Source organism: Myiozetetes cayanensis, unplaced genomic scaffold (genome assembly GCF_022539395.1).
Source record: "Myiozetetes cayanensis isolate MyiCay16 unplaced genomic scaffold, myiCay2020 scf2-11, whole genome shotgun sequence".
Taxonomy (NCBI): Eukaryota; Metazoa; Chordata; class Aves; order Passeriformes; family Tyrannidae; genus Myiozetetes; species Myiozetetes cayanensis.
In genome coordinates, this window is record NW_026087411.1 from 43353526 (window position 1) to 43425614 (window position 72089).

The window sequence follows — 72089 nt, forward strand, 5'->3', positions numbered from 1 at the left end:
TCATTTTTACCCAGTCACCACACATAAAGCAAAATAAACACAACCTGTCTGATCTAGCTGTGGACAAATGCATGTAATGGGGATTATGAGTGCTATTTCATCTACACAACCTGTTAAGTGCTGGAGCCTGTCCCACAGCCTGTGAAAGTTAATAAGAATCTTTCCAGTGCCAGACTGCATGATTAACAATGGCTTTCAACAGTAGTTTCGTGAGATTAAAATAAACAGAAATATGACTAATTATTTATATTCAGCATGCTGCTTGTTTCAAAGGATCTCAATTGATGTATTTTATTTTAAATGACAGGTTTTCTTTTGATGCCTAATTGCAAAACAGAAGTAAAGTCTATGACTCTGTAGAATATCAAGAAATTTCCTAATAAAAACTAATTCTTCGCATTTTCCTTTGCAGAGGCTTGAGACATCAATTCCTGGCCAAGTGTATTTTCTGCACCACTTAAATTCCACATGTTAAATAGAGCAGAAGTGGTTGTCAGCACAGGGGGATACTGTGTCCTTCCTGAACTGTAAACTGTCACTGCTTTGTGCATTTTTTTTTTAAATAAAAGGCAGAAATTTAACAGCACTGTTTAATCATTAATTTTTTTATTAATACTTTGTTCTCAATTTGTCTGTTAAGACCAGAGAGATTCATCACCTTTTTTCTACTGGGTATGGTGTGCCATTGACATTTTGCACATATTTGTAATAAATAGACATTACAACTTGTCTTGCTGCAGAGAACTCTGAGCAGGATTCTTTCCTACTTACTAAAAGGTGAAGATCAAACAATGCCGCTATTAGAGTCATTAGGAATACTTCAAATGCTGCAATTAGCACTGTGCTGGGGTGACATTTCTCAGAATAATTTAACTATCTCCCAAAATCTGGTTGCTATTTTACACTCGTGTTTGAAGAAGAGAGAGAGGAATTTTCAACCCGTGTCTGAGGCGCAAGTGGAGACATTCCTACCACAATGGTGTCTGTCAACGCTGCACTTATCCCTCACCAGAGCCTCTGCACCAGACTCTTTGGCCATGGCTGCAGCAGTCGTTCCAGGCACTACCGCAGTGAGCTGTTTACCTGGGAGACATGCACTGTGCAGAGTTGCCACCTGTGTGTCCTCCTCTGACTGATGTCTGCAGCTTGCAGACATTTTACACGCCATGTCTGTGTGTTCACCAGACAGCTACAAGTTAAAGCCATCCGCACTTCCTAAAACACTTCATTAAAGATGCAGCTTTCTCAGCCACTTGGGTGCTACTGCACTTCTGATGCCCTTTTGTCCTGGTAGTAAAGAGGTTTGAGAAAAAAAGGCAGTATTTCAAAGGCTGTGTAATAAGGCCTAAGGCGGAAGGCACTCAAAAGCAATGTTAGTTAGGTCTCTCCTGAAAGTAGGTGACTCATTAAAACTTCACAGCACAAAAAGGAAGTGAGCAGAACAGAGATTTCAGCGAATCCCAGTGGTCCTTGGGGTCATGAGTAAAGGGGTAAGTGATGCAAACGTGCACAGGACTGAGTCTGTCAGCAAATGTAATGCAGCCCCAGAGGGACTTTGTGACCAACATTACTTAAACTACCTATTTTCTTCCTTGGTGCAAGTTACTTAGATGATTAAATAAGTGTTTGCAGTCAGATAACCTCACCATTTGAGATACCAAAGGTATTTCCTACAGTAAATACAGGGAAGTGCTGAACAAGGGCATACTGAAGGTAATGAGGAAACTCTGTCTTTTTATCTTAGGTTCAAATGCATGAACGACACCACTCTGTTTCAACCACTTCCTTTCAACGCTTCCCTCTAAAGATAGGGCACAATTGCTTTTCCAGCAGAATTGCTTTGCCTTCACATTACTTTTGCAATCAAACAGCTTTTCCTGCTCTCACAGGTGTTTTGTCCCCTCTCTCCCCCAAATCCGCTTACCCTTTCCCTTATTGCTTACAGCCTGGAGGATGAGTTGTTCCCTACCTGTGCAGTGAGGAGTATGTTGGCCTTAGCACAGGCACTGGGGATGCCAGCCCTGGGTCTTGCTGCTGTCCCATCCTTCCGCCTGCCTCGCCATCCAGCCTCCAGTAAGGGATTTCCCTCCCCAGATGGAGTGGACCTGCACTCTCCCTGCCAAGTGTTTTGAGATGAGTGGAGGTCTATTGTAGTGCCCAGCTATTCCAAGCCTTGTCAATGAAGACCATGGCTAATTCAGACAAGCTGTTCCTTCCAAAAGACACCAGCTGGCAAGGACACAAACACAATGTGTGACATGTCTCCCTGTGTCTCCCTGTGTGTCATGTTTCATAGCACTGAACACTGACCCCTGATGCCATAACCTTTGTGCCACAGATTCCCCACAGCCTGTCCTGTTTCGACAGACGCCCTCTGACCCTCTCTTCAAGAGGAGACCACCATCCCCAGCAGTGGCAGAGGTCATGGAAGGCTGCTCCTCCTGCTTCCCGTTTCACTCTACCACTCAGCCTGCCTCTCCACAAAGGGAAAAGTCAAAATAGGGTTTCAGTGCAAATTGCAAAGGGCGAGGCTGAATATCCAGCCACAGGCATGGACTCTCACACCCTATGGGCTCCCCAACCTCCCTAACTCTGGGTCTGTCATGGGGAGGGTCATTCCAAAAGCTGCAAAAAGAGGATGGTAACAAGATGCCTGCTGCCTCCCCTGCTCCCTGCCCCAGTGATATACAGCTGTTTTGTCAGTTGATAGTTGCAGTGCCACACGTCAGAGACTTGAACACCAGTGAGGCTCTGTATTTACCCTGCTATTGTATTGACCTACTGAACTGTTTCAGCCCTCTGGGATGCCTGTTTTTAGGAGGCTTGAAAAAACAGGATCAAGGCATTGGAATGATGGCTAATACAACAGCCTGAAGGAAAGCAGCAGCAGGACTGTGCTTGTGCAGAGTCATTGCTGCTATGGAGCCCTGGTGAAAGGGATGGGTCTCAGCTACAACAGCACCCATAGACACAAAGGCTTAACTACACTGAGTCTCTGGGAAGTTGTAGAAATGGGATAATAGCTTCTACTTGGGCAGGGAAAAGTACATCTACCAGCAGTTCAAGCTTCCCCTTTCCTGCCTCTCCACTGCACATCCAGAGACCATGTCCAAGATTTAGATTTAGGGTTTATTTAAATGTTAACCTCTTATACTAAACATTTATTATCACTAAGTAATGCTGCCTTCCTTCTTCCTTTGCACTCATGATCATGTTGCATCAAAACACCACCATTATTATGCTGCCCTTAAATCAGATTCATTGGTTCTGGCAGGTACCTCCCACTCCTTCCCTGACTATACAGGGATGTAGTGCATGCTGCTGCACCCCTGGCTTCCAGATACATGCCTGGGAGGCAGTCAGACCGCAGAGCCCTGCAGCACCTTCAGAGTCAGGGTTTTGGTCATTGTCTAAATTATCTCTTTTTCTGCTCATGAAAAATGCCAAGAGCCTCCTAAGTGTTGCCATAACACAAATAAGGAGAAGGACTGAGAGAGCTGCACTGAAGATCTATGAAATTTCATCCTCAAACTGCCACTTCTCAGGGTCTGAAACTGTCACCACTCCAGAGGCCATCTCCAGCTGTGGATTTCTTACTCTGCATCACTCTCTGCACCATTGCAGCACAAATATTTGAGTAGCTTTGCACCATATTCAGCAGAAGCCTATGGCCAAAATGTTAGTCTTCAACACCTCTGCTCAGCTGCAGTCTAAATCTGAAAGCATCTGAGGTTTCTGGATGCCAAGCTAATTTGTCAGTGGATGTTTCTAGGAAGAACAGATATTTTGGCTTGGAATCAGCACTTCTGTCTCTCCAGATATGGTCCCTTTCAATGGACTATAGGTTTATTGAAGATACAAACAAGTATTTTTTGTCCTAAGGTTTGATGAATGCAATTACAAGCATAAAGTATAGCAGCTCTCTTAGTAAATGAAGTTGAAGGGTTTTTTTAATCTTTGGAATTATTCCCAAAACCAGAGCACTGCAGGGTCCATGGTGGACAGCCACTCCTCACAGAACAGCACCCACTTCAGGAGAGTGGAAATTAGGAAATTAGGCCACCTCCAGAGAGGTGAACCTTCAGACTTGGGCAACTCTTCTCGTTAGAAGCACATCAGCTGTTTTCAGGTACAGTACTGCTTACATTTGTACAGAAGAAAAGCTATCTATCACCAGTGTATGTGAGGAAAGGCAGACAACTAAGACATTTAAATGCATATGTCAAGGAAAACTTCCTTTTGACTCCAGTGCATGGTACAAAAAGGAAGAAGTAAATAAAAATGTCTTTGTAGTGTGCAAGACGTTAATAATAGTCTATGCCATGGGACTAGCAGTTCAGGATCCTGTCTAAGCAACTGTGCTTTAGGCTCCATGTATCACAGTGGCTTTTTTCCTTATCACAACACTCAATAAATAATACAGAAACAGGCAGCATAATGAGGACACCTATTTAAGCAGTGGTCATGGGCTGTGCCACAGCTCATATACTCTGTTATGGATGTTGGCAGCACTTATAGTGAGAGGAAATTTGGAAACAGAGAATGACTTAAAAAGCATCATTTGTGAGGAAATTCGGTGAAGTGAAATTAAAACACCTGAAATGATTGAAGACCATTCATAAAAAGTGATTATAGGGGTTGAATATGTTTAACATGGCTAAATAAGAAAGAAAGAGGATAATTAAACTCTAATTCTTTTCGGAGCATAAAAGAACCAAGACAGTGTGGGGCATGGCTAGCAGCACTGGGTTGAAGTAGCAAAAAAGAAAACATTAGCTCAGCTATTAAAAAATGGAAGGATCAGATCTATTAGACTGTGGAATAGCCTCTTGAGGAAAAGTCTCTCCCTGATCATTTTAAGTAACATAGACAGTGTGATGAAAAGTGCTCACTTGGGAAAAAAATCTTGCCTCATCAGAACACGCACACACAAAAAAGTAAAAAAACCCAAACACCTCACTAACATCTCTTCATTTGTAGTGGTTTTCTCTAACCTAATTCACTTCTAAATGGTACAGAGCAACTTGCTGAACTTTCCCAAATAATTTTTGATGAATTGCCTGAAGCAAGGCTAAAAGTTACTTGTAGGGAGTTCAGCAGTTCGTGAGCCACTGACCAGGTAGTGAGTCCACAACAGCAAGCAGTCTGAAAGTTGCGGCAAAATATACTTCTCCTTATCAACATGCCTCTACAGTAAGTGCAGGAGAAGCTAGTATATATATATATATATATAAATAAAATAATATAATAATAATAATATAATTATATATTATTATTATATAGTATATATCTATATATTTAACATCTCGTTTAGCTTCCCATTTAGTTCCCTGACATGAATAACACATCCTCAGTGTTATATGACTGCTGGCAGGGATTGTGTCCTGGCATTATTTCACCTCCATATTTCTTCTGACCCCTATAAAGTCACTTTCTTCAGAGTCTTCAGTGCAGCAGATCATTTAAGCAGATCTCCAAACACTGCTGACACCAGCTTCAACTTCAAGATCCAGCTTACATGCCCAAGTGCTTCACTGAGCTGAGAAGCTCCTTCACAATGGAAAAGAAAAACCTAGCCAAAACCTAGCCCTTTGACACTGAGTAAATATAAATCTCATGAATGTATGAACATCTTAGTTGCTTGTATGACTAATAAAAAGAAATAATTTAAAGAAATAAGTCTTTTGGGACTTTAACCTTAGGTTTGAGTGTCTCAGTCATCCAGACTCAGCAACACTAATTTTTATTTTTTGAGGAGTATATATTTGCTTTTGAAGATCAGTTCAAGCAGTTCTGATGCTTTTTCAACACTACAATTTAAATTCTTTTCAGAATAATGTTTGTGAAGAGGGGACAATTATTTGCATATATTCACATGTGTCCAGGTTATTGCTAGGCACAGTACGCTGAATATATTTATAAATTGTATAAACTTGGAACCATTGGAATAGGGCATTTCAGCCTTATGTTATAAACTTGGGATAAAAACTCTGTTCTTTCATATCACAGATATTCACCACGCAAAAGCTAGGAACTGTTGCCTTCAAGAGGACTAATCTATTGTAATTGTGAGAAAAGTATATTCTAAGCCTTCTAGTTTCCATCCCTTCCCAGGGCTCTCCTCATGAGACGGTAATGAAAAGTCAGTCCAGCTTACAAGACTCTAAGACAGGCTAAAATCAGTAGCTAGGAAGGACCCTTCTTATTTGATATTTTTTTATTGCTTAAGAGGTTCAGCAATATTTAGTAGTCACGTCATAGGCTGCAGTTTCTCTTCCAGTTTGGAAACCTTGTGTATGCAATGTGGACATGACCCAATCATCATCTGAGGCACGAGACTCCATTTCCTACCACAGGGAGTGACCGGAAATTAGGCCATTTCTGTTACTGGCAATCAAACCACAGGACCAAATTTATTATTCCCCAAGGCCCCAGCAGAGAATTAATTACCTGCAAAGCTCAGAGGAACTATCTAATCCCACCATGTGCACAGGCACAGCAGGTACTGGAGCTGCAGATGAACAGCACTGATGACTCCCCATGGGATTCACCATTGACTTGGCTGACAGGTGGGATCCGCTGTGCACATGCTAACATAGACCTGTGAGACAAGCTCATTCCCCCCAAAAACAGTTTGAGTTCCTGAGTTTTGTTTGCTTCTTTTTTACTTATGGAACTGCCTTTATCCTCAAGCTCTTTTGCAAAACCAAGGAGCCTATGATACTCAAGAGACTTTGCTTGTGTTTCTTCTATGCATAGATCCCAACATACCTTAGTTGTCTATCACAATGTCTGTAATACTGATAGCTAACTGTAGACTTGAGCTGTATCATTTTACCATTGTCAGCCTCTTATCTTTTTAGATTCATCAAAGTACATAGGGTCAGGGAGGGTAGAAAGCCTGGGGGACATCAGAGGTAAACTATCCTGGATAAATAAAGTCTTTCATCTTCTAACTGAGTGCTGAAATAAATAATAAATTTGTGAGAGGAATGTCATATGGTAACACAATATAAAACTTGGAGAGGACTTTTAAAAGAAGAAAAAATTGTTTGGGTAAATCCAAGACATTCTATTTCAACAAACTTTGTTAATTTTCAGAGACTATTAAACTGCCCTGTAATATTTAACTACTTTTCTTCTATCTCTTTTTTTCAGTTGTTCAATTTTAGTTGAAAATTACTCTTTTGAAATTAAAATCTGAACTTTCATTATTAAAATACTGATGCAACCCATTTAAGTGTCCTTAAATTCAAACACTCTAAAGAAGATGTTGTCATGCTAAAGAAAATTCATTACTTTTCCAGCAGCATTTAAAATCAATTGTGTAACAACTGGTCCAATAAGAGTCCAGGATAAAGATAAGTAGGGGAAGTCTAAACCTTGATTTAACCATGTCTACAGTGCACTTGAAGCTGTGACTACAGCTTTTCTAGGAACATCCAAGGTGGCTGCAATAAAGACAGCAGAGAACAAGAACTGCATAAACCATCTGTAACAATGGCATGCAGCTACTGCTTATAGCCTATGAACGAATTTTCTGTACAGAGAAAGTAGGTAACACCCATCTGCAAATCCACTTCTTGTGCTGGTCATAATTTTACCCCACAACCTATTAATTTATAGATGGTGGGTAATTAGTTTGTCTTCCTTGGTTTCACCTGGAAAATACACTGCTTTTTCACTGTAGTAGAGAAGATGCTTAATAGACTCCATATCAAGAGAATCCATGCAATACCCAACACTTTCATAATAATTCTGTGAATAATTAATGACTCTGATCTAAAACTTAGCAGGCTATATGATGAACACAGCAATCAAACCATATACCTGGTTGTTAGTATTACTTTACTGACAGTTTAACCTGTCTAGAAACTTTCAACCCTATGTCAGAGAAATTATTAAAGTCAGATAAGGACACTATCACTACTCCTCCTCTGTTATCTGCCTCCTCAGTGCCTACTAGTGAAAAGCGATCAGTTTGACACTTTCTGCTTTCTAAATCTGTGCTGTAAAGTTTGCTGCATAAATACACATCACTTTAATTGTACTCAGGAAAGGAAGATGGATGAGATGTGAAAAGAAATTATTACAAGATATCCAGTATGCATTTCGTGTAAACAGTCATCATATATATTTAAGGTAAGGTCCATGCTACATAATTAGGTCAGCCATTATTTTAAGAATTGGCTTAACAAGCAGCAGTGGCCCACTCAGGCAGCAGATTAGTCAGACTGTGCGTGCAGACAGCAAGCCAGCTGGACTGGGAGAGAAGCAAAGCCAGCTTCACGTGGCTTGGCTGAGTGTGCTTGATGGATGCCCTTTTCTCTGCATTATTTTACTCATCCATTCCTGTTTTAAATTGACAGTTGAGATTGCTTTTGTAAATGTCAGTGGAGCCTGCAGTAAGGACTCAAATTTAGTCTCATTTTTCAGTATTTCATTTCTATAGAACTTCTCCTACTCTTGTGTACATCGTCCACCCCATCCCTCAGTTTCCCTATCTAATTGACTATGAATATTTTTGTGTCAAGCTGATTTTCTTACTTCTGAGTGACCCGACAACATCAGTTGCAGTTCCCTTTTCTGTATTGGAATCAATATCAGTTCAAATGTCTTTTAAGCAAACATTTTAAAGAATTTTGATTGTTTGATCACTTATGAGCATTATTCTGAGCTTTGCTCAAATTGGTTTTGCCATCTTTAGTTACTTTTCAGATAGAGATTATTTCTCTTAAATTTTATGACTACTTGCTGACAGTAAAGCACAAAATGCAGTGTGTAAAGATGTGCAACAGCAAATTTAAAAATCTGTACTGTTTTACGTATTAAATATTGGGTTAAATATTGAATCATGACTTCCAAATCTCAAAATACATCAAGCAATGGATTTTGAACTTCAATTTATTTTTGCTTCTAACCCTTTACATGTCTTTTTTAAAAATTTTAAAAATTTGCTCTACATCTGGGAGAAGTGCAGGTTATTACTGAAAGGCAAAGATTTTAAAATCACCTGATCTCTTCAGCTGAAGAGTTATGCAAATCACTTAATAACAAGGTTCACAATAACGTCTTGGCATTGGTGGCACTAGAGTATGAATATTGATTATAGATCCATGAAAATGTACTGAGTAAATAATGAATACACTTAAGGGAACCATCAATATACACTCCAAGGTATGTCATTAAAATAATGACCAAAACTGTCCAAAGTTTCAATACAAAAATTTTTTGCTGAATCCAAATGTTTTTCCACCACAAATAAAAATTCATAAAAGACATAAAGTGTGTTAGATGAAAGAAGAAATTTAAAATTAATTGTAAGTTATTTTTCTCCAGTAATAGTTGAAGAAAAATACTAGTCAGTTATTTTTTAGTTTTTGTCATCTCATTACTATTTACCATTTTGAGAGCTCCACCAGCGACTCCACCTTCCTCCTACCCCCTAGATATGCCTTTTATCCTCTCTGATCCCTTTGTGCGCTTCACTCTCATCCCTCACCTCCTAAGGCCAAGTCTTTCATTCTCTCTAGCCAAGACTCATGTGAGTAGTGCTCAGATTGCCTCTGTCATCCCTCTGGGTCTTTGTGTGGCTTCATCAATAAGTACCCTTGGTGTCTTCTCATGTTTCATGTACACCTTTTACTTTATCTTCTGTAGCCTCTTCTCTGAGGTCCCTCTTTGTTTTTGTATCGTCACCCCTTGCTCACCCAGCTGCCTCTGCTTAAATATTCGGGTTGTTTTGAGATGTTCCCACTCTTTCCTCCTACCCTTTCTACTCTTTTTTCTTTCCTGCTTATGTTCATGCCCACTTCAAGTAAGATTGGGGGTGGGGCTTGACTTCAGTTACCACTGCTATACTAAACAGCTTGAAATGGCAGAACTGGTTGGCTGCCACACAACCTATGCAGTAACTGAGTGTAGAGATGCTTCTTTTTTTCATGATTAACCCGATTTGTTTAATAATGTTTTCTTGGACAGTGATCCATCATGTCCAAGATATGCCATGCATGTTCCTACAAGACCCAAACACTGACACCCACATGCCAACCTAAAGTATATACTATTTTCTACTGGCTCACCAATGCAGGCTACATGTTTTTCTTCCTCACGCTTGTCACCTGAAACTGTTGCTAAGTTGACTGTTGGGTCTCTGACAAGAAGGAGGTGCGGGTGCCATCTGTGGATCTCACAGAGCTTTCCTCAACCAGTATAAAGGTAGTAATGTTGGTAGAGTGGGCAGTGGTGTGACAGGTGCCAACTACTACGATGTGCCATCATAGGCAGAGATTTCTCAGGCTCTTGAGCAGAGGTCACTGACACCATCTGGGCAGGAAAAGAGGATAGTCCCCTAATTTCTCAGGACTCACAGAGCAACCATGCTGACTTGATAATAGGAAACTTCTGTCAATCTGTGTTCATCCATTGTGTGGATAGGCTTAGACTTTCCTGAGACTAAAAATTAGTCTACCAGTTACCCAGTGCAGTAAGATGAATGAGGCACTGGGGAAGAGGTGTGCAAGGTCTCTGGAAAAGCAATGACAGATCTGGAAGGTTCTTTTGTTGTTTCCTTATCTCCTCAATCCCCATTTTCCATCCTATAACACCATCTCTCTGTCCAGTCCTTGAGTAATGTAACCCCAACTCTCAGAATCTTACACTTCCGAGCACTCTGGGCAAGGACTGATTCACTTTTTTGAACAGTCCCTCAGAAAATGGGGGACTATTGTAACAGCAATAGAGTATTAACCAAAAATTAATCATACAAATTATTAATTTAGCTTTTTGCTCCTTTTTGTGAATACTAAATGCAAACTGTAATGAGAAGTATTGACTTTTACAAATAGGGTTAATGTTTTAAAACTTTCAAAGAGTCCATTTGCTCTCGAGTTATTTTTTGTATATATTTCTTTCAGCACTGGATAGTCACAATTCACTCCCTTATGTGTCCAGTGGTTTGCTTAATGCTACATATGAAATTTAATGTTTGAAATTGCAGAATTATTTATTTAAGGTATATTTTCTACTAGTTTCCAGTTTCAAGATATGAAAATTTAAGCTCTGACTTGCATACACAATTCTAATCCCTTGGTTTTAATTTTTTTTTTTTTGAAAGACAAGATTTATAGAAGGTAAATAAACTTTTTTTGAGATCTTAAAATGTGTTTTTGGTAAACATTTGTATGAACAGTATAGCAAAATAAGGTTTATACACATTTATGCCAAAATTCTGTTTTGAATACCAGTAACACCAATGACATTTTTTTATTCACTATCCTGTATATTTTAGTGTCTCAAGAAAAAAAGGTGAACAGAAACTCCATTGCAGCAGTTTTGTTAAAGCAAATGCATGCTAAGCATAATTATCTTGAAACTTTCTCTGACCATAATATAGTAGACTGGACCTCTGAAGTTCTCAGCTGTCACCTGTAAAAAAGCAGCCCCTGGTCTCATTTACTCATTTGTAGAACCTGTTTTTATTTTTTAAAGTATAATATGTAGAAAATGGGGGAATTTGCTGTTTATTTAACATTTTTGATAAATTCAAAGCATAGATTTTCAGATCAGTTTTTCTCAGAAGCATCTTTTGTTTTTTAAGGACTGAATTTGCCATCAGATTTTAGTACTTCCACTGATATTGAATCCATCTAATCATTGAATTGTATGTTCAGAACATCCCTACTAGACTGCAAGTTACAATTTTGTACAGGTCTTCGCCTTTAGCAGTGACCAAGGTCCCTGTTTCGATCAGAGTACGAGATTTTGGTTGACCAAAGCATAAATTTCTCAGCATTCATTTGGAAAGAGAAAGAAAAACAAGCATGATCTTCTCTTCACACTGGGACACCTTTTACCAATTCCTTACTACCAGAAGAACTGTGTGGGACCAATTCCTGCCTTGGTTTGCCTCACTGTTTTCCTGCAGCGCTGCACCTGAGCACCACGCTTACCTGATAAATCGGCCAACTTGCCTGTCTGAACAATGATCCAGGGCTTTTACATGCTCTTGTCATAAAAATCTAGTAGCACTACTAAATGGCCTGACTGCTGACAGCAAATGCTCTGATTGCAGCTCTGAACCCTCAGTCCAGCTCAGCTCTCCTGGTTCTCTCCTGAACTGGACCATCATGTACAGACCCTCAGCTGTTATGCTGGTGGGACTGGAAGGATACAGTGACAGCGTGGGTGTAACTAATGAGCATCTAAAACTGAGATCATCTTTAGAAGTCTAATTAAGTGGTATAGCTCTTTCACTGCGCTAAACACTGAAGGGATGGCTGTGCTGACATAGGGGCTAGCATTTCCTTGGGGGCTCTTCAGTAGTGTCAGTGGCATCTGAGAAACCCTTACAAAAAGAGAAAGAGAAGGCAGCAGAACCTGATCAGGACAGGGAACTCCTATACAAACTCAGAGTTAAATATTTACTTTTATGCTGCCATTTCCTGGACCTGAAAGACTAGAGAAAATTATGTCAATATTGGAGTGTAGAGACAATGGGCACTTTTATTGCTGGGTACGTTAAACAGATCTTCCGGCCCATCTGGATCTTCAGTAGTGATGTGCTGATTCATTTCAGGTTCACCTTTCATTACTCATTAGTGATGGATCTTTTTTTCTTTGTAGAAAAACAGACATGCAGAGGAAAGTTTTTTTTAATGTACCAACTAACACTTTCTCATCTCAGAATGGCTCCAGGTCTTTATAAAAAAAAAAAAGTTTTTGTATCTCAAAAAATAAAAGGAGGGTTAAAGAATAGCTTCTTTGTTTAAAAAGCTTCCAGGCTCTGAGAACTTACTTCACTAAATCTAGTACACTACTCCCTGCAGTTATCTCCAGAAGATTTGAAAGCCATTAATGGAGCAGATATACAGGAAGGTGAGGGACAGAAACAGTCACACTGTGTAAGTTTAATGACCCATCTAATGCTGCATTTTGTTTTCAGAATAAACACATCAGATGCTGCAGAGAGAGATAATCCCCTAATAAGGAATTGCACCCACTGCTTTGAGTGATTTCTTCAAGCACAAAACATCCTGGTTCTGGCTCATACCATGGGGCTGGAGACTGGACACCTGCTCCCTTTTCCCCTATCCCATGAAGGTCAATTGTATATCTTACAAGCTGGATTTTTTGCTGTTATAGATGCGTAATTCCTTTTTTTTTTTAATGGATGTTTTTGGATGGACACTATGACGGTGACATCTATTGAACTGTTGGTGCCAAAAATAAGGAGTTGGTTGGCTTGCCAATCACATCCAGCAGCCATTCGCTTTACCTGCAAACACCCAAGCAGCCAAAGCCCTCATCCCAGTTTCCCTGGCTGCTCTCAGGAGCTCAGGGCTGACCATGGCAGCAGCACTGTGGGACCAACCACAGGCTGGGTTTGGGCAAGGAGCAGCATCCTCATCCCACTGCAGCTGCAGCTGGCTGCTCCCCCTCAGCAAAGCCTCTTCCACAAAGAGGTGGTGGGAGAATGTGAGACTGATAGTACTGATGAAGTCCTGTGCAGACAAACTGAGTCTTTTCTGGGGCAATGTTTCAAAAAGCCTATGTTTTTAATACCTGTAGGAATTAAGCATCTTGGAGACTTTCTTTAGAACTGGACAGTCACTCAAATGTTTCCATGGCACAGAGGCCTGACAGACCTTCGGACAGATAGGCCAACTGAGCAAGCAGACAAACCTGATGAAAGCCAGACAAGTCCAACAATGTAAATAATGTAGTTCCTTTTTGAAACCATTGCATTTCAGCTGCTTGGCAGCCCTGGCTTAAGAACGATTATGTTTGGAGCTGTGCTGGAAAAACTGTCTGAACAATTACACTAAATTAGTTTCTATAAAGACAAGCCATGGAACATTTATCTCCACTATGTATGTTACCTTACTGATTTTCTCTTTTTTTGTTCTGTTTTCACCTTACAAAGCAGCACATTGAGGTAGAGCTGAACAGACAGACTAATCAGGGTCAAGCTTTCTACAGACCTGTTAATTTTTACTTCAACACCACTCCTCTTTTTCAGATCCATGAGTAAATCTGGGACCCTGAGTTCTTGATGGATTAATATTTCCTCCCTCTGTGATTATAGTCTTCTACTTTTAAGGGACAATTCTTTCTCTGGAGTTGTAAAACACTTTTCTCTCAGTTTCTTCAAGATAAGTGATAAAACATTTTGTCCAAGTACACTATGCTTTTATAGCATAGTTTAATGGGATTGCATGTCTAATAAACTGTTTGCCTGGTTTGTGGTTCTGTGATTTATAAGCCTTTCAGAATTCATAAACTGACAGCAAACTTGTCCCTGCTCAATTCACTCTTCAGCATTGTGCCTTCATGAAGATCAGGACATTTTTTCCCTCTAAATCTCTCCTGTCACCCAAAACTCAGAAATCTGTCCTAAAGGCAACTATTGGTTACATCAAAGAAGGGTACAAGTACATGGGTCTGATGAACAGTCAAGTGACATTTGTGCTGCCTCCTAATCTGTTCTTTACAATTGATGTTATTGTGCTTGAAGACAGTCAGTTTTTACACTGCCAGTCCCAAGAAGATGTATGCGATGTGCTGCCAGAGTTAGCATGGGCTACCCTGTGCAGCCTAGTTGTCAATTCTCTACCTTGCTCTGAAGCAACTCATTTGTAAAGCATACAATGGAATAGTTCAATCTCTGTCTGAGGCATCCATTGAGAGACTGTCAAAATGTTACTGGATTTGGAGATGTTATATATGAGACAGGCTAAGCATTTTAATGGATCTTTATCTGCTGAAGAAGATGAAGCACTGGATGCTTCTTGAGTCTTCACAAACTTGAGCAATAAACTACAGGCTTGAAAAACACACACTAGCACCACCCTGTGCAAAGCCCAGTGACGGGACTTCCAAAACATGCTGTGTTTCATAATCTCATCTCTCCTGCTGAACTTCTCCCTGGGTGAAGGATTGGAAACATCACGGAAGCTGCCTGCCCTGAGACACGCTGCCAAGCAGCTTTCTTTTACAATTACTACATACTAAACCACATTGTAAGATAATTATTTCATTAGTTGGAATACATGTTGGGACAGAGCAATCTTTGCCTTCTCCTTTTCATCTCCAGTTAGGAACAACATGGGAAGAGCCGCACAGGGAAGAGAAAGACTTTGAACACCCTTGTGTTTACTTCACTTTAATAGCTCTGAATCCAGAGAAAGTTAGGGAGTTCACTGGCAAGAGTTACATCATCAACAGACCTGGCCAAGAAATTCGCAAGCCTTACATAATTTGTCTTATTCTGTGTGATAAAAGTACAAGGAAAGTTGAGGATATAGTGGTCTGTTTGACCAGCTGCTATCAGGCATAGAAGTTTTATTAATTTCTTGGACTATCCATTATATTCCTACTCTGAAAGGCAGGTAGGTGATCACTCTGCTTTGCCATCACTCATAATAGAGAGAGTTAATCAAACATAATGAAACATTTAATATAAGCAAGCCAAGGGCAATAGACAGGACAAGATTCAAACCTTTTAGAAAAAATGGATTGCTGCTCTCTGATGAGTGGGTTGAAAAAGGTAGGATACTTCTTAGTTAGACAAATAGGACTGAAGAACACAGACTTTGATTATAAAGACAGAAATGCTGGCAATGTTTTAACTATCATCTGGAAAACAAGACCCTGAAATAAATGCATGTTTTTTTGGAAACTTTCTCAGTATTTGTTGAGCACACATGAGCTTGAGGAGAGACACATTTCAGAAAGGAAAACCTTGCTGAGTTTTGTCCACAGAAGACGTGTAGAGACAGTTGCATCAGGGTCACAGAAAGAATTGAGGGCTGCAACAAGTCTTGTTGCATCAAGATGGTGCCAGTCCCCTTCAGTGTGCTCCCATATGTCCTTCTGGAACATGCAGTGGGGTGGTCCACCACCAAAAGCCTTCAGAATGGCCTTACTCGAGTAGCACATGGACCGATAGCTAATCTAAAGTGCCTCTTCCACTTGCATATGAATCTCTTCAAATGAACTCCTACAGCTGCTTCTTCCTCCACCAGTTATTTTATTCTTATCACTATAAAGAGCAATTGGCTCAGTGGGTATTGATTTGTAACACTCATGTATATGGAAAGTTTTGATTGCTAATTGAAAAAGGATAAATCCAGTGAGCTGTATAAGATTTACAGTGTAACAGGAAAAATTATTAAAGGAAAAGTATCAACTTGATAAATAGCATATTTAGAGTTCCTTTCCCCTGAGTTTATTAAAGCAACCATGACTGGTATGTGATCAGCAGAGGTGACAGATACAGAGGTAAAAATTGGATCCAAACAACAAAGGATAAATAAAGGTAATGTATCCTAGAATGGTTTCATTCTCAATATTCAGACAAGTCATCTGGATGGTTGTCTCCAAATCACTAGTTCCACAATTAAGTATACAGTCACACAGCATGGACACTAAAATCAGTAAGATCTGGAGACATCAAAATCTGGGCTTGCTTATTCCAATTGTTTTTGAAGCACATACATTCAGTTGGTGTTCCTGCTACATACTGTGCACAAAGCTCATTCTCAGGACAGTGCCACTGAGAAATGGATTGGACCTAGTCATTAATTTGACCCACAGCATGCACATACTTGCACCTGCACACAAAGGCATAAAATCAAAATGCAGGTTATTTGATATGAAACTAAAATTAACCTGTGGTCATACTGCTTCGGAAAAGTAGAGTATTTCACATCATCACATTCTTTCCTTGGCTGTTTATTTATCTTGAGCTCTACAGCCATTGCAAAGTGTGCAGACACCTTTCTCTAATCAAAATTGGAGGTGGTTTACTTTGCAGAACAAAAAGAAATAAGAGGCAGGGAAAGAAGAAGAAGAGGCAGAGGATGGATCCAGGGATCCTGAAGGTGTGTGTACCCTACTAAATGGGATTTCCGCAGTTCATCTCATTGCTCTGCAATGGCCTCATCCTGGTTTTTTCGAGGTCAAATTTCTTGGCATCCTACTTTCTTCCAAGTCCATCCCTGGCCACCAGAATGACCTGTACTACTTAGCTTGCATAAGGGCTTGTCATAAACCCACTTGAGAGGGAGGAAGAGTTCCAGCTCAACAGTACTGACCACAGCAGGGCCTATATACCCAGCAATTAATAGAAGTTGCAGCACCCTGAGAGACATCAATTTCTCTGCAATAAATTTATCAAATTGTTTAAGTAAAGCTGAAGGAAATTGAGATAAATAAAAAGTGTTAAATTAACTCCTAATACACTGATGTGCAGAAACTCTGTTTAAAATATACTTGGCCTGAAAAGCATTATGTAACAGTAAATAAACATAGTTATAAATAATTTCATTTGGAGGTTAAAATGGGGTTTTAAAATGAGGGATGCTATTCACACTGATATTTTGTTTCAGCAGAGCCAATATATGCTGATTCTTTTCCTAAAAATCCCATCAGAACCCTGAGCATATTCTTTTGCCCTCCTATGTTCCTGCCTGGCCCTAAGACGGTGCAACTCTAGAATTTCTGATCAAGTTGCTTGGAGATTTGTGTGAGGGAGGGCTGTGAGGTGGCTTCTCAGGGATTTCCTCCTTTTGCTTCAGAGTTCATTTCAGCTCACTTCACCTTTGGTGAAGCTTCCTGAGGTACGCTGTAAATGTGCTTATATGTGCCCATGTATCTTGCACACCCTGACTGACAGTTTGACTTCTTTCCTGCACCTCAGCCCTGCCCCATCATCATCACAATTATGCTGATGTTCAGGACCATTGGCTGCCCTGAAGCTCCTGGGGCAGTGGGACAAGTCCTGCCTGGCAGGTCCTGTCCTGACAGCCCCTATGGGTCTTGGTCCCCACTGCTCCTGGAAAAACCCTGGCATACAGATTTGTAATTTCCAAGGAAAAAAATATCTGCATCTTGTTTTGAGCATTAGCACAACAACCACATGCCAACATCATCACATTGCAGTCCATGCCCTCACAGGACACTCAATTCTTTGTAGTAAAAATATTAGATTTGGACCCATTATTAAAAATGCTACACAGGATTGACAAGTTGCCTTCTAATTTCCCTCAAAGCCTTTCAGCTTAGAAGTGAAATTGGCTTACTGGCCACTCTTCAGAGTGTATTTATTACCCTCTGTTGTAGCAAAATATTCCCAGTGCCCAAAAGCTATTCCCAATGCCAGTTCTCAGCTCTCAGTTGCCTGCCAGGCACATTTCCAATTGAACGTGGCAGGGCAAAAAACTGAGAAAGGTCTTCCAAAGTCTTGCAGGCACACACATTTCCTTGGTGCTTTTTAAATCTTGATGTTCAGTTACCTAAATCAAAAACATGTTGCAATGCAGCTGGTGGAGTCTTTTAAATAAACTAGCAAGTTTTAAGGACCAAAGGTAAGTTTGGTGCAACACTACCAAAGTAATTTAAAACTGTGCCATGTGATTCATTTTTCCTAATGCTTAGTCTTAAGTTCAAGGGCAAAGATTGACTCCCAATAGATGATCACAATCAGGATTTGTCCCCATTCACATCAACCCTGAACATCTCAGAGAGGCTCTGCCCCTACAGGCAGCCTTAGGGCTGTTAGAAAGATGACAGAGTAGAGCTCCAGCTGGCTTCCTGCTCACTTCATCTCAGTGGAAGTCATCATGCTCAGAAGCACAAGCACATGCTGGTGGCATCTTTGCTGAAACAAGTGAGCCAGGGCAAATGGAAGCTGTGCTGTGGTTCTTTCCACTAATTTCCAAGTACAGGTATTGACTCCTGATTTTGATCAGAGTTGTCCACAGTCATTATATTTGTAGCACATATATGCATTTATTGTACATGCACCTGCCTAATTCAAGGACAGAAGCCTAGCCATGATGATGACCTGCCTAATTAGTTGCCCACATGATTGTACATTTTTCTTATTTGTCCTTTTTCATTCAGTTTTGAGGATTCTGTCCATTGCCTCCTATTCCAAATGACATCGTAAATCCATAGGCTGGAAAGAGACTTCTCCTCCGGCCCAGACAGCACCTGATGCAGTGTGGGACTTGGTCTGTCACCAGGGCAAGTCAGCACTTTCACAACAGGAGGCAATTAATAACAGATGGAAAGTGCAACTGAACATAAACTTCCTTGTGGTTCTGTGATTTTGACTGTTAAAGCTTTGAGATAAGACTCCCTGGCTTGCGAGCTGAGGGAGAAACGTAAAACAGATACAGCTTTTGAATAGATAATATTGATCATATAATAAAGTAGGGATTTACTAGACACCCAGACCCTTTAAAAACCTCTGGATTTGGTGAGTGACCCAGAAAATGCTTTTCTGGTATCATATTTTCTGGAATTCCCTTCCAAAGTTTAAAGCACCCTGTTTCAAAACCTCAATGTCTTGTGATGGCCTGTTTGTTTTGGTTCCAAGGGACTGAGTTTCATCTTGTTCAGTACACAGTAGTTGCTGTTGCAGTGATGGTATCTTTTCTAAGTTGCCTCTAATTAAAGTTGTTTTATAATAGCACATGTGGCCCCAGTTAGAATGCAAGCACTGTTTACAGGTTTAGTCTCTTTCACACAGATTTCCGCTCGGGTGCATATCCTGCCCAGAGCTAACACAAGAAAATCTTTGAGTAGAAATGAACTGGTAAGAGTAGACAGTAATTAATTAAACAGCCCCGTGGCAAGGCCGAAGTGTGACTATGGACTGTTGCTTCTCTCTTCCAATAGCTTTTACCTTTCATTTTTTCACATTTGTACTCTTGTTATAAAAAAATGTTTTTATGACTCCTCTGCAAGCTGTTGTTCCTTGCTAGAAAAAAAAGGGGAAAATTTGAGGAAGTATTCAAAATACTTTTTTAATGACATATGTATCAGAGCATCTGTGTGAGGCTTTCTGCTATACTCCCAGAAACACAAATGTAACCACCCAGAAAGAGGGGAGAAACAGTGGTTTTCATCTACCATCATGTCTCATGGATTTGGGACATCTCCAGAGTATGACATGAACAGGGAATAAACCACCCCATCCAAACACCACAGATCTTGCTTGCAGATTATCTATAAACACAGCCGCACCAGAGAGCTCCCAAAGCTGAGAACATCATGAGCACAGCCCTACCCATCTCTGGCATGTCCTTGTTGTCAGGGCTTGAAAGTGGATCGATACAAAACAGAATGTGATGGCCTTATTTGTTTCTGTGATACATCTCCATTAAGCTCTTAACAGCCCATGACCCTCAGTGAAACAGCTGGGGCTGCCCCTCTGCCTAAGCTGAGTTCCATGCCCTACATTTCCAGTGCTTTTCAGAAGCATCACCTGGCCAAATCCAGGGACTTACCTTCCCTGAGCTTGCAGTAGGCTGTTAGATGACCGTATGGGAGAGAAAACCCTGTCTGTGCTATTCAGTCCTACAGTTTCACTTGTAATTTCCAGTGTGTGCACATCCACAAAGCAAGTGTTGTCATTTGAGGTAAAAATTACAGCAGGGTAGAAACAAGCCACCTAAGAAATCTAATATGGAGAAGATTAGGATGGTCATATTTAATGAAGGGTTGCAAAGTAACACCATGAAAAACTAATTGTTGCATACATACAACAACTGCATGTTGTATGTTTTCATTGTTATATATTGTACGTATTCACAGTGATTCTCAGCATTAAAGCCTCCAATATCTTTATACAGGCACTAGACTGGACAAAGATTTAGAGAAACATCATTAAACCCTGACAAGAAGAGGCATGCTCGCATGGAAAGGGACCTGACAATATGCAAGATACTTTCTTTCTGAGAATCGTGATTCACTATAATAAGTGGTAGATATCAGCAAACACTGTCTGTTTCTTAACATATGGCAATGTTATTTCAAGAATATTGTTTTACAACTTCTGAATTTAGCTTCAAAGAAACTTCACACATGTTCTTAAAAGCTGAGAGAAAGAACCTGCCAATTACCATACGTACTCCAAAGCTGGGACCTAGTAGAGTTGCAGCCTTTCAGACTCCTGAGGCCATTTATTTATTATTAAGGCCATTATTCTGAGGCCATCATGTATTAACTGGACATACAAATTAGCTGTCATGGTTTAACCCCAGACAGAACTGAGCCCCACCAAGCAATTCGCTCACTCCTTCTCTGGTGGGATGGGGGAGAGAATCAGAAGAGTAAAAGTGAAAAAACTTGTGGGTTGAGATAAAGACAGTTTAATAGGAAAATCAAAAGCTGCATGCATAAGCAAACAAAACAAGGAATTCATTCACCACTTCCTATGGGCTGTCAGGTGTGCAACCCCTCCAGATAAGCAAGGCTCCATCATCTGTTGCTGTTACTTCAGAAGACAGATGCTGTAACTCCCAATAATCCCCCTTTTTCTTTTTCTTCTCCCAGCTATATATGTTGACTGTGATGCCATACGGTATGGAACATTCCCGAGTTCAGTTTGGGTCAGCTCTTCTATCTGTGTCCCCTCCCAGCTCCTTGTGCACCCCCAGCCCACTCACTGGTGAGGTTCAATGAGAAGCAGAAAATGCCTTGATGCTGTGTAGGTGCTGCTCAGCAAGAATGACAACATCCCTGTGTTATCAATAGTGTTTCCAGATCAAATACTGTGAACAAAATTATCTAAGCCAAAACCAGCACATGAGAATATCATCTGGATGTGCTGGGTGAAATTTTCATACTGAAATGTCTTTCCATATGTCAGGTTCCTGCGTACCTCAAAATGGATAGAACAACCACTTCCATCACTTAGAGTAAGTTTTCTTCTTCAAAAACAAGATTCTAGGACGTTCAGGCAAATGACCTGTAGGAACAAACATAACATTGCCAAACTCAAACTGTGTATAGTGTCCTTAACTTGCCACGTATTCTTATCGTAAGAAGAATCTCAGTAAAGAAGACGAGTTCCTGTAATCCAGTTTTCAAGCCCCTGTGCAGATAACTAATCTCTCTTTGGGCAAAACCCTGGCTTCTCCAGCTCTTCTTTTAAATAACCAACACTGTGAGATGACCACAGAATACTTAGTTTAATATTTCTTCTAGTTCTTCTGAAGTCCTGTTTCAGTTTAATATTTCTTCTAGTTCTTCTGAAGTCCTGTTTCCAAGTAACTGTGGGAAAACCATGTTAAATCCTTCCACCCTTTATTCTGTAAATTCTTTTATGCCTTGAAATAAAATTTTACTCTGCACTTCTACAGCATCTTCTGCTTGAAGATCTCACAGGGATTATTAATTAAAGGTAAGGAGTTATGTTTTTAGTGGCACAGTACTACAGATATGAGAACAAGGCTGTGGTGAAGTTAAATGATTTCCACTACCCCCTTTAGAGTGGAGTCAGGGCTGACAGAGAGACCAAAACTGTGAGTCCCAGTCTGACACCTCTACTACAGATACCACTTACATTTGTTTGAAAGTGTCTGCTGCCAAAATGAGAGTCTGGGTTGAAGCCCAAGATTATAATTTCACTGATTTCAGTGGGTCTTAGGTTAACGTCTAAAGCTGGTTAGGTTTTTCAGGATGTAATTTACCGGCCGTCTACACAGAATGCTTGAGATTTTCAAAAGCATGTGTTAGTAAACCTTCTGCTTAGACATTTTCCTCACAGACAACATGGTTTGAGGGTTTTGCCCCCCTTAATGATATTTCTCTATCACTTTTGTGATACAAGGAATTTTCTCTCTTTCCTCTGAATGCAGCTCTTTCCTATTTGTTAATTTATTTAAAGAATTACTCCTCAGGAATTACTCACAAATAAAAGTCCTCATCAGTGCAAGGAGCTGTATTACACTGAGCAAATTATAGTACAGTAAACCCCCCAAACAGTTCAGAACTTTTATAGGTGAAAATAGCATTATATAAAGTACAGATAGAAATTAAGAGGTTCACCAGTGACCACACGTATACGTAAATGTTTATGTTTTTTATATATATGTATAATACCACCTCTTTAAGAAGCAGTCAGGAAAGTTAGTCATTTGATGTTCCCATCTGCCTGCACTTGTATGTAACAAGCCAAAGGAACATGTAAGAGCTGCTTTTCTGAGCCAAGCCTTAGTACAAGGTGTGCCCTGAGTACATCCTTAGATGTACACAGAACCCATGGTGGCACTTATTGTTCCACACTATAGACTTGGGAAAGAAGTCATATAGCCATTGGGTACAAAAATTCATTAAGAAGGGTTCTGAACTGCCCTGTCCTCCCTGGCCAAATATGTCTGTCTCAAAGAAAGCAAGAAGGGCTACCTGGTTTTCTTACCCACTTGACTCATCCTCCTTCATCCTCCTGCAGTGTATTGTTCCCCTCACACAGAACAAAACTGTTGCAAAAGGAATGAAAAACGTCCTCAAGAGAGCCCTACTCCCACTGCAGTCTGTGGCAGAGCTCCAATGACACCAGCAGGAGCAGAATTAGTGTGGTGGGAAATTGTTTTGCAGATCAGATGGAAAAAATCTCTGAACCACATCTGCTTTCCCTTTCCTCCCTCTCTTCACACATCCACACCCTTCTCTTGGTCTCCCTAGCTAAGGTGAAATGATGTATTAATTGATTCTGCACAGACAAGACCACATTGAGGAAGATGTGTTGCCATACCACAATGTAATCAAAATAACTCTCATGTCTGAGTAGGCATTTAAACAGAGACATAAAGCATCTCTTGACACTTGATGCTTTCTGTGGAAATGACTTAAAGATACGAGTAATTTCAATCCAAGCTGAGTTCCTAGGTCGTTTGCCTTTCCATTGCACATCTTTTAAATCCTAATAATATGTAATCAGCAGTATAAGCAACATGATTCTTCTTGTAGTTCACAAATTCCTGGGTTCATTTTGCATACTTTCAGATACATACATACCAATGAATATATACACTCTTTCTACCTGAGAGAGTTTTACATCAGTTAATTACAACTTAGCTCAAATAAAAATGCTCTTGAAATAAGTACAGCGTCTCTTAGATCCACAAAGATAATTTAAGAAGCCAGTGGGCATGACTAGATCAGACCAACAGTGAAGGCTGACTGGGAATTAAAAGGAAGGTCACAGATGCTTGACTTTATTTTTGGCTGGACTTTCCCAGCAGGGTGTTACTACATTACATCAAAATAATAATCCATCTGAGTGCAGAATAGACAGATCAGCCCTTTTTCAAAGTGACCAAAAAGGCTGTATTATGAGTGCATCATTCACATGTAGCCACCAGAACCAGCACCTGATTCTTAGTTTTTCTGAGCACCCACCCTTTTAATCCACTCCATTCTTTGGAATGAGTCCAAAATACCAGAGCAGAGATGACTTTCCTCCAAGGATTATCTAGACTGACAGTTGACGGAGGCCCAGGCAGACCATACAGCTCCCACAGTGGTAGATCCAACAACCTTTCATGGTGCTAGTCATCTTTCTCATGTCTGTCAGGCTGCAGCAGTTGCTCCTGCAGGACAGGCGAGCCAGGACCAGAGGTGAGCTGAGTACAGACCATGTCCTCACCCATGGGGACAGTCTCCAAGGGCTGAGCACAGGGGCAGAGATGAGGCTGGTAACAGAGCCCGTGAGCAGCCCCAAGCATGGTGACGGGATGAGAGAGGTCTAGGGTCCAGCCAGGGAACTCAGACAGGAGGAGCAGGAAATGGGTCAGAGATAGGATGTCACCCACAGCTCCTTATGGAATTTTGATTCAGATTCAAAAGAACACGATTTGATTATCATTAACAGGTCAATGCTGCAGGAGAAGAAATTTCATTTCTTAAGCAACCTTTTGAAGGTGCAGATTAAAAGATAAAACTCAGCCATCTCTCAAGGTGTTTTCTTGCTCTTTACAAGCTATTTGTCACAGGCGTGAGTGAAGGTGAATAACTACCACCACCTCCAACGCTCTTGGTAAACCAATTGTGGTCATAATAATCATAATTAACCCTCTGCATTTATGACAGAGAGCATTTTGCATGTTGCAACGGGGATGAACACATGAAGAGATCTTCACAGTACCCTTGCCTGTCAAGGATTGTGATCCTGATTCTACAGGTGAAGAAACAGCGCATTTTCCCCAGCAGGCTTCAGACAGTGAACCAGATCCCACCTTGTTAACCACGTAAGGGTTTTATCTACATCGGGCTTATGGTACAGCAAAAGAACTAAGAAAGAACATATGTAAGGAAACCAATTATTTTCCTATTTTTTTTAATATGGACTTCTCAAAAGGCAGCCTCAATTTTTCACCTGTAGAAGAGAATATAATCACAATGTCTGACTACCCTGAGAATCATATAAAACACAAAGTGTAAGGTTTGTGAGCTTAGTCCTGTCCTTATATTTTAGAGAGTTCTTACTGATTCTTCCCCAGTATGCTGAGTTGTCACCTATTTTTTAAGACTAATTTTTTTTTTAAAATAAAGCTAAAGAATTCATAAGTGGTGAAGTTACATCCTGGGACAATGCACAAAATATGTACCTGTCATAAAAAAATAGTGTAATAAAAAATAATCACATCTATCTGAATGTACTATGAATAAAATATATGCTCATGTTGAGCTGTGGAGGAGAGCCACAGGCAGGTTTAGCTGCCATGCCACTCTCCATTCCTTTCTTCCCTGCCATAGCCTCTGCATTGTTCAAACTCCCAGTTAAACACTTAGATAATGGCTATAGCAGAATGAGAAGGTAAGACATAGGATTAATGGATCCAGAAAGCAACTCAAGTCCCTTGGTTCTACCATGATCTGCTTGATTTGTTACTCATTATGAGTTTACTCACCCATGAAAGCTTGGGGCCTGGGATTAAGCAAAGAATAAACTTGATCCAGTTAGAACATTCTCCTCTGAACAAGTTGGTAGATAGTAGTGCAAATGTTTGATATTACCACTGATATGACATCTACCAAAAAAGTTTCTGCAGTGGGCTACAAATTTAAAGTTCACAGCATAAGGCCAAATCAATAGCCATGTGATTGTGGCATACTGAATGCTGCATTATCAAGCAGGAAACCCTACAGGCACACTAGTGCCCCACTGAAAGTGTCTGAAGGGGAGTGTTGGACTTCTAGGCTCTTCCCTACAAAAGAAAAGCATCCAGTGGGTCAGAAGGAAATCAGTGTCAGCTAATTTGGCTGGGGTCAGCTGTGACCCATACTCTGAAACAATGCAGTGGGTTCTCCTGTTACTAATGGCTTATATTCACCAATCCATATCCTTCATTACATGCTGCTGGGACCTGGTTCTGCATATTTATTGTGTCAGTGAGTCAATCAGATATTCCAATATCAGTGGGAACTGGTAAGTTGTTCCTGTAACTGTCATAAAGATGCTGTATGCTTGTGACTGGGGAGAAGAACCCTGAAACCAACCCGCTCTGACAAATTATGAAAACCCTTGTGATTATGAAAAAAGGTAAATGATAGGTAATATTTTGGGACCACTGGATCCTGAGAGGAAACAGCTCACTATCCAGCAGAACATTATGCAAGGAGAAAAAACTTATACACCCAGTTTTACACCTGTTCCACAACAAGTCCAAATTTCCAATATGAAGTCAAGCAAAATTTTAACTGGAGGACACAGAACAGCCTGGTTCTCCATGCCATTTCTGGGGCTGCAGCCAGGCTTGAGCAACCCTTACATTTAGTACTGACAGCAAGCAGTTATATATCTGCCTACAAATTACACTAATGCTATCACTTGGGTCCTCCCTGGAGGAATCAGTCACTATCACAGCTTCCCTTTACTGACTCTGTACAGGTGTGCACTATATATTAGCCCTTTCCACACACCTTCCTCTTGAGTCAAAGTGCTTGACGTGGTTACTGTGTTTTCTTACTTCAGTGGTCTCCTCGTGTATCCATTCAAATAATTCTGCACAGACAAGGGTCATATCTGTGAAGCATAGATATTGTTATTAGTCCTTTTTCAGGAATGATGGGGAATTTGAACAGTGCCTGGACTTTGTGTAGTTGCACAGTAAAGTGAAAAATTTTACCCTAAAGAAATTATCTACTATCATTTAGAGAATTTATTCAGTGAATTAATTTATCCTAACTATGTATGCAGTATGCTTTATCTAATGCAGATACATTAAAGTTTTAAATGAGTTTTCAGTTAATTTGAATATCAGTTTTGTTTTGCACATTTGCAGTTCAGTTAGGTAGTGAGCCAGAAAAGACTTTATATTTGTACTAAGTGGTTAGTATTACTGGAGTTTGTCTCTTGTGACCTTGCTCTTCCCCATAAGAGTATCTACATTGATTAGTATGATGGCACTTCCTTGTCTAATTTTCACTGTGTGCTTAATATTTTACCTTTTTATTCTTTTTTTCCCCCTCTATCTGTGGGTCACTATCAGTGTGAGAAAAATAAAGTACTTTCATGACGTCAGTCTAAGCTATAATTTTCACTCATGAATAGTGAGTCCCCTACATCTGAGTGCAGGTGCTGCCAAGACCCCTTCAGTGGCATCTTGACATCTGTTTCTCAGTTTTGTGTTTCTTTCATGAGCCCTCTCACCACCAGCCCCGTTCTGATATCAACAGATCAAATGGGGCAACGACTGGCTTTTTTCAAGGAGTAATATATCCTGATTAGAAATATAATGACTATAAGGCAGAAAAGTGTTCCAACCCTCAGCAGCTGCTGTTTCCCTTTGCTTAAGCAGTGGTTAGTTCCTTTTAATTTCTTTCAAAAGTGATCTTCACTTCAACAAGCTCACTTATTGGTTGGGGTTTTTTTTCCCACTCGCATCTTGGTCTAAATCCTTGTGGTTCAACCAGGAATCCATAAATCTTTATTACCTCAGGTACTTCTCTTTCTGCTTTCATCAAGTGTTTATTTGTATGATAATACTTCAATACCTTAAACCACTGCTAAGTAATTTATCATAACAAATGGCATTTCTTTAATGTTATGCCCCTTCTCACACCTTATCTCTGTTTGTTCAAATTGTAAGCTCTTAGCTATTGTGTCCAGAATTTCCAAGAGAGTTTAGTTATTTTTGTAGTTTTTAACTTGAAGAGGGGTCAGCCTACAAGTTCACAATGGGCTATAGCACAGCCTTACCATTACGTCACATCAGGTTGTGTGAAGAGCCATTGTCAGTAACTGCCAGTGACAGCAATACAGATCCTTTCTGAAACTAACCAACATTACTGAACTTGTCTCTCTTGCTTACCCATTTGAAATATTTGATAAGGAACTTCCTAGCCTGGGACCACTTACAGTGATGCTCCCCTGATCACAAGGGAAGGGAAGCACAGGGAGATCATTAGAAAACATGGGGAGATCGTGATCATTTGGAAAAAGCAGAGCAACAACCTACCCACAGCAAGAACAAACAAAATGGTTTTGTTCCCTGTCCCTTCCTCCACATCTGCAACCACTACATCTAAAAGCTCCCTCCCTACCGATAAGTGCAAGCATCTCACACATACAAATATGCCTCTACCACAACACCTTCTCTATCCACTGTATCTTTTCACAGTTTATCATCCGTGGCTAGCACTTTCCCAGACTCTGAAGGGCACTTTGGCAGGGCTCTGCTCAGTCTCTGGGGAGAGAGTCTCCTGTCCTAGTTTTCAACTCCACCACTTAGTTCATCTATGGATGCTTCAACTTAATGAGTGAAATTAATAGGAAGAGGTTGGCAAGATCTGATTCACCACTGCTGCTAAATTCTGCAGGCTCCACTTGACCCCAGAGTTCTTGTCGATATCAGCATTCAAAGCCATGGGTGGGGTGCCATCTGCTCAGATAAGTGCCTTGCCCTTTGTACCCTTCCATAGCCAAATATATGGACCTGTCAAGCCACCACTGGCAAGGGCCAGAGGAAGAATTAACCAGGAAGAGTAACCAGGAAGAGTAACCAGGGAGTCCAGTCATGACCCACAGTTTGACATGGCAGCAGAGCTGTTATACTTCTTCCACCAGACATGGGCTTTGGGGAAGGGAGCGAAGGGGGACGCAGAAATCTTTCAGGAGAGTGCTTGACCTCAATAGTGACACCTTCTTGCTCTTACCTGAGACCTTTTTTTCCACCACTGGTCTTTGTTAGTCCGTTAGTTCATCACCGAGGGAGCAGTTCCAGTTGGCTCCATGTGCACTGTAACAGGAACTCCTTAAATTCATATCCTTGGTTCTTACCTGTATATCTGTTCAGTCTTCAGATGGGACAGAGAGACCTCTCTCCTCAGGAGCTGCAGGTCACAGGGCTTACCCATTTGCATGTTTTTTCTCTGCTTTAGCATAAGAGGGTTTTTGTCATATAATAAAGAAGGAGCTGATTAAAGCATGTCTGGACCTGGACTGGTACGTCATTGCAAACCTTTGGAACTGGCAACATTAGACAATCCTCCCCACCCCAGGTGAATTTTCTCCTACTGGCACAGTTATATCTACCTTGCTATCCACTGCACTGACATGAATCATAAATCTCTTTATGCACAGACATGCTGATGTATAGCATTATTGCACAGACTGCTCCTCACAGGTCAGATTTTTCCTGGTGAACAGTGCTAGCAGCTCCTGCTGCTGACAGAGAAGGCAGAATGTGGCAGCCCTGCTCTACTGCATGAGGGACATCGAGCAGGCAACTGCACTGCTGTTCACTGCATGCTGTGTGAGGAGAGGCCATTTGTATGGCTGTATCCTGTCCTTTCCTGCAGGAAGGATCTTATCCTGAAAATTCAATGGGGTTTGAAGTTGTTAGAGCTCTGATAGAGCCCTGTGCCATACCAATCACAGAATCATAGAATACCAGGATGGAAGGGAACTCAAGGATCATGTGGTTCTGAGAGGAAGCTGATGGGTAGCTCTTTAAGACTTTTGAAGAAACTACTCGTGCTCACTAGCAAATGCCAACATGGTTAGCCTGTGACTAGTAATTATTCACATGCCAGGGGCCAGAAGGAGCCCACATGTCTGCATATGACTTCTATGTTTCACTAGGGGCCTCAAGAAGAAAGCAAAGCCTATCTCTTTTTAACTGGATGTAAAAAAGTAGCAGTGGCCTTAGGTGCCTGGAGGGAATAGACAAACAGCCACAGTGGGACTGAGGCTGCTCCTAACTGATCATTTATGGAGGACAAACAAAGGACATGAAAAAACCATCATCACACAGCACATAGCAGGATTCCCGTGCACAGGACCAGTAACTAGTCCTCAGCTCTGGATCATAAATGGTGCTAGTCCCTGCCTCTGTCTCCACTGAAGTGAGGCAGGGGCAGAAGTGACTTCGAAGAGTAAGATCTTGATCCTGATGACTGTAAGGAGAGGCAGAATGGCCACCTTTCCTGCTCCTCATAGTAGGGTCCTTATCATGCAGAGAAATGTGATAGGTTTCACAGCCTTCCAAGACTCAAACCCCCTCTCTCAAAAGACCAAAAGAGCTCAATGATTCTTCTGTGGGCTAAGGGTCTGAACATAGGGCTGCTCTTCATCCTGACTGAGCAGCTTAAACTGTTACAGCCACATGGTTTAGAAACAGGATCTCTTGTTTTCATTAGGGGGGTGGAGGAAGCTAACCAGTCTGCAGCAGTTGTCAGGGGCTTGTGTTTCAAGATCCAGAGACACTGTGGCTGTAGGTTAGACTTAGGGGCTCATCACATGAAAATTTCAGTATTTCACAAGACTAGGGGTTACAAGTGCCAGCATTTTTCTCTGTCACTCAAAATCTGGATTTTCCACAATGATTTCAAGGTGAAAATATCTGGAGCCTATCTGCTTATATCCTCTTATTCCCTGAACACCCAACACCTATTTAGAAACACTGTTGTTCAATACTGTTTTCATTTGCGAATGCCCAGTAAAGCCTGGGATGCAAAGAGATGCACAGACCTGTATAAGCTCAGACACTTATGGGTAGAGAAGAAAAATAAAAAAAAGATGTAAATGTCCTTCCCAAAATCTTAAAACAGTTACGTTTTCTCTCTGTTGATTTATCCAGCTGGCTCATAAAGATAAAAATTAATGAGACTTCTTTTACCAGGAATATTTTAAGCAGTTTTAAAAATCTTTCTTCTCTCCTGTCCTTTCTTGACATAAATATTACATTCATAAATCTAGCCTGTGATAAAATCCTCTGCTAATTTATAGGACTAAGTCCCCAGAAGCTACTGTTGCCTGTGAAGTTTTGCCAGTCTTACATCTAAGCCTGATATTGTGAGTGTTTCACACCACTTCTTGTGGATTGTTCCACTCCTAAATGAGTTTTAAAGTGTTGTGCCTCTGGTGGTTTTTTATGAGCCTTCCTCAGTCAGTCACAGCTTCCACAGGGTTTTATTAAAAAAAAAAAAAAAAGGTCATTTAGTGCTGCTTATGTAGAGGCAATTTGCCAGCACCCAAAGACAAGTATTTCCCATAACATCCTGTCCTAGTTAACCAGCCTCTTTATCACCTTGATATTGAACGCAAACAGAGGAATGTATAATGGAAAACAATCTGCCCTTACAAGGAACTGAATTTTACTCAAACACACATTTCTTCAGCACTTGCACTATTGACAAGCCTGGAATCTGAACCATGAGACCAATAAATACTGTAAGATAATTCCCAGATCCAAAGATTGTGGGCAGGACAGACTTTGGGAATGAGATCCATCCCACATAAAGTATAAATTCTGCACTCTGGTTTCCTCAGAAGACAGGCTACATCCCAGCTTCCCTTGTTCATTTCAGTCATTTTGAAATGTCATTCATTTCTGTCATTCAAGCATCCTTTTAAAAATTATACAGTTCTTACTGTCAAATAAGGAATAAATAATATGGCTTCTTCTGCCCTTTAAGAAACCTTTTTCCTGTATATAACTTGATTAAAAGAGCATTGATTTATTATAGAAAAAAATGTACTGAGAATTAATAGTCAATTTTAGTCTGATCATTACCTATTAATTTCCTTTGACATGACTGTTTCCTATGTAAAACTGTCCCATCAGTTCAGCCAAGGTTTCAAGTAGCCTGGCTGATCATGTTACTTCAGTTTTCATATCCAACTTTTTTTAAATTTCTTTCTTTTTGCCATACCTCTCAACTTTATACTGTTGGTATCTAGTCCTCAACCAGCATGCTGAACAAAATTCACCGAAACCAAGTGTCCCTTTACACATCGGCAGATTCATCCCCATTCGCATTCAGACCTCCCTGCGTCGTCTGAACTGCAGTCTTTTGGTAACTTAGAAGCTTGTGAGATTTCAAAGACCTTTTCTTCAGACAGTGTATCTCCACCCTCTTGAAACACCCTGACTGATACTGCCTGAAATGCAGAGAAAGCAACATTTGTCACCTTATTCCCCCAACTGACTACTGAGTTGAAAAGAATGGAGAGAAATCCTGGGAAACTCTGCAGTTAGATTTTCCAGCTTTAATGGAGATGGAGCAGAAATGAAATGGTAGGTATGGTTGGTGTATACCACCAGCCTGGTGTGAGGCTGATCTGCACAAGAGTGGAACTGGTGCAGTCCATCTTCTATATTGTATGTAGCCAATAAAAACAAGGATTGAAGGAAGAGGGACATATCTAGATTCCTCCTGACTTTCTCTGTGTGCATATAACCACTAATCTGGGGTATAAAAATATATTCTCTTATACCACCCTTAAAATCAAGTATAGGACAAAGGCATCACAGGTAAAACAACCAAGGAATATAATACCAATTATCAAGTTTATACAATCTGTGCTGTATTTTCTAACCTGATAGTTGTACAGTAATGGATACAACAAAGCTACTCAGGCCTAATTTTTTTCACCAGTGAAGCTAACAGTAGCAAAACTCCTACTGATTTCAGTGAAAAGCAGAGTGTACTCATATGGCCCACAAGTAAAAAAAAAAAAAACAAAACCAAAAGAAACCCCAAACTACTGGTCTCAAACTGCCAGCATTACCAAGTCTTGCATCTCTGTTACAAATCTCAGTATATTTAGGAAAGAAAACTAAAGCTCTTGGGCATCCATGAACAGAGGAGTAGAACAGCTTTTGTTTAAAAAAATTAAATAGAGAAACAATCTTGACTTTCCAGTTTGCAGAGGAAAGTTTGGAAGCATAAGACTGTGAACTACATAACAACAATCATAAAACATCCTATTTTTCAAATGTCTTGATTTTTATCTGTCTCATTAAGAGTCCATACATAGAACTACAAAACTGCGTTTCTAGTGTATATGAGCGTGGTAGACACTCAGGGAATAGTTTTCCCAATAAAAACTAGGAACAACTGATTTTAAAAGCATGATGAGAGTCCCCTAATCACTGCTACCCAATTCAGCTTATGAGTGATGGCCAAGCATTTTGGTCAATCACAGCAGACTTTGGGAGGTTTGGATATTAGTAGTAATTAGATGACATATCTGGATACAGTCAGTCTGTGTTCATTATACAGGGGTGATATTAATTCCCTAAGATCCCATAGCCCATATAAAATATTGAGCACTTAGGGCTAGGAAAACTGTTCCTATTAACTTTTTTGTCCAGTCTGATTTTTATTGCCTTTTTAGACCACTTTGGCAGTAAATATCCTCCCAAAGACTTTTTATACTGCCCCTGGAAGTGTAAAGGAGTCTGGCTGTAAATGAGAATCAGGTCCAGTGAGTCCAAACAAAAATGCAAAAAGAAACCAAATACTTTCAAGGTTTAATCACCTTTAGCATAATCTACCCCATACAGGAACAATAACAGCATGTTTCCAGCCATCCAGCTCTGGATTGGTTCTCCAATTGTCCCCTTTAATTAGCCTTTCTGTCCCCTGGTGCTCTTGTTTTATTACTTCAGTTGTAAACAGGACATTATTCAAGACTGTTTCAGGCTAATTGCACTACAAATATTAAGAGCCTGGCTGTTAAGTGGTCATAAATGCATCTTTGTAACTACTGAATGGTTAATAAAAATAATGAAATGCAATTGTTGCGTGTAAATACAAGTGAGCAGTGTAATATTTTATAATGATGACTATTTAATTTAAATTTAGGTCCACTAATTTTGGATTCCTGACAATATCACTATATTTGTAGCCACTGGCCTTTGAAAACCAGTTCTCTGTTTTAACTCCTCCCCAAGAAATTCTGTGTTAGATTCAACCTCAGGTACTCAAAATGAATGCACCTAGACCACCAGTTTCCTTGAGAAGCTCAGTCTTGGCTCTTTGGCATAAGCATCTTGCTTGGATGACCTGGGGCTCAGAGGTGATAATCCCCGACCTAAGCTGTGAGCTCTGCAGTTTCTTAGCATCTCTAAAAAGGGCTAAACCTGCTCTGTGCTCTAGAGATAGTTCCTAGACTTCTGCCAAGGCCAAACATGGTTAAGACACAGTACTCCAAATGATTTTTTGAGTAAGTTCTGGAGCACAGCTAGGAAGAAATCCTGAGCCTGAACAGAATTAGTTAGGGCACTAATTCAGGATTACCTGTGAGCTCTGAGATAGTCCAACACATTGGCACGGTGCAGGTCTGCTCAACCCAGCTCCACCAATTTTCATTTCACCATTCATTGCGATGCTGTGAAATGGTCAACACAGGATACAGTTTTTCCTGCAAGAATTTGTTGTGTTATGCAGCAAAGCAGTGAAGGATAGACAGACAGCTGGGTCACAGATGTCCTAAGCAGCAACATAAACATCCAGAGCCACAGAGTAATAAGGATGCTGTAATTTGTAACGTTCACTAGTGCTCCAAGGAAAAACATGAATGTCAGCGATGGGACAACAAAAGCAGCAAAATACATGTCTCAGTAACTATCACTAGTGAAAATGTTCCTCAAGTGATCCTGCCTTAGAAACAAATTAGTTGACAACTAATTATGTAGCGACAGCTCTTGAGCTCATAATCCCTGTCAAATTGCACCAAGTGAAGAGTGATCACCTGTCCCACAAGTCGTTATACAAACAAACAATTCAACATGTTGTTCTATTGTATTTAACCCAATGCTGTTGCAAGCAGAATATTTCAGTGAGCAAACCCAAGTATTTTAAATCAGAAACAAGATAGCTCAAAGAGCTAAATAAATCCCTAACATAAACATTCCTATTGGTGTTCTCATTTGTGAAGTGACTGATTAAAATGCTGACTAATTGGTTTGTAAATTTTGCTGTAGGTTCTTTTTCTTATCTTACCTACATTTTGTTGGTAAAATCCAAACAAGCATTAAGCTCCTAATGTTATCTACTAGTTGGTACAAGAAGCTGTGACACTTTAAACTCTGTAATCCTTAGGAGAGTAGCAAACCCCCAGTTGCATTTGCTCAGAAGGCCCCTTTTTTTAATTATAATTGTATTGATGGATTAAAAATCCTGCTCTCAGTTTTCAGTTACCATTCGCATTTATTCAGGAAGGACATAGGAGCTACAGAAAAGAATACAGCCTACTCCTTCTGCCTGGTGGAAGAGGGTGTTTGACACTTGGTCAAAGTTTGAAAATCTGACATGGTGCAAAGTTAATCCCATTCCCACAAAGTGAAAGAAAATGTGGTCAGGAAGCCAAAAAATGTATGTGTTGCAATATTTTCAGAACTTCTTAAATAATCACTGAGCACTTCTTCACATAGCTATCCTCACAAACCCTTCCAAAAGCAGGAACTGTCACAGAGAGTGACAAAGCATCAGATCACCAGAGGTTCCTGACTTGCATGATTTTCCACAGAAGTAAAATGAAACACCTTTAGTCGTCTGTGTCCAGGTGATTTGACTGCATGAAGAGGTCTTGTCAGAAGCAGGGAATATGGCCATTCCAGTGCCAGTTTAGTGACATACCCACTGGATTGTCTTTCCTTACCCAGAGCTTGGCATTGAATTCAGGCTTTGGTGGTGCTCTTGCAAGTACAGTTAATAACTTTCAAATGAATTAATAAAGAACAGGATCTCCTGTGGAGATCTCGTCTCTAATTAAGTGGTGGTAGGGAAGCATGTAGTGGAATAAGAAATAATTGAAACAAAGAACCTTTCTTTTTTATCAAGCTTTATTAGCATTTTGGCACCCTTCCAAATACATTTCCTATAATTGGAAACATTAAATTGCCTGATTTAAATATGCAACCCCCCACTGAAGCACACAGTCACTTTGAAGGCTGTGGTCACTGGTCATGAGTCAGGCTCTAACTGGAGAGCAAGTTGTGAGGAAAGATACTATGTTCTACTGAAGGAGCTAGGTGAGGGGTTTCTTGCAGAGAACAGTTTCCTGAAAAATACTGTTTCAGCAATATACATACATAATGTAAGCAAAACAAAAAAGTTTGAAAAATTTATCTTGACTTTTCAATTTCAACAGGGCAAAAACATGTAATATTTTATACAGGCTACAAAATGTATTTTCCTTTTTACCCTTTAACCTCCAAGCTTAACAACTATACAAAACATATTATTTAGGTATGAAAGAAATGTGTTGGTCCTACCTGGGTAATTTCTTTTGCTTCCATTTCAGTTTCCTAAGAAAAATAAACTTATTTTGTTTCAGGTAAATACAGGTTTTTTTTTATTTTATTTTTTTACTCAGTCAGGTCAGACAAACAAAAAAGTCAACTACTACACAGCTCCAAACCAGATGCTAATAAGAAACTCTTCTACTAATGCTCTGGATGCAGTAATGTGCTAACAGGTTTTTGTGTAAACATGGTGCTGCTGTGTATGAGGAGATGTCTCCAGTGTTCATTCAGTCACTGACTTCTCAATCTGTATTATAGGCTTTATTCTTTCTCATATTCCAAGGTTTGTATCATAATTCCTTTGGCTTTCTCTTCTACCAGGGGTAACAGCACCATCAAACCCTGACCTCCCGACAAATTTCACCCCTGTGCATTCTCAAGGACTGATCAGTAGCACGAGTTCGTGGAGTGGGTCATGATCAGACACAGATGTGCCATGAGATGTGGTAAAAAAATGTCCAAGAAAGAGACAGGAGCCAAAAAGGAAGTCAGGGAAATATTTGTAAGTAAATATGGAAGGAAGAGTAGGAAGAGTGAGGACAGCAACAGCAAGAAGAAAGGCACGCATGCTTTTAGACAGATGGCCATAGTTTTGGCAAGTGAATCTTCAAGGTGGATGTTCCCTGCACCATAAGGGAAGAAGGAGAATCCCAGTAGGGAACCATGCACTTGTTGTCTCTCTAGACTATCCCAGCAGTCATGGCCTCACCAGCACATTGCAAATGCTGCCAATTTGATGAAATTTTTGCAGGGAAGTGAAGAGGTGTTCCTGTGAATGTGCATATCAAGAAGTGGTTTTGTAGCTAATTCAAGCACTACATTGAGGATAATTATGAAGTTTGTCCAAAAGTTTGTTTTTAATGCTTATGGCACGTTGCTAGATTTTAACACAGTCAGGTCATGTAAGAGCATCTTTTAATGATTACTTATCACATCTAAAACAACAAATAACAGAAATTCCAAACCTTCTATATTTCTTATGAGATGGGGAAGCATAGCAAGAAAGAGGTCTGCAAAGGGAGAAAGAGGTCTGCACTGAGGAAAGAGGTATGGGCTTCTGTACATAAGCCAGTTAGGTCAGATGTAGGTATAAGTATAAATTAAATTTAGAGTAAAGAAAAGAAAAATCACTATTTTTATATAGAAAATCTTTGTAGGATGAAGTCTCTGCCATTAAAAGAAATGGTAAAAATCAAGTTGGCTTGAAAAAAGAGGACAAAAGTTTCTTTGTGGTTGTATTTACTAATCAACCTCAGGGATGACTCTCTCCAAGACCTAATTTGCTTCCTTTTACACATGCACTTGTTTTCAGAAAGGGATTTTAATTTTAAAAATGTCATTGAGTAGCATTATTTGCTGAAAATACACAGATTTTTTTAACCAGTCCCTTGAGTAAGGACACTGAGAATGTGCTGCTTTGGATCATGCAGCTCAAGGTCTGTAATATGACTTTGCTCTCCTAGTGCTTTTCTACAGAGATTCATTATTTGAATTTTTCTCTGATTGAGCCAAAAGATTGTAATTCTTAAGAACTACAAAATTCAGGAGGACCAGTGCCTAGGTATCTCAGAAGATGCTCACTGAGCATTTCTCTTCTAACCCTGATGATCTGCCACTGGAGATAACTAAAATTATAACCCAACAACGCCTTCAGTATTTCTATCTCATCCCTCTATCTCGTGCCAAAGAAGGTTGCTAGTCTGCTCCTTTCTCACTTCTCAGCATCCCAGATTCATGGGTTCTTCCTCGCTTATGTGTCAGATGTTCTTCCCAGCTACCCGTGAGAAGGATGCTACCTTCCACACATCTTCGTAGTTAAGGACTGCTGCTTGGAGGTCTTCTACCCCCAAGGGCCCCTGTCTTTCCCAGCTGTACTCATGAGTGATTCTGGGAAGACACACTAAACAGGTTCACACTACCACAACGTGACATCGCTTGGTAATTGCTAATCAATTAAAAGACTTGTTAGAAGCAAAAATACTGGTATCTAGAGATACAGCTGCTGACTTTGTCAGACCCCAACTCTACACTGGAGAGTGAGGGCATCACCAGGTATGCAGGTAGACTCCCTTGCCTCAGCATCCAATGCTTTTTGTTTGTTATGTTAGCAGTTTGTTTAGCAGTATGTTAGCAGTGAGATTTTTAACATGCCATCACGGAGTTTCTGCAATATTTAGAAATAACTGTTATGAAACTTACAGTCTACAGCTGAAGAAGAAAAGGTGCTTTATCTGCTGCTACTCTTGCTTTCATCTTCCTACGTTGTGTTAAAATAAAGAAGTGTACAAATGCACATATGTCAGAGACAGTTTTTCCTGAAATGAACCTGCAAATCCCACATTTGTCAGTTCCTTTGAATTTCAAAGAACCTCAAAGGACACCAGCAAGAAAAGGTGGTATAGTTAAATGGTCAATCTCTAAATGTTTATAATTCCAAGTTCAGCTTTACACACACATGTTCATACATTTCAAATTGTTAGCTATATTTTCAGCTGTGGCAGGGTGAAGGGAATGGCCGAGGGAATGATTTGGAGAGTGTTGGGTTTTCTTATCAAAGCTTAAGAGAGTTAGAAGTCACTGGGCTTGAGAAGACTCAAGAGTTGTTTTTAAAGGAATGTGTTCTCCACCTTGTCATTTCTGTGTGGCAGGATTTTCCTATATATACTTTTAGACCTGCTCTTGTTGTTTCCTAAGCTAATCATACCCACGCAAAGGAAAAGCAATTTAGAATCTGTAGTTAAACATATGTCAGAAGAATATTTTGAGCTTCATCTACTACTAAGCAAACAACTTGCTCCACTTGTCCAGGGCATCATTAAGGATCTGGGGGTGGTAGAACAACAATGGTGCCACAGCTATGCTGGGAGAACTGGGCTGTATTGTGAATCACCTCAAGCATCATAGCAACTACCCAAGCAGGGGTATGGCAGGGGCCATGAAAGACATCATAGGTGGGAGCTCTTTTCAAAGAGGGCAGGAGTCCCCAAAATGTACCTGTAACTGTAGATTTTGGCCTTTCAAATGGTATCAAGTTAAAGGCTAAATTCTGTTTCTGTCTAAGTCTATAGCGGAAAATCAAACAGAACAGAAACTGACCTTCAGTAAAGAACCTAGGAAAAGAAATTCCTTAGATCTGGAAAAACATAGAATGACTGTTTTTCTGCTTTCCTCATGTCAGCATGATTTCTTTAACTCTTCCAAAATATGACATCATTGAAACATTATTTGAATTTTCTGCTAGAAATTATAAAGCAATATATAACCTCCTCCTTTAACAGAAGTTAATCTGATGGTTAGTCTGGATGACAGAGTACAGGTGAATATCAATGCCACGAGTTGCTTCATTTGTTCAATTCAAATCCATAATTTATCATATTTTATTATAGTAGAAGCCCATGCAGCTAAAAGGACACAAATATTAAAAAAAAACAATTACTGAAGCAGGGAGAGCAGTTGAGTTTTACAGCAGAACAATTTAGACAAGAAAGCATAAGTAATTTTGCAGTTTCCACTAAGAGATGCTAATTATGTAAAAGGAAAGATATGGTTATCCATGCATCAATGTATCAAAGTGAAATCATCAGATTCAGAAGTTTATTTCAGCCCAGAGACTTCCAAAGGGAAAAGGAAGCTGCCAAAGGGGAAGAGGCATTATCGCCTTTAGAGAAATGTAATCAGATTTACTATTTGAGACATCTTATCTATTATTTAATTAGGTTAGGATCAGCTGTTCTGAAACAGAAATAAATAATTTCAAGAGTAAGGCTGCTTGATACTTACTTTTCTTCAAATGTAAACTTATCTCATGATGGCTCTGTGCGATACTAAATGTCACTATTAGTAGCTTCATTATTCAGAAAATCATGTATGAACACCACCCTAGCAGCTGAAGACTAGCTCAGGCTGAAATGGTCTTGGTCAACTACTGTTTGGAAGCCTGTAAAATGACAAAGTTCTCCCTTTTCTTCCTAGTTGCTGCTCTATATTCAAAACAAGAAAAAGAGCAAAAACTCGAGCACTAACCAATCTATAAGTTGCTGGCCGTGGGAGAGATGCCTGTTACACCCTATATTTTGGAAGCTGGGAACATCACTACCACACATTTTTCATCTGACTCAATTACTCAGCTGAACAAAAGCACTTTCTTATGACAATTTGCTTCCTTCTGATTTTATTCAGATAGGTTAACGACTTTGAAAATACATTTTCATACAGAGATATTTGGGCTTACTAAGTATAATAGAGGAGTGCTCTCAATAATGATAGTTTATTTTAAAAGAGTGGATAAGGTTTAATGTATTTGCCTGTCCTGCAGAACCGTGTCTTCATGACTGTGGCTTATAAGAAAGCACCGTTGTGAAGGAAAAATGAAAAGGTAATTTTTCTCTAAAAGCAACATCTGCTGGGTTTACTGCGAGCTCCGGAAGAGAAATGCCTTTGTGTTGTACACGTACACCATACACAGATGTAAACATATATGGTGTACACACACACACACACACACACATATATATATACACATGGATGTGGGTAGCTGTAAACACCTTTTTCAGCTGTTGGCATCATGCCAGTGGTGGAGTGAAACAGATTTTATAGTTGACATAAATGCTTTCTGTGGAAACTTAGGCTCGGTTCTCAGCTCACTTCTATGAAGACTGTGCTTTGTATACACAACGAGCTCTAGGGTAATGTTCCTTAGATATGTATGTCATTGCCTGGAGAGAGAGAAAGCAAGAAAGCAGGGAACCATGGAAGAAAAGTGTTCTATCCTTTAAGTAAAATTTCACAAAGGCTTTGGTAGGTGAACCAAAATCAACATTTATGGATGTTGACAATCATTGCACCTACTTTGAATAGGCCAAATAAGCTTAGAAAGTGGATGTGTGGGCACCACAGTAGGAACAGCACAAGCTCCACTTATTTGATGTTACTGGGCTTTTGTTTTGCTTCTTTAGGAATACAAAAGGCAGTCTCCACTTGCACAGTGTGCTTTCATATTAAATTCACTTCAGAAGATTAAAGACATTGATGAGACGACGATACAAACAGGTATAACACCCTGATTCACAAAGGAATACCAAGTAAGGCCAAGAGCCTGAAACCTGAGCTGGCAACAATAAACTGCAGCACTAAGGAATATATTTAAAAGTTTAGCAGAGAAGCCAAAAACTACCCACCTAAGATATAGTTCCCACTGACTCAGAGAAGGGAGATCAAATCTTCAACAAAGAGCAGTGAGAAGTCATCATTATATATCTCACTTTAAAGTGCAGACAAAAGACTAATCTACATGAGGTCTTCTCCCAGTACTCCTTGTGCCCCAGTTTCCCACTGAAATAAACACAGACACCTCCCTAAAGGAGCTTGCCATTGTTTGGGAGAGTCATCAACCAGTACTCGTGTCCATGTGATGGCCCTGTTGCAGATACAATCAGTGATCTACAAATCAGAAGAGTGACAATTATCACACAATAACTAAAATCCCAAAGATCATCAAGTAAAACAGCAGTGAAAGGCTAGTAGACAAACTCAACAGCAGGGATTTCAAAGTTAATTTCAGAGTGTCCAAGACTCAAGATGTGCCTATTAACACACAGTAACTTTCTCTCTAAAGATGCATCAGACGTGGTAGAAAAGGAAGGTAGGATAGATCTGGATAAGGAAGGGCATTTGTGACTGCCTGGAACTATGCAAACTTTTTTGTCTCCCAAGCAGCGTTTGACAAAGCAGAAGGGATTCATTCAAAAGCAGTGGTACAGCTGTAGGTAAACAGCTTTCTCCATTTCAGTTCTGGGCAACAGACTTTATCAACTTTTCATATAGGTATGCTTTCTTATACAGGTGAGGCTTTTCATTTCCCTATTTGGTGTCCCACCATTCTTTAGAGACATGCAAGACTGAGCCTGCAGACCTCACCAGGACAGCCTGGATGCTCAGATGCTAAATGAGGTGCTTCACTGGGAGGAAGTGGGCATGTTAGTTATCTGTGACAAAGGAAACTCATCTGTTCTATTAACATACATAAACATTCTCATTGAAGTTGATTAAAATACTCCCACTATCTCAAGCAGAAACAGGATTGTACATATTGCAAGCTTTACAAGAACTGCAATGTTGATTTTAACAGTCATCAAGAATGTATTAAACAGAAGACAGCTATCTTGCTGGTGCAATTTCTCAAAGCCTTTCCAGAACTGAAGGACACATAATGCATTTTGAATACAAACAGAACAAAGGAGTTTTTTCTAACAAAGTAGAATTGGGATTCATAAATGTATTCACAACTACCCATCACTTGTCCAAAACCTCATAAAACCAGAATAACATCAGACTGAATGGCATGTTTTTCCTTACAATAAACTTTGTGCATGTTTCTTTTTATTGTAACCATATGTACTCTCTGCAGATAATTTAGCTTTCAAGGACTGGTGGTTCTTGAAGCCAAGGCTAACATTTGTTGTTAAAATGAAATATCCTAAAATGAAAGTATTAAAATTGGTTATGAGAGACATGGTCATGCAGTTTGTTGAATGTCTTCAACTTCCTGCTAATAGGCAACTGTTGAAAACAATACAAATTCTCTTTCCAAAGAGTGGTTTGCAGCCTTCCATGAAAAGAATACCCAAGTCTTCAGTGTAAAGAACAAGATGTTCTTTATTCAGAAAGGGTGCTCCCTGGGCTTGATGCATTCCATAAATTTCAGAGAAAATAGAGAAAACCAGCAAGACAGAGCAAGTTTCAACCTTGAAAATAAACTATTCTAATTTTAGGATTTGACTTTTGAAGAATAAGGCATTCAGACTTAGTTCCCTCATTTTTTTAGCAGAAAGACACTTTCAAGTGGACCAAGAACATTCAATTCTTCCAACTTGTACCTTTTTGGTTATCTAGTGCTAAAGCACAAAATGAAATACACATATTACCACCAGTCTGAAAACAGCCCCAGGGAACTGAGTAAAAAGAAGAACCATTTAGAGTGCATCAAACATAACAGCATATGGTTTATATTTCTTTCATTCTTAATGCATCCAGTTTCATCTTTCATTAACTGAAACCATCTTTGTCAACAAAGTTGAAGTATAACCAATTCATTTTTAAAATCTTTCTCAGAAAAGAAAATATAATTTCAAAATTTAATTACAAAGCATGTACTTGACGTGAGCTAGCACACTAATTTAAACATGATATACCAAAATTAAAGCAGAACAGAACTTGACTATTCCATGTTAGCTGCATGTTTGTTTGACATTTTGGGCCCCATCCAAGACAGCACTAAAGCATGTGTTTTCTCTTCTTGTGTGGGACTTGACATAACCTTTCACAGTCTAACTTTGTTGTTTCTCCTTTCCATTCCTCTGTCTTTTCCTGGTGTCTCCATCTGTTCTTCTAGGAATGGTAACTATCTTGTACTCTCTGTCAAGAAAGTCTCCTCAGTACCCTTGGTCCTTCACATCTACTGGCTTCTTCTTGATGCTTGATTTTATGATTAATGGTTTAACATCTGGGGTAGAAGCAGACTCAGTACCTCCTTTTGAATCTGGCAAAGATTAGCCATACTGATCATTTCTCTGCTGTCATCATGCAGACAGGACAAGACTTCATCATGTGTTTCATGTGAAACACAGGAGAGAACTGGTAATTGAGGCACGATCTTCGTGTCCCTGTGTCCTGAAGGTGGTCTGATAAATCTCACCCCACACATTCAAATACTGTCATGAACAGCAGTTTCCAAAATTGAATCCATATAGTGGTCCAAGGAAAGTGGTCTAACAAATGGGGCAAGTTGTGGTCCCATTTCAGGAAATGTAAAGATCTGGGTTTGAAGTGATGGTTATCTGGAGCAAAAGAGGATTTCTAAGTGAAAAAAAAATTTAGAAACTTGGCACCTAACCTCATCCTGACTCCAGCCAGTAGGAAGGCAGCCCTGGCCCATGCTCCAGGACATTACAGGGTATATTTCATCTTCTGGCTGCACCGTGGGCACCTCTGCTATGTCAAGTTGTTTCTGAGGTTCCTCTGAGGTAATGTTTCCAGCAACTCTGATTGAGGATCTTTTGCTGCTGAAGTAATTTCTTCCAGGTAATGCTTGGAAGTGGCAGCTCCTAATACTTCAGAAGTAAATGACATCTTGGCTGAGGTGGGGAACAGAGGAAATTAGCCAAGGAGGACATGAAGGACAGGTGTTTATGAGAGAAGAGCCTCTAGAAATGGAATGTTGCCAAATCACCACTAAAGTTCCCTTATGCAGCCAGGAGGATTTCAGCAGCATCCCAGACCTGCCTTACAGATGTAGTCCAAAATGATCTCTTCTTGTCAGCAAAGATACTGAAGCAGAAAAGTTTTGTGTAGACAGTCCCATGTTGGCAGAGCCCTGCTGGGGCACACTGTCTTAGCCCCCTGTGGGTATGCCCCATACCAGGTGGGCCACACTCACATGTGGCCTGCTGTCATGTGGTGTCCCTGATCCCTGAGATCCCTGGGGTCTTCAACTCTGGTGCAATCACGTGGCAAGCACCTGGCAAGGCTAGGACATCATCCCTGCACACAGGGGATTTCAAACATCCTGTCTGGATTCCAAAAGGAAAGCAAAACCTGAACATGACAGCATTGAAATTGTTCGTTGAACACACTCACTTTTTTCCTCCCCAGGTCTCTCCTGAACCCTGGGCCAAAGGAACAAGGGAGCAGGCTTTGAGCAAGCACGACCTGGCAACAACTCTGGAGATAGCCTGGCAATTGTTGGGGATAGCACTTAGAGTGCAATGCACAAAGGAAAACAAGTGGCAAGCTTTGGATTTAGGCTCATGGATACTTCAGGCACCTAATTCAACTCACAGTGGTTGCTATGCCAAGGTTAGTCACCAGAAATTCAAAGGAAAAGGGCTTGGCATAAACCTTCTGCTCTGAAAGGGAGTTAGGTCTGGACTTCTTTAAGTATTTTGGTTTCTGAGAGTTTCAAGAGGGATAAAGGGACAATCCTTACCTGAAATTCCTCCAAAAATCCTTTTCCTAGATTTTGTTCAGTAATAAATGCCCCTTTAAATCCTGCAATATTTAGGAAGTACTTGAACATGACCTAATAGGGCTACGACCGGGTGCTTTTCTTCCTGATGCCATTAGTGATCCACGACTGCCAGTCCCATACCGAAGGGATGCTTTGTAGTGCTCACGATGCTCAGTTTTTCACTGTGCAGTGATACTTGGCACTGCCAGTCCCCAAGCTCACCTAGCCTTTCTGACCCATATCTATATTCTACATAGAGAGCATAGACAGAATATGTGGTACTTTCTCTTCAACAGTCACTCCAGGTTTCGTATAGATATATGGGACAGTGAAGACCCAGTCTTTAAAATCTCAGGAAAAAAAAAATAAAAGAAACTATAAGGTTTTAAGAGGAGAAAGCAAACTAAAAAGACTTGAGAAGTTGCTTGAAAGAATAACTCTGTGATGCTTAAGAAGTCTGCAGGGTAAATCTGTAACACTCCTTCCCACGCAGTGCCGTGTGGTGTGCCCAACCCTGGCCATTGCCAGGTGAGCCTGCACTGATAAACCACCCTCTGTGAACTCCTGGGCTGCAGGAGTGGTGGATGCTAAATGCACCCAGTGGACCAAGAGTGTAGTTCCCCGTTTAGCTGTCTCTGCCTATTCAAACTTCCACATGCAAAGACTTCCTCCTACTTTTCATTGGGCTGAAAGCATTTATAAAATGATCAGGCAACTGATGGGCTGCCTCTGCAGGCTATCTGAAACTTCCCCTGCGTTTGCAAAAAACACAAATGTGTCTTACCAATGACCTGAGCAATGCCTTCCCCCAGCTGTATGCAAGGGTGTGCAAAGCAATTACTGGAGGACACTGCAAGGCCCTTTTCAGAAACGTAGACGGCAGCTAGTCCTCTGAATTAGATGGGAACAAGCTGACAAAAAGGGATCTACACCAGAACAAAAGAAATAGCAGCTGAGAAAAAAGTCAGAGATAATGTTAATGAACTGATTTCCAGGCCTGGTGTGGAATATGGTCCCCTTCTATTTGTGTCACCACAGATAACTCATGTAATGAACATCAACCTCATCCTCTTCCTGAAGTAGTCTGGGTATAAATAGCAGTGAATTATAGGGATTTCAAAATGTTTCAGACAGTAACTTGGAAGCAAGATGGTTATAACTGTGGCTGGCTCGTGTGAGTCCAAATAGTCCAAAGCAGTTGGGAGTTTTCAATGAGGATCTTTGAGAAGGGAAAATTTGCTTGAATATAGTTTTTTTCCCCCATGTTGTGAATTGTCTCCCTTGAGTGATGCCTCTAGTGGTACCAGACAAAACCTGTCTGGTCAGGTTCTTTCAGAACAACCTTTAAACTGGGAAACCCACTTGCTTTCAGCATTGACACAGATCTCTTTCCCTGGTATCTGTTATACTGAGAGAACTTCAGCTGTGCCCTGTGTTTCATTTGCCACAGTCACCGCTCCCATCATACAGCATGGAACAGCACTGGGTAGTGAGGCTCTGGCAAGAGGATAATATAAGGGTGACAGCTGTAAATCATGCATGCTGCTCAGGACTAAAGTCCTGCTTGTGCCTGATGACCCATGCCGAGTCAGAGCGTGTACTGTAATAACAACCCAGAGTGCTTGACAAAGAGAGACTTAATGCTGTCTACTTGTTGTTCCTGTCCTGACGGTGTTATATTGTCCACAAAGCCAAACTATGAGACAGCCATCACCATTAAAGCCCTCTGGCACCCTGGAGAAGGGAGAGGTGAGAAAGCCTGCCCAGTGTCCTGGTTTCAGCTGTGACAGAGTAATTTTCTTCCCAGTAGCTGGTAGAGTGCTCTGTTCTGAATTCAGTATGAGAATAATGTTGATAACACACTAATGTATTAGTTGTTGCTCAGTAGTGCTTACCCAAGTCAAAAACTTTTCAGTTTCCCATGCTCTGCCTACGAGCAGTACACAAAAAGCTGGGAGGGAGCAAGCCAGGACAGCTGATCCAAACTGACCAAAAGGATGTTCCTTACCACAGAATCTCATGCCCAGTATATAAACTGGAGCGAGTTGAACATGAGGGGCTGATCACTCCTCAGGGGCAGCCTGGGCATTGGTCAGTGGGTGGTGAGCAAGCTGTCCTGCCTACCTGTGGATTTAGAAAAGGGTCAAGTCTTGCACAAGCCTCGCTGGCTTCTCCTGCATTCAGCAGCAACTGGCTTGGTTTGACGCTGTCCCCTTCCAAGCAGGACAGGCACAATGGGGGGACAGTAGCCTCTAGCCAAATCTCCCCCGCTCCTCAGCTAGTCATCCAGGAGATCCTGCTAACTTGCCATGTCCTGCCAGGCCATCAGCCACAGGTATATGGCACTTCCCCACCTTGCGGTGCACAGCATTCCCCGAGCATGGCTTCATGCGCTGGCCCTGGCCCTCTGTAATGTGACAGAGTCAGCCTAGTTTCTGGTGTGGGTTTGGTTCTCTCCAAGCAATGCCCAGGCACATTTGGGACAGCATAGATGCCGCTGACCTTTCCCCATGGGCTGCCTGAAACAGTGCAGGCAGCCAACGAGAACACCTACAGCCCCAGGCCATCAGGGCTGGCAGTGAGATGTTAGCTGGTGAACTGGAGTTTTCTCACACTGAAACACCCCATAGACACAGCTGGAGGCAGTCAGAAAGGAGTTAGCACTGAAAGACTGATGGGCTCTGTGGGCATTTGTGCTGCCCTGGGCACTGTCCAGAGAGGTGGCAGAGACTGTGGTCTCCCAGGCTTAAAGCAACAAGTTGCCATTGGCTAAAAAGTCAGACCGCATTTCCAGTGACTGTCATGGATCAAGTACATGCTTCCTGTCTGATCAATTAATCATTGGCATTGCTATTACTATGATTAATGATCTGCAAAATACAATTCCAATTCTATTGCAAGCATATTCTGTTATATGCGTACATAACAGAATAGCAAAAATGCAGTTTTCCAGACAGCTTGCATGACCTCAGCCATTACATAAAACAAGTCCAAAAACTCCCTACCATAAAATTCACAGTTAATCTGTGGCTATAAGATTTAGCAGTGGAAAGGTATTATGTTGACTGAGAGATCAGTCAAAATTACCTTGTTTTGTCTTTTACCCCAAGCCAAAATAAGCTCTTCCCTTAATGGCAACAGGCAGCAAAATTTTGTTTATCTATAAGATTTTGTGACTGCTGAACTGAGAAGATGAACTTAGTGAGTAGAACAAGGTAAGGATTCCCCCTATACACTATGCATGAAACAATCATTTCTCTAGCTTTCAGAGCTTGAAAAACAGAAACTGTGCTGAAGATGATCATAACAGGGGAAAAAAAAAAAAAAAAAGAAACCCAACACCAAAATCAAATTCACTTTCAGAGTATCCTTAATAAAAGAGAACTGACAGGAAGGGAGGTGGCAGCATAAAAGGTCAGGATAAAAGCTGGGTTGGCAATACTTATTGCACAGTTTTCTAGGTGTCTGAAGAACAGCTAGTGAAACAGAAGTGTCTAGAGAAATAGCCTGAATTGAAATTTCTGTCCTTCATCTGCACTCTCACAAAGCTTGTGGTTGTCTGAATCTGATGCATTTAACTCAGGTCAGTCTCAAGAGTGATAGTTCTTTAATTATACTGCTGACCACAGGCAGTATATATTCCATAAATGCACGTCACAGGCTTGATAATTTTTAAACTAAATAGAGTAGCTCATGGGAGAGTTTAAAATCCCGTCCTAGAAAGGCACGGGCTCAGTAACTGGTAAAGGCTGTAAGGACAGCACTACCCTGCCATCTCCTGGTGCGAAGCCCAATAACATCAGTCCTGGCCTATGTAAATAGGAAAACTGCCAACAGCTACCTGCATTTTCCTTGCTGGCTATTCCTCGCTGCCACCGTCCAAGCTCGCTTGGCCCCGGCAGATGAACCTTAGGATTAAAGGGTGGGCTCAGTTCTGCGCACACTGTGTCTCACCTAAAAAATCCAATGCGCAGGCTGGAAGGTGGAAAGACCTTCCCCGGATCTTCGCTCGCAAAGACTGGCCATTATTATTATTCCTGCTGCGGTAGTTTCTGGTAGCCCCAAGTCCTGGGATGATGGGCACGGTGCCCCAGCCCTGCAAAGTCTCATGAGTAAGTGTGTGATGGTGAGCTTCCCATACAAACCCACGTCACATTTGGAAACAAGCAGAGCAATCCCTTCATATATACAATGATGGGGAAAATTGGTTTATTATTGTGTAAAGAAAAAGTGCCTGTCAGCTGTCCATCAGCCATTGAAAAGTATTCATGAAAAGCAAAACAATTCACCGTCTGCCAAACCTTGTCAGCAATGTGCAGTTCAGGGGAAATGCTAGAAGTGACCTTTTAGCAGGAAGGGAGGTTTAATCTTCTAATTTACTGATTTATGTGTGAGTTCTTAAAATTCACTAATCAACTGATGTGGCACAGATGTTTGACTTCTCTTTCAAACTGATCTGGCTGCAAGTATTACCAAGTCAACATATGCATTTAAACTTCATCTCCGCTATGAATAAGAGACTGTAAAGAAGGCTTTGGTAGGACTGTATCAGGATTCAATCCTAGTCTCAGTTTAATGTTAAAATTCCTGTTTGCTTTCATTAATGCCAGGATTTCATACTCAGTAGGATCAGACCTTTATATCTATTAACTATCACAGCATGAACTGTGATATGCAACTGTGTTATTGTGAACATGCAAAGATTTGCAGTCAATTACTTGAAGAAATCCAATGAATAATTCTGAATCAGAAATAGACTGGAAGAACTCCAGATCTATTTGTTGTCTCACCATGAACAGAAATAAAAGAATAACTTAATGGCTATTTCAGCCTTCAATCAGATTTTTAGCTGGGGCATCAAAGTTCAGCTGAGCCACCTATGTGCTCATTAGCTACTGTTGAAAATACTCATAAACCTACTGCTGAGACTTTTTGATTGCTTAGCAAAATCCTGTTTCAACCAGGACTTTAGAGGTTGCCTTGTCAGAAGCTGTGCTGCAAAAGGAATGGACCTGTCGCTCTCATGCATTGCCATCCTCAGTTATGAGCTGTGACTGGCAAGCCTAGTGAGGAAGTAGTGAGGAAGTATCCTAATACCTTCTCCAAGCTGCAGAGATCTTGATGTCTTTCCATGGGAAAATCCATGTCTATTATGTCAGCTCTGAGTGCAAGACCCTGAGTTAGTCCCTTCCCCTCTTGTTGCCTCCCTGTGGGGCAGCTCTCCTCTGCTTTGCAGAGCAGCATCAGTGCCTGCCCCGCTGCAGCACCTGTGTGCCAGTGCAGATGAGCACCGTGTGTGCCCCAGAGCAGGAAACCGGTGTTACACTTGAGCAACAGCACGTGCCTCGAGAAGAGATGTTCCCTCAAAGCAGCTGCAGCAAGTCCCGCTGCATCAGAGGACCCAGACACCATCAGGATGAGCCATGACACCACTCTGCACTGAGAAGCAAATGTCTTTTTCCTGTTCCCATTATCCAACCTAACTCCTCCAAGTTTCTGATAACCTAAGAGACTTTCAATTCACAGTCTGCAACTCAGTGGAACATCCCTTTACTTGGAATAATAAAACAGACATTACCAGGAAAATCATGCAAATATGGAGGGAAATAAGTTGGGGGCGTTGCTGTGTTTCCTTGAGACAGGCCTAGCAAAGAAGTTTCCCCCATATTGTATAAGTGCAACACCCTGGACCGTCTTCTTCTATCAGCCAGTGTGGGGGAACAAAACTATCTGCTCTGGCACCCTCTGATCTACAGCAGACCTAATTATAGGCCGAACTCTGAAGTCCTTACCACCCTCCGTTAGGAAGAAGGCTCTTAGTTTAGCTTGAAATAGGACCGAGGGAAAATGTAAAGCCTAATTCTGTTGTTCTCATTCATGCTGAAAAGCCAGCTGTTGCCTAGAAAAAACTACAAACATCCTGCCAAGCAGGAGAGCAGAACCCCATGGGACAGGACAGAACATCAATCCCTTAGCAGCAGGCTTTCAGGGTAAAACTAATAAGCTGGTATTCTCATCAGTTCTGATTTCTCATGTCAGATTTGCCCCACAAAGGGGCTGATACAAGATAGGTTAGATGGAGTCCTCAACCTCCTGTGGTGCGGAGAGTGCACAAAAACCTGTTCCTCTCTTGACAGCAGTCTGCCCATCCCATTTTGCTGGTCACTCTATTGGAGAAAAAGTTGAAGGCTACAATTCACTGCTAGTCTTCCATGTACTCTCAGCCTCTTCCAGTCATTAAGGAGAAAGTTTTCAAAGTTATTTAGCTGGTTGAAAGCTGTAAGAGGTGCCCATCGAGACTTTCAAAATCTCCTAAAGCAGGCAATGAAAGTTAAGAACCAAATTTACTTACAAGCTCATACAAATCCCACATCTTCCAACAGTTTCATACCTTTGAAGACCTATCCCACTATAGCCTCACATAACAGTGCCTACTAAGCAATGCAGCTGAAATTCTACTTATATATATATAATTTTAATATATGTTAACTATATTTTTATATTACAATTTTATAGCTATACAGTATTCATTAGGCCTGTTTGGTAAAGAAAGAAAAATTCACTCTCCTTCAGTGACTGCTCATCGCCCCAGGAGGGGTGAGGGACCTTGCCCTCGTGGCTAAAGGGGAAATTGCTTCCTGATGACAAAAACTGCTGTGCTGTTGTACCTTGTGTACAGATACATAGCACTGCTTAGACCACAGACAAATAGAAGAAATAGTTTGGTTTAGAATAAAAATTAGGTGTGAGTATTTTATATTGATTTACTCACTTTTTTATGTGCTGTTTAGCATTTGAAATCAGGCTTCTTGCAACTAACAAAATATATGATTCCACCAAATGACAGTGATAGTGGTGCCCCTTCCTGAGTATGTAAGATCCCAGACAAGAGTCACTGAGATCACAGGACAACACAGCAACTGTTTTTAATCCACAATCCAGTTTTAATCTACCCCATCTGTAAAGGTCCAAACCATTTCAGGCTGTTAAGGGCACCAGGCTCCCTAGCTGGACAGATGTCCTACTGTAATGGGATTCCTCTCATAAAAAAATAATAAAAAAAAAAGCTGCAGCAACAAGCTGGAGATTGAACTACAAGAAGGAGCAGCTTGGACTGTGTTTTGCTTTCATTTACAGTGTTAAAATGCTACAGCAGTTTTTAAAACTCAGAACTCAGCCTAAGAACAGAATGCAGCTGCCCCATTGTTTTTATATACATAGGTGCACGTATTTTACTCTGAGGGGCAGCTCAGTGCCAACATCTACAGGGAGTTAAAATGTGTGGTATGCCTGCAATGCACAAGTTTCAGCTGGTATTTAGTTGTCCTCACAGCAAAGTCTTTCCAGGAGGAAGAAGCGGTTTCCATACTCAGTGAAGGCAAGTGACACAGGATGTTTAGGTTCTGAAACAGCAAAAGTTTGTGTCCCTCACAGTAAGGCTGGTGGGAATGACAAGATATTATAGTCCTATATTATATGCTTACAGCTAAAGCTCAAAGCATTTTACAAATGTAGGAAATTATAGTTAAAAACAGAATTGAAGCATCAAGAAAATATATTAAAATACACAGTAGATGTGTATCAGAGCTATTCCCTACTATCTTGCTAACTCACAGTGACTCCATGAATGGGGTATTTTTTTTTTGTTTTTCATGTGATTTGAAGTTTCATTATTTCAGTTTTTGATGTGCAAAGAGTACAATTTTATTTTTCCTTCTGTAATCAGATGTGTTGGAAAAAAATCAAAGCCTCTGAATGACTTAGAGACTTAATTTGATTCAAAATATAGGTTCCTACATGCTATATTTTCAGTGTGTGACTTAAAACCTTAGTCAAGCACGACAATCTATAGAATATGGAAGTTAGTGGAGTATACAAAAGCAAGTGATGTGCCTAGCTCTGTGAAAACATGCAGTCTTAGTGTACTAAGGACTTTTAAACACATCTGAGTGAAAAAGAATTTAAAATGGAAAACAAAAAGCGTTTCTCCTAAATCAATGAACCATGACCAGAACATTTTTAATGTTATTAAACAAGATTCTAGAAAATACTAATTCATCCACTGGAAGATGAGAAGTGATATACAAACATATGCTATTGCATTTATTGTTATACAGCTACAAATGCCCAATAGTCTTAGCTCCTAAAATTGTAAACTGACTTTTCCAAGTTTTTGCTTTTTATTTTAAACCAGTTTGTTACAAAGTGTATCTAAAATGCTTTCTTGCTTGATAAAGATAAAAACAATCTTGAAAACTATACAAAAATATTTGTTTGCTTTCAAATTTTTTTAAAGCCAAGTCAATTTAAATTATTTGTTTTCTTGGTTTGGATATTTTTTTTTTTTTAGCACAGACAGTAAACTGCGAATCACTTATTTGTACAGCTTTACTGCAGACATAGCACCTTAAGGTTTCTAAGCCCTCCTATTCCAAACACAGCAGTTGTATGGTGTAAAATGCCACGATCCTTCCCACAGCACTTTGGCTAACAAGGAAGGCCACTCTGCAACTACTATTACCACCTCACCTTTTCAATACCTTGCTAAAAGCTACTTAGCTGTTTCAAAGAATACATATTGCCCTTATGGTGATAAAAACACACACAAACACTCAGCCCTAAGAAAACAGTAGTCCCTGAGAAGCTATTGACTGGTACTAAGTACATAACATTTGAAGCACATATGGAGGTCAGTGGGGCTTTTACTAGACCTGTCTGTGCGATGTCGCAGATGGACCTTTACATCAGCGCCAAGGCTGTGATCAGACAAAGTGGCCAATTTGCCTTGGGGTAAGAGTTTTAAGTGTGTCTCGATCTGTTTAAAAAACTCCCTGAGCTCCAGCATCAGTAGAGGCAGTGACAAGCTATAATAAAGGTCTCATTAAGACTCAGTGGAACCAAATACAACTTCCCCTTGTTGCTGGTCTGCCGAACTTCAAACAGTCACATAGTTGCTTGAGGAGAGCCCTGGGAAGAGGTGGGAGCCAGGGCTAGCAAGGGTCACAGCTGAACCTCTGTTTCACTACTAGAAAATAAAGGCCTCCTTATATAGAGAGGGTCTGCATTTATGCATTTAGCTCAGGCCCGGTAAAGGGCTCTAGTATAAATAGGTCTTTGAGCCAAAAAGATGTCCTAGTGCACCAGAGTGTAATAGTACCTGATACTTAATCTCACAGTGGTTCCTTGGTTTACATGCCCATTAACTAAAGGGTATTTCTTCAGCTATCAGATTTCTGCTTGTCCTTTGGTCAAGCTCCCATGCACAAGGCTTCTATGTCCAGGCTCTGGCAAGCTCTCTTATTTTATGACACAGTGTCAGACTTGGCTGCTTTTCCTAAATGTTCAGACAGTTTAATGCCCTGAAGGGTCAATTAAATATATAACCAGCAATACCATTAGTTTAACCAAAAAAAAAAAAAAAAAAAAAAGTTAAAGAACCATTAGCATACAAGTGCTTGAAAATGCCAACATAAAAGTGCTGCAATTAAAGGCTGCTGTATGTCTTCCAGAGAACTTTGTGAGAAAGGAAAATCTAGACTGATCTCCTGCTAGCATGAAATACTCTTCTATACTTTGAAGAGTTTTATGCATTTTAGCACATTTTTCTTTTTTGTCTGAGAAACAGTGAAAATGGTGACATTGTCAAGAACTCTCAGGATTAATTCATAGGAGATAATTCAGCCAGAGAGAGGGTCATCAGTTGCATGCACATCCTTCCTTTGGTCGTGTCAGTCTGAAGAATCAACTCTGCCGAAATCCTTATTACATCAGAATGACCTCTTTGCTATAAGCACCAGCTACCTCTCTATCTTTCCTACCTTTTTATTTCTTTGGGACTTGTAGAAGGTTTCAAATAAATAAGCACATCTCTTTCCAAAGCACTTTGAAACAGTACTGGCAACTTCTGTCTCAGATGCTATGCTGACTCATGAGAAATATACAAAGGCTGAAAGTCACTGGTTGCCCCAGTTGCCATTTTCTCTGCTAATTCAGCCACAGAAAAAGCCTCTATTCCATATCTAGGAGGTTACCAAGAGATTGGAGTGAAACCCTCACACCACTGAATAGACACAAATGAAAATTCCTCAGGAATAAGAGCTGGTCTACATTTGGGAGATTCAGCTGTGCCAGCACCTGGACTGGAACCAGCAACCTTGGAGAAACAAGTTATCCAGCCTGTTATCTGCCTTCTCTGCTGCTGAGGTCTTGACAACCTGTTATGTGTTTATCATATGGAGTTCTCTTTGAAGTCCTTTTTAGCTGGAAATGGTCCAGTTTCCTGAGTAATAAATTTTTAGTAATAAGGTAATTCACAAGTGAGATCTAGTCAAAACTTGCTACTTTAAGACTATTTCATCCTCCACTTACCATGCTTAGAAAATAATCATGCTTCTCTTCTGATGACTTTTTCATACTGATGACTTTTTCATGCTTTTACTCAGTGGTGTTCTCAGCCTGAGACACACATGAGCAGAAGGGAAGAAAAGCTGAAGAAGTGTGGTGACCCATTCTGCTAGGGAGAGACAGTTGGGGCTTGCTTGACCACAGTAAAAAATAACAGCTGTGCTCTGCTATGTGATCCACAAAGGATCCCATAGGATCATGGAAAGTGGTTACAATGGGTCTAGGGAAATTTAATCCTGCTGGCACCGTGCACTCCCTACTGTAACTCACGGCCTTTCATCTGCTCCCTCCCCTCTGTGACTCCCTCCCTCCCTCACCATTTCTGAGATTCAGTGTTCCAGTCACTAAGAATATTTCAGCTTCCAGTCACAGTGTTACTGAGGGAGAAGTTCATGAATTCATAACTATCAAAACAATCCTTACTCCAGCTAGTCTTATTCAAAGCTGTTATCTCTAGTGTACTGATTCAGAGCAGCCTTTTGGAAAAAAAAGACCTTGACAGGTATAACTTTTTTTATTAGATTCTCTGAACTCAGATGACATCCTGCTTGATGAACCAGTTCAATCTCTGAGAGTGCCAAAAGGCAGATCAGAAACCTCTAAACTGGTGAAAATTGGTGAACTGGAACATCTCTTCTCCATTCTCCATTGGTGTTTCCTACATACTGCAGACATACCCACATGGTAGAGTTGCATTACTATCTTCATTCCATCTGTGATGCAATATGCACACAACACAAGATCAGTGGCTTAATACACAGCACAGCCGCTGTAGCCCCCATTCACCCTGTGCAGATTCTTTTGACTTCCATGAGACTTGCAAGAGTGTCTGTCCTCAGCACTGAGCATTAAAGTAACTAGTTAGCAACTTCTCATCTCTACCTGCCCCTGATGGCATCCCTAACTGAAAGAGTAGTATTGCAGGTTGGCTGTGTATACAGGAGGCAAACTCCTTCTGTCTTGACATCTTTTTAGTGTCTTCTGCTGTACTCCTGCAAGCTTAAGTCTGGAAAAGACTTAACTAGACAGAAAAATTACTTTCTATACAGCATGTCCTTTGAGCAGGGATAACTACATGTGAAGGCGCTCACCTTCTGTTAGTAAAGGCTCAGCTGACACTTCTGTCCCTGCTTCACATCGCAGTGCTTCCCTGGGAAATGCTTGAGGAACTGACTCAGAGCCAAAGCTAAATCCTAATGGGAAGGACTGAGTTTCATTCTGAGCAAAGAAGGAAGACCTGTGAATGCAATATGATTTAAGCTCCCTTTTCCTGCAGCAGCCTTGATACATCTGCCCCACAGCATACAAATGAGCATGCCATATGAAGTGTGTGGGTCTAAGGCAAATGAGCTGAAGAAGCCTGGATGATGTGGATGACTGATGGGAACTTCAAGCCATGACTCAGATTAGCAGCTCTGAGCTTTATAGACTTGGAGTGGTCACCTCAGCCACGCAGTCAGAGTTTAGAAGTCTTCAATGTAACCAGTTAATTGACATTATAAAACTGGCATTAAAAGAACTGTAATTTGTTTGTCTAAATCAGTCATATGATAGAGCAGCTCATTACCAAAAGCACAGAATTTAAACTCTAGAGCTTTTTTTTTCATTTAATGAAACTCCTACACGAATACATGGATCTGTGTGTCACAGTGGATTAAATCAATAACATCAACCATTTGCTAAAGCTTTCTAGCTCCATACTGCTTTTTATCTCAAATATTGCTTCTGCCAATTCTCCCTACCTCTACCAAAGGCCACGCACCTTATCCCTTCATCTGTTTAATTTCTCTGGATCTATTTCTTCCATTTTTACTCAAGCCATTCTTTCTCTTTATTCAGTCTTGTTGTTGATGGTCATTTTGGGCTTAGCAATATCAATGTGAAGTGTCAAAGCTTTAGGAAATAATTGCTCCAAAGGTCTACATACCTCACAAGCACAAAAATCTCAACTGAGCAACCTGAGTTGTTATATGTGCACATCAGTAAAATCCAAACGCTTCATCATTTGCCTTGTTTGACCTGTATGCACTGGTGCCTGAAGTGGCAGAAAGTACACTAAGAGTACGTTACAGTATTTTAAATGGCTTTTCATCATTTACCCATTTTTATATCCCCCTTATCAATGACCACCTCCAGCACGTAGCAGAACCCCAAGTGAGGCTCTCAAAGAGTAGCGTGCTCCAACAAATAAAACACAAACTCCAGTCACTGAACAGAAACCTCATCAAAATCTCCTCACCAACATGCTAACTTTTGGAAACTCTGGCTGCAAAGAAGACTGGGCTCCTATCCAACTTCCCACAACCAGCATGGAAAGGAGATGGCAGTAAATGTGCAAGCATTCCCTCCACCTTGCAGAACACATCCTGGGATATCCTAACACACTAACCAACTACTAGGGCCATTTATCTAACACTAGCAGCAGAAAGTATGACCAGTTTCTGGCACAATATTTTGTTTCCTATTTGCACACTTTACTGAACCTGAATGCAGCCTTTTGACCATTGCTGATGTTTATCTAACTACACTTACACTAAAAAAGGGGTCTGTTTTTCCCTTGTACACCCTCCCAGCAGGACTGCAACACACATAGACAGACAGAGTTCAGACACAGTTATGTGTTAGCTTGATAAATGTACTTTAAAATGATATTGTGGTATTCAACCAGGAAGAAAAAAATCACAGGGGTTTAGCTATAAAGGATGCTGAAGTATATAGGATCCCTACATATGTGCTGGCTACAAACCTGGGAGCAGGTGAGCTTAGAGGTGAAATTGGCCAGAACAGAGTCATGTTTCTGCACACAAAAACCTCATATGATAATTACTTCATCCATGTTAATAAAACGCTTGGTATGTATCACCTACATCTTGGTACAATGATATCAAGGCTTGGACTTTCACCTATCTACACATTTTGGGTTTATTTGAGCATTTAGACCTCTAATCACAATATTTCTACTAGTCAAGCTCTGAGATGTGGATCAAGCCTCAGGATTAGAAAATGCAGTGGGTGGAAATTATACTGAGGCTGGCTTTTATGGATTCAAAATACTGACATGGTGAGACTCGAATCATCAGAAAATCTGTTCTCAGAGGAGTATACCACCTGTCCCCTCCTCCTGACTGGTAAGTGTGTGTGTGTGTGTGTGTGTGTGTGTGTGTGTGTGTGTGTGTGTGTTATACATATATGTACATATACTTTTAATAGATGTGGGTGTAGCTATTGCATTCAAATAATTTTCAGGTGTTGTGATCTGAGTTTCTAGAAAGACCAATGACACAGAAAGTGATTTTGCTTGGGCAACTTCAGGGAAAAAAAGCAGCAATTATTGACATTTCTGTGAAGCATTAAGAATCTGAACTCCATGTAGCACTTGGACTTTTATTTTTATTTGGTTTCAGTAAGAGTAGTCTACACCAAGGCCTTTAGAGTACATATAAAAGTGACATTAAAAAGATATTAGCCACTAAAACTTGCAGTCGGAAAAATGTAAAGGCTGGCTCAGGTCCCACCAAGAGTCTTGCAGAAAGTCAAATGTCTGCAAATCTAGTTCAAAATCTGAGTTATTCCAAGCAGAGCTATCATCCAAACTGATTTCATATTAAATACCTCCCTTTTAGAAGGTTTTATCCAGAAAGGATAAAAGGTTTTATCATGAAAGATTTTGGGTTTGAATTCTCAGCCTAGTTGAGGACAGATGTCAAAGCATTCTACACAAGGCATTGTAATGCACATGCCTACAGGCAGCAATCAAACCAGAGGCCCAAGAGATCCAAACTGTGCTTCCTAGAAAGATCCAGTGATGAGAGAAATCAGTGCCCAGTTCTAGTACTCAGTGCTCTTTCACTTTGGATACATTATAAATGAAAAAGAGGAGACGATGTGGCAATTTACAGCAATTTAGAGCATACAAATGATGCTGTCCCTGTCATCCGGTGTGGTAAAATCTGAACAATGAAGAGCAAGTCCTGAGGATGGGTGAGACTTCAAATCACACATTTCTATAACGAGCTAGGAGAGGATGGATGTGTCTTTTGCTCAACAGCTATCCAGCACTGTTGAAATTATTTGAGGAAACCATTCAGTAGTGGTCAGTATGTTCAGTAGAGGCAAATAAATCAAAACTAACAACTCTGGGCAAATAAATTTCCCAGCTCATTGGTCTACTCAGGCTTTCTGAAATATTGCTTTCTCTGGGGCATTTACCCAACCACTGATTTTCCAGACTTCTCTGACCACATGGGCAAAGGAAAGCAATTACACTGTCACGGTTGCCTGCCACTGCAGGAGGTCAGACCTGTAACCACACAAGGCCTGTCTCAGTGACAAGCAAGGCTGGAATGAATGTGTCTGAGCAGGGAATGAGGTAGTGCCCAGAAGATCTTTCCCAGGTGGACTGACCTCTATGTCTATAAATTATGAAATGGGGCAATTACTCAAAGCAGGATTTTTAAAAATATTCTGTGTCCTGCACATTAACATAGTTCATGAAGCACTCTGGAACATTAGGATTATGAAATCACTAACTTATGGGTGACAAACTTCTTCTGTCTTAGTAGGATCTCACTGGACCTCAAAGACAGAAAAACAACTGTGTCCAAACCCAGGGCTAGCAGGGAACTGCCACAGGTGGATGAAATTCAGCAGCCAAAAAGGGTAGGTCTTGGAGAAATTTGTCACATAGTCTCTTAATCTACAAACCAAATTCACACGGTATTTCTGGGAGCTCTATCACAGAAACCAAAATACATTTCCTCCAAAGAGGTGTGCTGTCAAGACCTTAGCAGCAACAGCATTGCAAGGGAAAAAATGTACATGGCATGGTGTTGTGGTTTAACCCCAGACAGCAGCTAAGTACCATGCAGCTGCTCGCTCACCCTCCACCCTTTTCCCTGGTGGGGATAAGAACCGAAAAAAAAGCAAAACTCATGCATTGAGATAAGAATGGTTTAATAATTGAAAGAAAATAAATAAATAAATTAGTAATAACAGTAATAACAACAACAACAATGATGATGATGATGATGAAAAGGACAGAGAGAGATGATTAGAACACAAGAGACAAATTATGCAAAATGCAGTTGTTCACCACCTGTGATGCCCAACCTGTCCCCAAATAGCAATTATTCCCTCCTGGCCAGCTACTCCCATTTATATACCGGACATTATGTTCTTCATTGGGGAATGTCTCTGTGGCCAGTTATCTATTCTGGCCATTCTCCCTCCCAGCTTCTTGTGCACCTGCTGGCTGCCAGAGCATGGGAAACTCAAAGGTCCTTGACCTGGGGCAAGCTCTACCTAGCAACAACTAACACATCACCGTGTTATCAACATTATCCTCAGACTGAATCCAAAAGGCAGCACGCTACCACCTACCGGGAAGAGAAAATCGACTCTGTGCCAGATGAAACCGAGACCCGCCGTGTGCCGAGAGGTGGCGCTGCGGACCCGCGCTCCCAGACCTACAACACGGGAGCGGTGCCTCGGGAACGCGAGCGAAGCCGCTTCCCTGGGAGAGGGAGATCACCAAGCCGCGCTCTGACACTCCCGGGCAGCTTGCGGAGCCCTGCTCTGAGGTACGCCAGCATAGGGGCAGTCCTTTCACTGCTGGTGTCAAAGAGAATGAATCCCACTGTAAAATGATAACAAACGCTTTCTGTTTTTTTTGTTTCGTTTCTAGTTTTTCTGGTTGGTTGGTCGGTTGGTCGTTGGTTGGGGTTTTTTCTAGCACAGGATAAACCCCAAAAGTTTTGGCTGAATAATTTAGAATGATTAGACACTTTTTTTTCTACTTGTGGCAAAAGCAGGAATACAGAAGGTCCCTGATCAGGTCAGCACCAGCTTCAAAACCAGCATCAGCTTCAGTGACAGGGGACACTGCTGGATGCTGGGCATCAATGCAAAGGTTTCCAGGTAGCAAAACCTGAGTGGCTCAGTAACTCCCTACAGACATTTTATCCTTGTAGCCTGTGAACTGATGTGCAAAAACAAGCACTGTGCTGCTGCATCCAAATTCCTCCTTCTCCAGCCTCTGGAGGACTTTCTCTAAGTCTTATTTTCTGTATACTACTTAAGAATTTTCTGTCTCACTGTGGCAGGATTTTCCTGGTATGTAACTCTCTCTGAGGACATGTCTTTCAGTGAACTCCCACTGCAGAAAGATGCACCTGGGATGCCCATTGAAACCACTTCATATTTTGTTGTTTTGTCTTCATGCTGCTTTCCTTCTGCAGGGCAGGGTCTGGTTGTCCCTTCTGGTTACCCATCTACCTTGCTTGTGGCTCATCTCCATCAGCAGATGACTTGAAGTTCCGCACATTCTGGACCTTTCACAAATTTCTGACTAGCAGACATCACTGTGTTACCGATCTTGTCACTATAGTTCCCAGTCCCCTGCCATCTCACATGACCTGTGCTTTACCTGGGCTCCTGCCTTTGTCGTTGCCTCACTGGATTGTTAACCAATGGGACTCTGACTTTCTCATGGGTCTGCAGGCTTTATTCTTCACCTTATTTGCTCCCTTCTTGGCTGCTGTGTCCCATAAGATGTCACTCCCCTGAAGGCTGCAGTAGGCAAATTCATTGAGAGAAAGCAGTGTCTTGGCCACCCAGCCCATCAAGGTCTAGCACATTGCAAGGAGATAGTAGACTACATATAGCCAACAGGAATGGAGTAACACTGGCAGGAAAATACCCCTGCATTGCTTTTGCTGTGAAACCCTTCCTTGCCTGCACTCCTCATTGCTTTGTGAGTCCTCGTGGGGAAGCATCTTTCCTTCATGTGATTTACTGTTGAATCATATCAATTCACAGGTGACTTCGATGTAGCCCATAAGTTCCCCCAGATACTACAAAGCATAAATTCTGCTTCCTGATCACAGCTTTTCAGTGGGTGCCTACCAGAAAATCCCATTCCTAGAGATGAACTACGACCATGACGTTTTGCCATTTAGACGACACTGGTTTATTTTGCCCTGTACGAAGCTGTAAAGTTTCATTTCACTGTTTACAGTCTGTTACTGAACTGCTTTGCACAGTTTATATATTGTATATGCAATCATTGTTTTCTACTGTCAGTTTCTGTTGACCCACTTCTCTTCTGCTTCATGGTTTCTTTAGTTTGATCCCATTTATTTGTTCTGTACTGATTGGATGTGCTCATTTCAGTCCTTCCCCAAGCCATCCTTTTTTCATTCTACAGTAGGCTGCCTTGCAAAGACCTCAGAGTCCCAGTGCGTACACAGACAGTTGAGACAGAATTACTCTGGAGCTCCCAGAGCTCCCAGATAAATGTGGGCTACCTGTCATGTGACTGCAAAGACATCACCCACCATTTCGGTCAATTCCTTCATGCAGACTATCCTCTCCCATAATTTTTCCTTTTTATTCCCAATTGAGCCAAACTTTTTTCTTATCATATACTGAAAACACAAAGTAGCTACTTCATTTCAGAGAAAATGAGAAAGATTTAATTCCAAAACTGGGTGGAAATTTAATGCCTTCTACTTTTGCAGTACATTTGCAGTGTAAGACCCTGTGCTTATTGAATGGAAATCTGGGGTAACAAAGCTGAGGTCACTATTTATCTAGTCTAATTGAGGGAAGACTTTGACTCACTAATTCCAACTTTCAGCTGAACAATGTAAAATTCCCTTGGGTCATAGCCTTAGGAAACTAGCGCCCGTTATTTAATTGGTTCGCCAAGATGGTGCCACTCGAGATTCAGCTTGTCAGCAGACTAAATCTGCTGAAGGCTCACATGCCTCAGCACATTTTGCTAGATTCGTGTGGCTCTAAAGACATGCTTTTTAAAGCTAGCTTACTCTTTTATGCCTAAAAATAATTGCAGGTGGGGTTTATAATTGCTAGGGCAAGTTGCAACTCTTACACAGCAAACTACCCAACTGCCTCTCCAAGTCTAGCACCAGGAAATACTCTAGTGCACTGCAAAAAGCCCTCAAAAGTTAGGGAAGGTGAGATCAAAAGTAGTCCATACACATCTAGACCACTGCAATTTGGACATTTTGATTATACTTGAATATATAACAATGTAACAACATCACCGTTGGTTGTGCTTTGAGCAAGGCTTGGACTCTCCAAACCAAAGTATGTTATGATAAATAAAGACTTTTCTTATGATTTTTGCTGGTGAGTGTCCTCTGGGCTTGAGCAGTGTATTTTAGTGTATGGAGCAGCACTGTGACTCTGGACATCTGAGTTCCATGACCCCTCACCAACCAGCTTAGCTCTGCATATTGAGAAAAAGTATTTCCTTCCATTTCTTTTTAATTCACTGATCATTTCAGTGGGTGCCTCTTAGAGCCCAATGTAACTAGTAGGTACATAATTGTTCTCTTCTGTATACCTCTCATGGTGTTTTATGGTTTTCTTGTATTTCCTTCTTGATCACCCTTTTTTAATATCCCAAGAGATTTGTGAAGAGCTGAATGCATCATAAGTATTACTGATCAGTGTGGCCAACACTTGGTGAATTCCCATTCCACAGGTAGTTAAATTATGGTTCACATTTCCAACTCATGGTGGGTGCAATACTGTCTTTCTTCCCCATATTTCTCATCCCTGGGTCTCTAAGGGTGCTGTTCTGCACTTGCAGCTGATCCAAGTCTGCCCTGATGTAATCCCTCGCTCTGTCACTGCCTTTCTTTTGCAGTTTCCTCATCATGAGGCCACACCGTCTGTTGCCATCTGCTCAGGGATCTTTACCAACTGCAGACTATTTACTTTTATTTGTGAGTTATTTTTTAGCCTGTTCAGGTTTCCAAGCTAAGCCACTAAGAGTGCAGAGAAGCACCAGTCAGAAGGGCAGGGATGCACAGAGGTGCATGGCAAGACTACAGTGGTCCTCACGGACCTGCTGCTGGGAGTCCCTCACACAATCAGAAGGGTCTGCCTTGCTGAGAATGGCTGAAACAGTTCCTGCCTTTAATACTTGAGCCCAGCTCTGCTTTTAAAATCATCAGCTGGGCCACAAGCTCTGCTCAGACACACATGGAACAGCTGTCTCAAACCACTAATTCAGAGCCTAACATCCAAAGTACTAATTCCAGGTTAACTTTAACAAGCCAAACTAGGCTATAGCAATTACATACATAATAAACTGAGATAAATTAAATACCTTTTCTCTATGAACTGTCTCTATTAGTGACCATGGTGCTTCCAGCCACCATATAAAAATTAGTTTGGACCTAATTTAAATAGAGAAGGAACCTAATTTCATCAGAATTGTGTGGCTTCTTATTTCCCTAAGGAATATTAAATTACACTTAGATGTAACTTTGACCGAAGCAGAAGGTGCCTCTTAAATGTTCATAGCTTTTAGTGTGTGCAGTAGGGAAAATGAGTGATAAACAACATGGAAAGCAGACTGGAACCTGCCAGTTGCCCATCATACAAAGCAAGATGTGTCCAGTCAGAACAGGATGCTGTATAAGCTCCTCATTTTCCCCCCATTTCAAGTTATGGCAGCGACTGTGCTCAGCAGGGCTCAGATTAATGCTTTGTACCTTCCTTCACAGACCATCATTATCCCTATCAGAAAACTCCTAACATAATGAAATAAAGTCAGGAAAACTGTGGGGAAAAAAGAATTTTTTTCCTTCTTTTAAATTATTTTCAGTATCCCAAGTGACTATTACACGACTGAATCAGAGCACATACTTGAAAATGGAAATGATGAAACCACACAAGGAATGCCACAGTGCATAAACATGAGAGATGTGGCCAAGCAAAGGACAGGGAGAGAGAGAGAGAGAGAGAGAGACAGGTAAGCACCCAGCTGGAAAAGCAGGCACTCATTTTCCTAGCTTGATTTAAGTAAAACAGTATCAGCTCAAATGTCAGCTTGCCAAAGAGAGAAAGCTTTCCGGAACAAGATCGCCCTTTCAGCCTGTGTTTATAAAGTCCCAAGGTTAAGAGGCACTTGGTTCATAGCTCCTGGGAGCTACCACAGCACTGAAAAATAAACATAAATAATGTCATTAAGAAATATCTTCAGAAGTCTGCATCTCATTGTGAGAGCCCCACATGATGTACACTTCCCTCTGGGAATAATACTTCTATTAAATCCAAGCCTTGGCATTTGCCCTCCTGAAGAGAATATTTATTTAAAATTTCCTCTGGCCTTCAAGACAAAACTAGTAGCAGCCCCAGCTGCCTGGCAGCATGCCAGCAGACTGCGTGTCACTCCTGTATCCTTAGCCACAAGAGCTGTGACAGCCAGGGCAGCAGCTCTCATTACATTATCGCACAGCTGGATCATTTCTGAGTACTTTGGTAGACCTCAGAAAGCGAAGAGGCCAGGACTTGCCTACAAAGGAAAGGTGGAAGCAGGAGACCCCCCCCCAGACCAGCCTGAGTATGAAACTATGCAGTTGTGCTGCCTCCCAGTGCAGGCAATGACTTTATTTGGTGCTGTTGATAGCATCTCCAGTTTAGTGCTGCTCTACTTCTGTGTCATCTCTCCCCTTCAACTCTTTAAACAGATTATGGGGTTAAAGCCAAGTCTGAAGTAAACAGCTTCAGCAATTTACTGGTAATAAAGTACTGTTAAGTAGGGACTGTTCAGTTGCACCTCAAAGAAGACCCAGAAGAGGACATCCCAAAGGAGCATGTGGGAGATCTCAGTAGGCAGACACACTGCCTTCTATTTCCCATCCAACCTCTGGCTGAAAAAGTGGCATCCCCTGAAGATATATCTCTTTTGCCATATCTCTTCTAAAACACTCCTTATCATAGAATCATAGAATCACAGAATCATAGGATCACAGAATCATAGAATCATAGAATGGTTTGGGTGCCACCTTATAAGATCTTCTAGTTCCAACCCCTCTGCCATGGGCATGGACATTTCCACTAGACCAGGTTGTGTAAAGCCCCATTCAACTTGAACACTTCCAGGGATGGGACATCCACACCACGTTGCAATTTGTTCCAGTGCCTCCTTCATGGTAATATTATCAATAACTGTAACTTTTGATAATATTATTATCCATAATCAATGCTTCCATTTCACACAGGCCTTAATGAGACAAAAATGGCAGCTTACCTCCAGTGAGGACTATTTAAAAAGTGGTTAGCAATGTCTGGATCTGGCAAACAAACCCACATCCATTACACTTCTCTGACTAGCATAACTTTTTTGCTTAGGGGTCAGTTATTTCACATTTCAATATGCTGGTACTGTTATTACTAACATCACTATTGTTACTCTCATTAGTTTGAATGAGGGTGCCTATCCCTGCAGAGCACACATCTGCAAACAGCACAAGCCAGCCTGCTTTAGTTTGTTTGAAAGGGGTTTGGTTGGAAGGGTCAGAGCTACTTCTAGACTTTGGAAATGTTCAAGTGTGATATATCTAGTGGTTGTCTGTTGACTGGAGCAGGAGTAGTCCTAACAACTGGCTAATGATGCTTTTAACCAGACTGCCCAGGTACAATTAGCTTTATTGACTGGCTTTACCCCATATCATTTGCCAGTGAGATGAATGCACACTGTGCTATTTGCTCTCTTCTCACTTGGTTGAGAGATGCTATACAATAAAAGGAAACTATAATGAATGTATGCCTTCAACCATCTTTGCAGCTAAAGAGAGTGGTCCAGCATCTGACCACTCCTTTTGTAAATCTCTAGAGATGCCCATATCCTGTTTTGAAGAGCACTCTTCTTGCCTACACAATATGTTCCCACTGGTTATCACAAAGCAAACATACTTATTATCTGACTTGTCTGATTTCCATCACACTTCTGTATCTTCTTAATATTAACATACTTAGCATGTTTCTACTTTGTAAACAAAACTTGTAAGAGCAGTAAAATGATAATAAAAAGCCAATAATTGGTAATCCATTTATTTATTTGTGACTATTCTCTATGGAGGGTGGACTGTCTATTTGGTTAATAATCTCTCAAATGTAACTAGGGTGCACAATAGGACAGATAACAAGAAAGAGAGGGGGAACATCACATCCCATTGAAATTTCAGGGTGAATTACATCAGCACAGCATCAGTGTTTATATCCTATGGAGGATAGATTTTCTACTAGTAAATAAAAAGCAACAGGAAAAAGTCAGGATAGATTTTGAGACCACAGCCTTTAAGCCACACCTACAGCTGGGGTCTGCTCCACTAACTTGAGCAAAAAAGAACCTCTGTCCCCTCGGACAAAAGGTCACTTCCAGAAGCAGAATAGTTACATCAGTCTGCAAATCACTAATCTCCGACAGCTAGATATAACCGTGGGTTATGATCAATCTTCCCCAATCATTCCTCCAAAATGATGGGCCCTCACTCATCTGGGAATAACTAACAACACTGCTATGACAAGCATTGTATTTTGTACTCTTTTCCAGTGGCTTTCTTTGTAAAGCTTCCTTGGACCAGTTTCTCAAGGCAGTGAAAAGGAATACCTTCACTTCTTAAGCAAGCTTCCTCTCCGTTTCTTCCAGAGCCAGGCAAGTAGTCACACTAAAATATTCTTTGACTACTGTTAATCAGCTTCAGCAAGCATTCTGGTGCTGCAGTGTGAAATGCCAAGGCAGTTATTTTCCTTATCAATCTCATAAGGATTTAGACCAGGATGCATAAACAAAGAGCAGGGAATAAGGAGGTGGAGCTGAGAGATGGGTGGACCCCTGAGGACGGCAGTGTTCAAACACCATTTAGAAAGGGATTAGCAGTATCAGCTCCTGGAGAGAGAAAGCCACAAAAAATGCCACGCATTAAAGGTTTTGAAAAAGATTTCTTCACAGCTTCCCCTCCACCTCTCCTATTCAACCTACTGTAGACATTGCAGCTCTAATCTAGTGAGTGGCTTACCTCCAACTCTCTTGACTGTGTTCCGGCCTCTCTATGTAAGACAGAGGATGCCATTGTTCCTCATATGTTGTTGCAACCATTCTCCTCTGCCCGGACTTTTAGAAATATAAATCAACCAGAGATAAAGGGTGCTTGAAACAATAGTCATTGTACAGAAGTGACAGCCTTTTCTTGTTTACCATAATGAAATGTCAGAGAGAGTAGACTAAGAATAAGGAAACTATGGGAGGAATAAATCCCAACCAAATAGCCTGGAAAGCTTCTAAAACAAGAGAATCCAGACATGGAGTCAGAAGTGAATGTTTATGAGACTCAGACTCACTGCACAGTAAGCACATCTTTAGCAGAGTTGTAGGGAAAAGTGTAGAAAATGTGTGTAGAAAGTGTATTAATACCTTGGAATGTTTTGACATATTTATGTGCCTTATTTATCAAAATGGGAAAGAAGATTAATAGGAGAACAAGCAAAAGTGGTATGGGAGAGGAAAGAGGATTAAGAGATAGTAAATGACCCCTTTGATTCTCAAAGGGGCAGTTTATCATAGGGAGAATAATCTGAGAGACAAATACTCTGCCCTGCTGTTTATCAGCCTATTAGGAGTAGTTATTCCCACCAGCACTGCCAATATGTGGGCAGACCTGCACAGACCCCATGGCATTCATAGGGAATTGCCAAAACTTTTGTTACTTGGCTAAATTCTAAACAAGAGCAATGAAAGGTAAAAAGAGAACATAAGACAGTAGAGCTGGGGGATATGGCTGTGGTTCTCGGTTGCAGTTCCAGAGCACAGAGGGTCCCTGATCAGCAGTGGATGCCTACTATGTGTCCTCCCAAACACTGGACAACATGCTCTTTCTCCCACTCTTGCCTCAAGGTCATATTCCCACAGATTTGTTGGAAGTAGAAGGTAAGCAAGCTGAAGGTGTCAATTGGCTGTGTACAACACCCTTTAACCAATTTCTTGGCCACTAGCTATGTTATAATTACCACAGCACCATGGCCACATGATGCTTGGAGCTCTGCTAGTATTTGAGTCTCTTACTGCTGACCAGCCATTAAGGACAGCTTAAGATGTGACTAAGAACATTAATCAGGAAACGATATCTAGTGCAAGCAATCCCTCCCTCTCCTTTAGTTTTTGTGTAAATGTGGTGAAAGATGCTAGTTAGAAAGCTGTGGAGATATGACTCACCATAATATTCTCCCCCTATGCCACAGAGTGACCAGGTTTAAAGAGCAATGACTCACACTCATCCACTTAAACGTTTTATAAGGAATGGATGCAGTCAGCAGCAAAGCCTTGTATTCACACTGCCTTTTGCAGGCCCACAAAATGGGGCAAGGAAGCAGGATAGATCACTGGCTGCTGACAACCACCACAACTTGAAGATACCCAGAGCCAGAACTCCACCGGAGTGATACAATTAAATATTGGACTGATACAATCCTAGATGGCACAACGTGCACTCCAAGACAAAATTCTGAGTGATTCTGAGATAGGAGGTAGACACACTGAAGTGTATATTTGCACCGACGATAGCCATTTTAAAATTACTAAAGCCAGTTTTTCTTAACATACTGTGCTTGGTGCTTGGAAACAACTGGTACTTGGAAAGAGAATTCCTACTCTACATAATGTTCTTCTTTCTCAGTCTGGTTTATATCTGGTAGAAAACTTATCTTTTGATGTTTTACATGGAATGACTATCATGAACAAGTAAATACAACCTCCCTTTTGGTTGCAAAAGTCCACTTAGAACAATCATTAAGCATTTCTGTGAGAATTTATCTTCTCCATCAAAAGGCAGTTATTTATGACTTATGAATAAGAACTCTGTTAGCAAAAAACAACAAAAAAATCCAACAACCCTAGCTTGTCTGGCAACAAGCCTGTAATTATTCAGAGCTTCATGTGGGTGTGGTGAAGCAGTGAAGCATACTCCCTGCATTTATTTAACAAATAAATATACCTCTAGCGCATTTCACCACCAGCTTGCAGTAATAATGAAGTTTGATTCTGAACTAACTCATCTTGCCTAAGGAAAGGCAAAAAAGAGATCAAACACACTCAAATTAAGCTGCCCTTGCATGTTTTTTGCTTCAAACTTTTGAGTTCCAGCCCTCTTTGGGGAAAAAAGCCTCACACCATTCTGCGTGCAAAGTTGTAACCTTTGAACAAAGCTGCTGGTTTTAATTCTGGGTGAGCTACTTTTCACACCATGCATCTGGAGCCCATGAGTAGAGCCCTCTGGGCAGTTGCCACATGGCACTGGAAGGCACACCCGATATATTTTGCCGTTGCAACAAAATGAAGAACGTTTGCTTTTGAGTTCTGGGGGCCAATAACAACTCTCTTTTTCTCCCACAAAGTTTCTCTTCCAACATATCTACTTTTAGTCATTCAGCTTCAGTCATGTGGGTGGGAGGTAGTGTTTTAATGTTCCTGGATAACCTTACTCCATAATGAATCAGAGATGGTTTTCTTAAGACATAAAAAGTATTAGCAAAATATAACTCCACTAAGATATAGAAAAGAGCTGCCTTATTTGTTTTACCAAGCCGGACATGTCATTTGCAGAATAGGTAGCTGCACATAGATGTGCCATGTTGAGAGGTTGCACAAAAATAACCAGGTGGGTGAATTAGAGACATGAGTACATGTATCATTTCAGCAGGAATTCTGTGTCTCAAAGGATGTGCTGCTGTAATTCATTAAACTCTGGACACATTACATTTGATGGGGAGAATTTCCTCACAGATCATAGAATCATAGAATGGCTTGGGTTTTAAGGGACCTTAAAGATTATCTAGTTCCAACTCCCCTGTCATGGGCAGGGACACCCTCTGGTAGACAGCCTGCTCAGAGCTCCATCCAACCTAGCCTTGAACACTTCCAGGGATGGGGCATCTACAACTTCTCTGGGCAATCTGTTTCAGTGCCTCACTGCCCTCACAGTAAAGAATTTCTCTGTAATATCTAATCTAAACCTTCCCTCTTTCAGTTTAAAACCATTCCCCCTTGCCCCCTAACATGCCTTTGCTGAGGATGGAAAAGTTCTTCAGATGTACTGGCAATGACTACGCAGGTGTAAGGAGAGGAGTGCTGGAAAAGTTGCCCACCAGTTGTCCATATTGTGGCAAAACCTCCTCCTGAGCCCCAAACAGAAATTTCACAAACTTCTTACATAGTTGTAAAAGAGAACTATATGTCTTTGAACTGTGAATCAGCTAAAGCCCACATGCAAGCCAGCACCTGTGACATCTGATGCAGATCTGCAGATCTCACAGAAGAAGTAGCCCTGAGCACACAGGATTTTTATTTGTTTGTTTGCTTGTTTGTTTGAGGGGTTTGTATTTTGAGAAGGAAAGTCTTTTGAAGCATTCAGAAGTCACACCTCATGGGTCTTACCCATATTTCAGTTAAAGCCTATAACAAAAAATGCATTACCTGTAGTGGGACTTATAGCTCAGATTTGCAGCCATTGTCAGATAAAGCTGCTATAGTT